Consider the following 70,418-nt stretch of genomic DNA (forward strand, 5'->3'; position numbering starts at 1 on the left):
TTAGCAGTAATCTTTTGATGTTCGACTACATGTTTTGTTGTTTGTTTTTCCAGCAAAAAGACCTCTATATCCTGGCTCCTCCCTTACCTCTTTGAACAATGTTACTGCGAACATTTCTGTATAAGATTTTGTGTGGACATATGTTTTCATTTCTCCAACTGTTTTCCACAGAGGCTGCATCATTTTACATTTCCACCGGCAATGTATGAGGGTTCCGATTTCTCCACATCGTCACCTACACTTGTTACCTGTCTTTCAGATCACAGCCATCCTCTTGGGTGTGAAGTGGGATCACAGTGTGGCTTTGATTTGCAACTCCCTGTTGACAAAGGATGTTGAGCATCCATTCATGTGCTTATTGGCCATCTGCATGTTTTCCTTGGGGAAATGTTACTGTCTTTGCCCATTATTATTTTATTTATTTATGTAGCCACACTGTGTGGCTTGCAGAATCTTAGTTTCCCCACCAGCGATGGAACCTGGGCCCCCAGCAGTCCTAACCACCGGCCCACCAGGGAATTCCCTGCCCATTTTTAAATTGGGTTATTTAGGGGCTTTGTTGTTGGGTTATTTGAGTTGTAAGAGTTCTTTATATATCCCGGATGCAAGTTGTGTGTTTGTGTGTCTGTGTGTCTTTATGTGGGTCTGTATGTCTGTGTGAGCCTAAGTGTGTGGCTGTGTCTGAGCAGGTACAACTTTGCCTCCCCCCATGGACATGGAGAAGCAGAGGGCGTCATGATCATCTGGGAAGAGCAGAGGGTTTATTATCTCCGTGTTACAGAGAAGGAAGTAGAAGGCCAGATAAATGAAGTCATTTGCCCATAAATGAGTTAAGAGGCAGAACTGGGAATTGAAATCAGCTGGGTCCCTCTCCATAGCCTTTGCTTCCTACTGCACTATGCTGTTTCTTATCCAGTGGCTCTCAGCCTTGTCTGCACATTAGAATCATCTGGAAACTTTTAAAAGTCTGGATGGGGACTTCCCTGGCAGTCCAGTGGTTAAGACTCCACGCTTCCACTGCAGGGGGCACGGGTTCGATCCCTGATCACGGAACTAAGATCCTGCACGCCGCATGGTGTGGCAAAAAAAAAAAAAAAAGAAAAGTCTGGATGCCAAGGCCAAACCCAGACCAATGAAATTAGAATCTGTAATAGGCAAAATAATGCCTCCCCTGCCCCCCCAAGTTGTCCAAATCCTAATCCTCAGAACCTGTGAGTATGTTACCTTACATGGCAAAAGGGAATTTGCAGATGGGGAAAGTATCCTGGATTACCAGGTGAGTCCAGCGTAATCACAAGGGTCCTCATAAGTGAAAAAGAGATGCAGGAGGGTCAGTCAGAGAAGGGGATGGAATGATGGCGAGGCAGGTGCACAGAACAAGGAACGAGGGCAGCCTCTAGAAGGTGGAAGAGGCAAGGAAATGGATTTCTCCCTTAGAGCCTCTAGAAGGAACACAAATGCCAACATGGTGACTTTAGCCCAGTGAGACCCATTTTAGGCTTCTGACCTCCAGAAACCTAAGATAAGAGATTTTTGTTGTTATGAGCCACTGCATTTGTGGTAATTTGTTATAGTAGTGATATGAAACTAATACAGCCTCTTTAGACACAAACCAGACCAGTTAGCAGAGCCAACTGCACCCGTGTGTATAATAGGGAGAAGGACATGATGGTTCATCGAAGTGATAAAATAGGAACCAGGAAAATCTGGGGTTCCCTTCACTGGGGGGAGGCAAGTTAGGCTTGGAGGCAGGGAGGTATCAAGGCAAGTGCTGCAAGACGTCGGTGACGTGAAGCTGGGCTTGGTGGAGAGGGCAGGGCTGGAGGGTGGGAAGCAAGAGCTGCCAGAGAGAAAGCCTTTGGTGGTGCAAAAAGGGAGAAGGTCATGGGCAGAGTTGACAATCTGGATGAACCGACTAGGCTCAGTAATTGCCTGGTGTGCAAACGGGGCTCAGTGCAGATGTGGTTTATTGTTATGATTATTGGGGGTGGGCAGCATGGGGCTGTGCTTTTGACAACAGAAGTGGGACAGCAGAAGGCAGAAGACCACAGAGAAGGCCAAGAAGACCCAAAGAAATGAAGGCCACCAGTGCCACCCGCAGGCCAGAGCCCAGCACTTGATGGGTGAGGTGGGTCTTTGTTGGGCAAAGTGAAGGATTCCTTGGATTAGGGTGCCCATGGTGTGCCTACCAGTGGTCAGGAACTGCAAAGGGACCATTTACATAAAATATCCGGAATAGACAAATCCCCAGAGGCAGGAGGCAGATCGGGGGGTGTCAGGAGGCAGATCGGTGGCTGGGGGCAGGCTGCTAATGGGCATGGGGTTTCTTTTGGGGGTGATAAAAGTGTTCTGGACATAGATAGTGATGGTTGCACAGCCTTGTAAAGATACTAAAAACCACTGAATTGTACACTTTAGGGGGGTGAACTGAAGGTATGTGAATTACAGCTCCAAAAAAATGGTAAAAATTTTTAAAGGGGAAAGAAAATGGAAAGAGGGCCAGATAAAGAGGCACTGTGACCACATGGTTGCAGTGGGCCACACACATGACATACATGATGCACACCTTCCCACAGCATCCACACCCCTCACCCCCCTCAACAACTCACCTCCTCACACCCGCCTCACCTCCTCACACCCCCCTCACCTCCTCACACACCTCTCACCTCCTCACACACCTCTCACACCTCTCACCTCCTCACACACCTCTCACACCTCTCACCCCCTCACACCTCTCACCTCCTCACCTCTCACCTCCTCACACACCTCTCACACCTCTCACCTCCTCACACACCTTCACACCTCTCACCTCCTCACACACCCCTCACACCTCTCACCTCCTCACACACCCTCACACCTCTCACCTCCTCACACACCTCTCACACCTCTCACCCCCTCACACCTCTCACCTCCTCACCTCTCACCTCCTCACACCCCCCTCACCTCCTCACACACCTCTCACACCTCTCATCTCCTCACACACCTTCACACCTCTCACCTCCTCACACACCCCTCACACCTCTCACCTCCTCACACACCCTCACACCTCTCACCTCCTCACACACCTCCTCACCTCTCACCTCCTCACACCCCCCCTCACCTCCTCACACACCTCTCACACCTCTCACCTCCTCACACACCTTCACACCTCTCACCTCCTCACACACCCCTCACACCTCTCACCTCCTCACACACCCCTCACACCTCTCACCCCCCCACGCACCATGCACGGTTCCGCCTCCCGCACACCCTCCGGCCGGATCATCCACACACCGCCACCACTGCCCCACAAAGTCACGGCCGCTGTCCCCACGGCCCACGCACCTGGCCGGACTACAACTCCCGGCGTGCCCCCCGACTGCTGGGTGTGGGCGACGCGGCGCATTCTGGGAATTGTAGTCCAGGTGGGCGGGCAGTCGCACGAGCCGGGGCGCCTGAGACGCGGCGCGTTCTGGGAGCTGTGGTCCCAGCTGGCGCACGGACTCCTCATTCCAGCGCCGCCGCGTCGCCTCCCGTAAGCGTCCGCCCGCGCACCAGCGGGTGAGGTGGGTCTGGGCGGGGGGTCCACGCGCGCATTGCCGGAGAGAAACTACGGGAAACCCTGAAGCGGCGAACGCCTGCGGTGGTCTAAGCGAGATGTGTGGGACCGACACGCGCAGATGGAGAGCGAGGGGCTGACCCCGAGCCGCGCGTGGACCGACAGACGGACAGACCGAGTGTGGAACTCTGTTCCAGCGCGGGACCGGCTGACTGACCAGTTGTGTGAGTGTCTGGTTGTGTTTCTGTGTCTGACTCGTTTTGCTGTGTTTCTGACTGACAAGCTGGGAGCGTGTGTTCGGCTGATAGGATGTCTGACTGACCTGATCAAGTGTGCGACTGACAAAGAAGTTGTGTGAGATTTTGTCGGAGGGTTGTGTGTTGTTGTGCGTGAGAGGGTGTGTCTGTGACTGACTGTGATTTCAGGCGTAACCGAGAGTCTGTGTATGTGACTGGCTGAGACAGTGACTGATGATTATGAATGACTGGCGATGCTGTGAGCTCCTGTGTTTATTGGACTGACTATGAGTGACACTGAGAAAGTTTGGGTGCAGGGGTATATTTTGGGATATGACTGACAGACTATGCCTGAGGTAGGGTGTATGCATGGAACTATGTGATTGACTGGGGTTTGTCAGGGGGACTATATTTGGATGATTTGCAGGGAGTTTACCAAGTATGTGACAGAGAATTTGTCTGCAGCTGAAATTATGTGACCTGCAGTCACCCAGCTGGGTTGATGTCCACTAGCACCTTCTGTGGCCTTAAGCCTGGCAGGGACTGTGGAGTCATCAGATTGGGCATCTACTGCATGTCTGCTGTGTGCCAGGCCTGTTGTCAGGTCGGGTACAGGAAGGAGCAAGAAATGAAAGAACTGCTCTCCTAAGTTGGTTGAGCAGCTGTGGACAGCGGACCTCGACCTGATGTGAGGTCAGCACGTTGGGGGTGAGCTGATCATGGTTCACGTCCCTGTGTCTCAGAGACTGTCCTCAGGGATTTTCCAAAACAGCAGTTTCAGGGGTACAAAAGGGAGCTTGGAAACTGTCGCTGTATTTATTGTCAATCCTGCCACCCCTGTACCCACTCCTCTGAACAATGATTTCCTGCCTCAAACTCCGCCTTTCCTGGTCCCTCCGTTTTCTCAGCACCTGTTCACTTGCTATAGGCACTGCGGCTCCAGCATGCCCAGTGTCTCTGGGGAAACAAGGTTAGAACACAGAGCTGGGGGAGAATGACCCGGGGCACTCAGAAGGATACTTAGCCTGCTTTCAGGTGCTGGGACGGCTCTTGGAGAAGATGACAGCTAAAGTGGGGCCTGGAGAACTAGGAGAAATTGCTCAGGTGCAGAGGGGGATTTTAGGACAAGAGAGTAACAGGGACAAAGGAATTCAGGAATTGGGATAATGGCAAAGGCAAGGTTGCAAGAGGCCCAAGTAAGCTTTACAGTGGAGTTAGGGGCTAGAGCACAGCTTTGCCAGAAATCACCAGCTGCCACGGAAAGGTTTCAGGATTGAGGTCTTGTTTTATTCGTGCTCACTTCTCCCTGTGCTCAAGGTCATGGCTTCAGTGCCAACAGTTGTTATCTGTTATTTTGCGTATTAGATCCTAGCAGGTGTAAAGTGATATCTCATTGTGCTTTTTTTTTTTGCGGTACGCGGGCCTCTCACTGCTGTGGCCTCTCCCGTTGCGGAGCACAGGCTCCGGACGCGCAGGCTTAGCGGCCATGGCTCACGGGCCCAGCCGCTCCGCGGATCTTCCCAGACCAGGGCACGAACCCGCGTCCCCTGCATCGGCAGGCGGACTCTCAACCACTGCGCCACCAGGGAAGCCCTCTCATTGTGCTTTTGATTTGTAATTCTCTGGTAGCTGATTATGTCGATCATCTTTTCATGTGCTTGTTGACCGTTTGTATATCTTCTTTGGAGAAATATCTAGTCAAATCCTTTGCCCATTCTTTAATTTGGGATTATTTGTCTTTTTATTATGGAGTTGTTCTAGATACAGGTCCCTTATCGGATATATGATTTGCAAATATTTTCTCCCATTCTGTGGGCTGCCTTTTCACTTTTTCTTTTTCTTTCTTTTTTTTTTTTTTTTTTTTTTTGCCTTGTCACACAGCTTGCACGATCTTAGTTCCAACTCCTAACCACTGGACTGACAGGGATTTCCTCTTTTCACCTTCTTGATGGTGTCCTGCAAATCACAAAGGTTTTTAATTTTGATGAAGTCTAGTTTATCTATTTCCTCTTTTGTCATTTACCTAAGATGGCTTTGCATTATTTTTGAGTGTGTGTGGAATACTGACTACAAAACCACACACTGGGTCACAAACCAAGTCTCAAACCAGCAAATATCAAAGGATTAAAATTGACCAAAGCACATTTTCTGAGCACAACAGGGTTAATCTGGAAATCAGTAATAAAAAGACTATCAGAGGGCTTCCCTGGTGGCGCAGTGGTTAAGAGTCTGCCTGCCGATGCAGGGGACACGGGTTCGTGCCCCGGTCCGGGAAGATCCCACATGCCGCGGAGCGGCTAGGCCCGCGAGCCATGGCCGCTGAGCCTGTGCGCCCGGAGCCTGTGCTCCGCAACGGGAGAGGCCACAACAGTGAGAGGCCCAGTTACCGCAAAAAAAAAAAAAAAAAAAAGACTATCAGAAAACTCTGAATTGTTTGGAAATGAAGCAGCAGAGTCTAAGTAACCCACGGTTCAGGAAGAAACCAAAAGAGAAATTAGAATATATTTTTAACTAAATGATAATGAAGATGCAAAATCAAACTTGTGAGTGTACAGCTAAAGCTATGTTTATAGGGAAATTTATAGCCTGAAATACATGTATTAGAAGAGAAGAAAGGCTGAATGTCAGTTGTCTAAATATTCACCTCAGAATCTACAAAATAATTAGCAAATAAAGTAAGGGAATGCCCCTGTGGCTCCCAGGGGAGTGGGGTGTGTGTGAGTTAGAAGACAGACCCACTCTGTGTGGGAGGAGCATAGGTCTGAAGCAGACTGGCCATGGGGTCAGGCTACTGGGGTTTGTAGCTCAGCAACCGCCCTTCCTTTCAGTATCTGGGAAACTTTGAGCAAATCTTTTTCTCCTGTCTGTCTGTCTTTATACCATATAATGAGAGAAAGCTCCCACCTGAGTTTGTTGTGAGTTTTAAACGAGTTACTATATGCAAGTATTTAGAAAGGTGCTCAGCACCAAATGGGCGCTGCCCTGATTATTTTGATCATCTGTGACTCTGTGAGAGTGAGTCACATCTCACAGGCCCCAAGCCCACATCTGCCCTACTCGGCAGCCACAAGGCAGGGCGCCAAGTTCACAGGATAACCAAGTTCTGATCTTCCTGCAGACCCATTTCCAAGGCTCCAGCCATCCCATATCTCACTGGAGGTCTGCTGCCCAATGGCCATCCCCAAGAGCCTTGTGAGCCCGGTGCCCTGGGAACAGGATGACTTTCTCCAAGTGAAGGTCGAGCATGAGGAGGCCAGCTTCTCTCAGGTCCAGGAGTCTAACTTTGGCCACACCTCCCACCCTGAGGCTGCCTGTCTGCGCTTCCGACACTTCTGCTATGAGAAGGCATCCCAACCCACGTGAGGCGCTGGCCCGGCTCTGTGAACTCTGCCGCCAGTGGCTGCGGCCCGAGGTGCGCTCCAAGGAGCAGATGCTGGAGCTGCTGGTGCTGGAGCAGTTCCTGGGCGCGCTGCCCCCCGAGATCCAGACTTGGTTGCGGGCTCAGTGCCCCGAGAGTGGCGAGGAGGCTGTGGTGCTCGTGGAAGACCTGACTCAGGCACTGGACAAGAGAGGTGAGGGGGTGACAGGCAGGTGCCCACGGCACACGGGGCAAAGCCTGGACTGGAATGTTGGGGGTGCAGGTTTGCACTTGGGGGCACTCACCCAAACCCTCACACACTGCGTTAAGCAGGTCTGTTTTGACTGCCAGTGACCAAAAGCCCAGCTCAAACTGACGGAAGCCAAGGAGGGAGGTTTCATGGCTGTGTATCAGGAGTTCAGGTGACGGCATCAGGATTCTCTCGTTCTCCTTTCTTTCTCAGTTGAGTTTTCCTACGTTAGGTTCATCTTTAAATAGCTTCTGTCCCCAAGGGAGACACAGTTGGCCCAGCAATCTCATGCTTGTGCCTTATCAATGTAGAAAGCTCATGGGGAGAACAGCGAAAGATCCCTGAGCTGAGCTTCACTGAGCTGAGCTTCACTGAGCTGGTCGGGGTCTTGTGCTTGTCTTTGACTGACCAAAGCCCCAGGGACTGATGTGAGCAAGGGAAGTTCCCCAAAGGAAAACCAGGATGCTGCTATCAGATAAGGGAGCTGGATGCTTGGGGCTGGGGAGGGGGCAGAAACGCCGTGTGTCCCGATGCACCCCCTTGGAGCCCTCCCTATGCTGACCTCCAGCATCTGGGTGAGACAGACCTGCCCCAGGCCAGAGTGGGCACCATTGCTTAGAGACCCACTCAGGTGTCGCAGCTCAGGGAGACCCGATGGGACACCAGGAGGACCCAGCCCCACCTGATGGGAGCGTTTGGTGGGGTGGGTGTACCAGCAACCAGGGCGGAGGTCGTGGGCGGGGAGACCATGGGGTTTGGGCTCAGAAGAATCATCGAGACTTGGTACATCCAACCACTGCTCTGCCGCCTCCTGGCCGTGTGTTTCTTTTGTGCCTCAGTTTCCCTGTCAGTAAAACGGGGATTGTAGTCCTAATACTTACCTCAGTGTCATCGAGAGGTGTGAACAAGGCAGTCTATGCGGCCTGTGAAACGGTGCCTGCACGAATCAGACACGTGGTAACTGGAGCTGTTAGGAAAATTTGTTCTGCTCCCTGAGAAACGAACCTTTCTGAAAGAGCTTGTCAGATGCGCTCCCTTGGCCCCATCAGCTATGCCGAGACACGGACTGGGTAGGAGGGAGGGCGCAGCCCCACCCTTCTGTAGGGTCAAGAGAGCCTTCAGGGAAAATGCAAAATGGCACTGAAACAGCAAGAAAGAACCACACTCCAGGCAGAGGGACTGGTGAGAGGCAGAGGCCCCTTGGGTATGGTATGCACTGGTGCATTCTGGGAAGAGCAGGTGGTGCAGTGTTTCTGGAATAGAGGAAAAAAGGGTGGTCGGGACCCAGCATGTGGCTAGGGAGGTGGAGGAACTTAGGGAACACCTGTGGGTCTAGAGGAGGAGGAGATTCTAGAGCTAAAATCCCGACTTGACCACTAGCTAACTGTGTGACCTTGTACAAGTTACTCAACCTCTCTGAATTAGTCATGTGGTCTTGTACCAATTACTTAAGACCTCCCCTCAGCTGGGCCTCAAGTTTCCTTGCCTGAAACCCAGTTGTCAAAGTGCCCCTTTCTTTTTTTTTTTAAAGCATGGATCATTCTTTTTTTTTTTAATTTAATTAATTAATTAATTTATGGCTGTGTTGGGTCTTCGTTTCTGTGTGAGGGCTTTCTCTAATTGCGGCAAGTGGGGGGCCACTCTTCATCGTGGTGCGCGAGCCTCTGACTATCGCGGCCTCTCTTGTTGCAGAGCACAGGCTCCAGACGCGCAGGCTCAGTAATTGTGGCTCACGGGCCTAGTTGCTCCGCGGCATGTGGGATCTTCTAAGACCAGGGCTCAAACCCGTGTCCCCTACATTGGCAGGTAGATTCTCAACCACTGCGCCACCAGGGAAGCCCAAAGTGCCCCTTTCTGAGAGCAGAATGAAGCTGAAACGAGGCAATGGGAGTTACCCATTGCACTTGGAGCCGAGCACAGAACAAGAGCCTAACAGTGGCCAGCAGCCCTGGGAGGCAAGCAGAATAGCATCCCCCTCTTGCAGATGAGAAAACTGCGGCCCAAACAAGGGCAAGACTACCCAACCCTTGGAGCTGGCGAGCGGCAGAGCTGGGGCCCCGTTGTGGACTTAACCAGCAGTTATTCCGGCCACCACCCCCCCACTTCCTGGAATCTGTCCAGTAAACGATGTCCAGTCAGGCGTCCTAAGGTGCACTGTGTACCCGTCAAGGGCAGGTCCGTTCAGGAATGCTTCTACCTCGTACACAAGCCAATCTCCAGCTGCCGCTCAGCCATGCTCTGCCTTCACAGCACATTATAAAGAGCAGGCCTCAGGCTTCCCGGGGGCTCAGGGAGGCCCGGTGGAGGCATCACCCACCCACCCACAGCAGCAGGTGTCTACTTGGGGTTCAAGGTAGAGTCTACTGCATCCTGGATTGATTCCCTCATTCAGCCGGTATTTACTGAGCATCTGCAGATGCATCCAGGTCCAGGTGGCAGGGACAGAGCTCAGGCCTGCCCAAGGGAGCAGGCACATAGGCGCCTGGCGTGCTCGCTCTCTCACTCTCTCCCTCACTCTCTTTCAGATCCATTCAACCTCAGGGTTTTCCTCCTGACACTTGTGACAAAATCAGGAGCCTTAAAGAATGGAGAGTTTGCAGTGGGTGGTTTGAGGAGTGGATGGAAACATGTGATGCAGGTTTTTGTTTTTTCTTAATTGAAGTATAGTTAATTTACAATGTTGTGTTAATTTCTGCTGTACAGCAAAGCGATTCAATTATACACGTGTATACATGCATTTTTATATATATAAATTTATTTATTTGTTTATTTATTTATTTTTGGCTGCATTGGGTCTTCATTGCTACGCGCAGGCTTTCTCTAGTTGTGGAGAGCAGGAGCTACTCTTCGTTGTGGTGCGTGGGCTTCCATTGCGGTGGCTTCTCTTGTTGCGGAGCACAGGCTCTAGGCGCACGGGCTTCAGTAGTTGTGGCACGTGGGCTCAGTAGTTGTGGCTCGCGGGCTCTAAAGCGCAGGCTCAGTAGTTGTGGCACACGGGCTTAGTTGCTCCTCAGTATGTGGGATCTTCCTGGACCAGGGAACAAACCCATGTCCCCTGCATTGGCAGGTGGATTCTTAACCACTGCGCCACCAGGGAAGTCACATACAATCTTTTTAAAATTCTTTTGCATTATGGTTTATCCCAGAATATTGAATATAGTTCCCTGTGTTATGCAGTAGGACCTTGTTGTTTATCCATTCTATATATAATAGTTTGCATCTGCTAATGCCAAACTCCCAGTGATATCATATGGTATTTGTCATTCTCTTTCTGACTTACTTCACTTAGTATGATAATCTCTAGGTGCATCCATGTTGCTGCAAATGACATTATTTCGTTCTTTTTTATGGCTGAGTAATATTCCATTATTATTGGTATGGAATACCAGTATATTCAGTATATATAATACCAGATGTGGTATATATGTACCACATCTTCTTTATCCATTCATCTGTTGATGGACATTTAGGTTGCTTCCATGTCTTGTCTGTTATGAATACAGCTGCTATGAACATAGGGGTATCTTTTTGAATTATAGTTTTGTCTGGATATATGCCCAGGAGTGGGATTACAGGATCATATGGCAACACTATTTTTAGTTTTTTGAAGAACCTCCACACTGTTTTCCATAGCGGCTGCACCAATTTACATTCCCACCAACAGTATAGGAGGGTTCCCTTTTCTCCACACCCTCTCCAGCATTTCTTATTTGTAGAGTTTTTGATGATGGCCATTCTGACTGGTGTGAGGTGATATCTCATTGTAATTTGGATTTACATTTCTCTAATAATTAGCAATGACAAGCATCTTTTCATGTGCCTATTGGCCGTCTGTGTGTGTGACGCCGGTTTTGATGGTGTGGGAGGACAGCACTGTGCCCTTTTGTCATCCAAGACACCAAATGAGAAACTCTCCTTTGGAAATGGGGCCAAATATCAGGAGTGGCCCACATCTCCCCTTTCAGAGTGAGGCCAGGGCCCAGCAGAGAGGGGAGGCCTGGTATGGAAAAAGTGGTGACACTGTGGTTCAGATTGTTGCAGGCTGGTGCTGGGATCTGAGCTCTCAGAGGCGAGCTGTAAGCAGAGCAATTCGGACGAGTCAGGGCCACTGAAACCCTGGTAGGAGAGCTTTCCCCAGGACCCACCTTTGGTGATGCCTGCGAACCTGAGGGCAGCTCAGAGAGGCAGGCCGGACTCTCAGCGAAGATGTGGACAAAGTCTGTCACCCAAGAGATGGATTTCAGGAAAACTTCAGGGCCTCACAAGGGCGCCCTCACAGACCAGCCCGGCTGTGAAGCTGGTGCTTTGGGAGACAGTCCCAACATGTGGCCAGACTTCACCTCCCAAGAGGAGACTCCTTCCAGAGAGAAAGTGGATCCACTGGATGGTTATGGCACAGAGCCTCCAGGCACGTACTTGGGGAGGAAGCCCTCCAAGGGTGGTGAGTATTGGAAGACGTTCCGGAGCCCCTTGGCCCTGGAGGCCCACCGGAAGAGCCATGCTCGGAAGATGCCCCACACCTGCAGTGAGTGTGGGAAAGCCTTCAGCAGGAGTGCACACCTGGCCCAGCACCAGGTGGTCCACACAGGGGCCAAGCCCCATGAATGCAAGGAGTGCGGGAAGGCCTTAAGCTGGCTCACCCACCTGACCCAGCACCAGAGGATCCACACCGGGGAGAAGCCCTGTGTGTGCGAGGAGTGCGGCAAGGCCTTCAGCCAGAGCACCCACCTGACCCAGCACCTGCACATCCGCACAGGATAGAAGCCCTACAGGTGCTACGCCTGTGGCCGAGCCTTCAGCGACTGCTTGGCTCTGATCCAGCACCTGAGAATCCACTCCGGAGAGAAGCCCTATCAGTGTCAGGTTTGTCCAAATGCCTTTGCACAGAGCTCGTCCCTCATCGAGCACCAGAGGGTCCCCACGGGGGAGGAGCCCTACAAGTGCAGCGACTGTGGGAAGGCCTTCAGCCGCACCTCAGCCCTCATGGTTCACTTGCGGATCCACATCACCGTCCTGCAGTGCCCGAGGAAGCCTCCCCACAGTGGCTCAGCATCGAAGAGAAACCTGAGTTCTGAAAGAGCTGGGAGGGACGGGGTGGGTGACTGCTGAATCCCCCCAAATGACCAGATGCTAAAGGGCAAACTCTGGGGCTGTCCGGGAACAGCTCTTCATTCTGGGACCCAGATGGAGGCCCCTGATGAACATAAAGCTATTCAGGTCATCTGGCGAAGCTTCTAGAAGGCTCCTGCTGCCCTCCATACCCCACTCAAGCCCATCTCAGAGAGAGGACAGCTGAGCTGAGGATGTGGATTGCTCCTCAGAGCCAAAGCAGTCAGGGTCAAGTTGCTCTCAGGACTCAGTGGTCCCTGGATGCTTGGGGCGGGGAGGCTCCAGCTTCACATTCCCACATGGCATCTCTTCTTGCCTGTTCCTCTCCCACGCAGCCCAGGAGGGACACCTGCCCGTGCCCACCTCTGTGCCTTCACACATGCTGTTTCCCTCCACCTGTTCACGTCTGACTCCAAGGCCAGCTTGTGAGGCTGCCTTTTCCAGACCCTCAGCCTCTATCGCATTTTCTGTGTCCTGAGCGTACGGCTGGCCACTTGCCCGGCATCCGTTTCTCCCTCCCTTCTCCTTCCACATCCCACCAGTCGTCAGCCCTGTTGGTTTTACTTACAACCACCTCTTCTCCATCTTCTCCACCTTTGTTACCTTATGCGAGCCCACATCACCTGTCACCTGGATTCCAGCAGGGGTCTCCTTCCTGACCCCTTCCTGCTTTCATTACACACACATACACACACCACACACATCCCAGACCACACATCTACACAGACCGCATACATACACACACCACACACATACACACACCACACACATACACACACCACACACATCCCACATACCACACACATCCCAGACCACACACATACACACACCACACACATCCCAGACCACACACATACACACACCACACACATCCCAGACCACACACATACACACACCACACACATCCCAGACCACACACATACACACACCACACACATCGAAGGCCACACATCTACACACACCACGTACATACACACACCACACACATCCCAGACCACACACATACACACACCACACACATCCCAGACCACACACATACACACCCCACACACATCCCAGACCACACACATACACACACCACACACATCCCAGACCACACACATACACACACCACACACATCCCAGACCACACACATACACACACCACACACATCCCAGACCACACATCTACACACACCACACACATACACCACACACATCCCAGACCACACACATACACACATCACGTACATACACACACCACACACATACACACACCACACACATAACACATACCACACACATCCAAGACCACACACATACACACACCACACACATCCCAGACCACACACATACACACACCACACACATCCCAGACCACACACATACACACACCACACACATCGAAGGCCACACATCTACACACACCACGTACATACACACACCACACACATCCCAGACCACACACATACACACACCACACACATCCCAGACCACACACATACACACCCCACACACATCCCAGACCACACACATACACACACCACACACATCCCAGACCACACATCTACACACACCACACACATACACCACACACATCCCAGACCACACACATACACACACCACACACATCCCAGACCACACATCTACACACACCACACACATACACCACACACATCCCAGACCACACACATACACACATCACGTACATACACACACCACACACATACACACACCACACACATAACACATACCACACACATCCAAGACCACACACATACACACACCACACACATCCAAGACCACACACATACACACACCACACACACACCACACACACACCTCACACACACCACACACACCACACACACACACACACACACACACACACACCATTGTTTTCTTTTCCACACCAGCTTCCAGCAGGCTCTTTCCACAGCCCGAATCTGATTGTATCTCTCCATGTGGGAAGCTCTCCACTGCATCACCTTCCACAGCAAAGCTTCCTGAATGGGTTACAAGTTTGCCAAGATATAAGCTGCTTTGGGTGCCAAGCCGTCTCTCCAGTTACCTTCCTATGTGTGTAGGAATACTGTCATTTTTCTGTGTGTGCAGTGAAGATGGTTTCAAAGTCCTGCCCTGTGGGATAAACCTCAGATCCGTCATCTGCTGTTCACGGTCATCCATGACTGGCCCCCAGCCTTTGTCTCCCGTGGCCACACCTCCCACACACCAGCCACACGGAACAACGTGCGGTTCCTGAAGAAGCCACCCTTTTTCCCGCGAACGTGCCTTTGTGCCTGTGCCTGGAACCCACCTCTCTTCTTCCCTCCAAGATGTTTCCAGTATCCCTCCCCAGCCACCTCAGACAGACTTCAGCTTGCCCCCTCTACTTCCAGAGTGCCTCCCCCTTACTCCTCTTAAGCCTCCTACCATATTATATGTACTCCTTACAGAGCTTGGAAACTGTGTTTCCCAAGGACACTGTGAGCTTCCAAGAGCAGGGGCCATGTCTTATTCTCAGTATCCACAGCACACAGGGCAATGGGCCCTGACCCATGGCTGCTGAATGCATGACTGACGCCTTCCCGGAGGCGGTCACCACGCTGCACCCTACGTCGTCCTTGTAGATGTTTACGTGGCTCTCTCCCCCGCGCCAGCTGTGGGCCCTACAGGGCAAAACAATCCAGTTTCTCCAGGGCCCCAGCACTCAGACCAGCCTGGCACGCAGCAGCCTCAATAAAATGTTCCTGTATTGAGTCCACCCTTTCCATGGCCCCAGAGCCCCCCTGGTGCCGTGGGCTCTGGCAGCCAGCATCCTGTCACTGCTCTCTGCCTTCTCTCACAATGCTGTATCCCTGTCCCTCTTGCAGGGTCCATGTCTGTAACTGGATATCGCAGCCTCTGTTCCTAACTGCCAGGGCGTCAGCCTTCTTTCCTTTGTTTCTCTGATGACCCCATCACGTGTGAACCATCTGACACACCCCATACTGTTGTGTACTGGTCATCGTCACCATCTCTCCCTGTGTTTCTCCCTCCGTATTGGATTCGTTCCTTCTGTGTCATGAGTAAACAAAGACCGACCGATGTGGGTGGTTCAGAACAGGAAGGCTGAGACCCAGGGAGACGGAGATCTTGTGTCAGCATCTCTGAGAGAGTCCCAGGTACACCTAGACACAGGTCGCCTTCCACACAGAGTGCGGCCAAGGCCGAGAGACTGAGAAAGTTGACAGATGTGGGGGGAAACTCAGAGGCAAGAGATGCATGTTCCCAGTGCCCCCAGGCCTCCAACAGGCTGCAGGGAGTGGCCCTGAAGTTAGGCTGCTTTGGGGGCGTCGGATAAGTGACCTCCCTGAACCTCAGTGACCTACTCAGCCTGGAAAGAGGGGATGATCAGATGTGCTTGGATCTTCCTGGATCTTCCATCCAGGAAGATCCCACATGCCACGGAGCGGCTAGGCCTGTGAGCCATGGCCACTGAGCCTGCGTGGCCGGAGCCTGTGCTCCACAACGGGAGAGGCCACAACAGTGAGAGGCCCGCGTACCGCAAAAAAAAATAAAAATAAAAAAAGATGACGTAATAGTTTGAAACCAGGCAGGTTTTAACAGCCTTGTTATAGGACAGAATCACAGTGAGAGACTCATGAAACCATAAGTATAGTTGGAAATGAAATCACATTCTTTGTGATGATGGTAGAAAGAATATTTGAAGAAATAATGGCTGGAAACTTTCCCAATTTGGCAAAAGGTATAAACTTACAGGTTCGGAAAGCTCAGTGAACCCAAAACAGCAGAATCTCAAAGAAATCCATGCCCAGACACATCCTAATCAAAGCTGAAAACTAAAAACATTTCAACTTTTTGAAAGCCGCCTGAGAAAAACTATGCCTCACATAAAGATTAATACAAAAGATCATAGATTTCTTTTTTATTTATTTAGCTGCGCAACGTCTTAGTTTCACAGGATCTTCGTTGCCTCGTGCGGGATCTTTAGTTGTAGCATGCTGGATCTAGTTCCCTGATCACAGATTGAACCCAGGTCCCCTGCATTGGGAGCGCAGAATCTTAACCGCTGGACCACCAGCGAAGTCCCGTAAGATCATAGACTTCTTATCAGAAATCATAAAGGCCAGAAGGCAGGGAAACAACATTTTTAAAGTGCTGAGAAAAAGAACTGTCAGTCCGAATTCTATATGCAGTGAAAATGCACTTCAAGAATGAAAGCAGGGGCTTCCCTGGTGGCGCAGTGGTTAAGACTCTGCCTGCCAATTCAGGGGACATGGGTTGCAGCCCTGGTCCGGGAAGATCCCACATGCCACAGAGCAACTAAGCCCGTGAGCCAGAACTACTAAGCCCACGTGCCACAACTACTGAAGCCTGCAGGCCTAGAGCCCGTTTTCCACAACAAGAGAAGCCACCACAAGGAGAAGCCCGCGCACCACAATGAAGAGTAGCCCCCACTCGCTGCACCTAGAAAAAGCCTGTGCGCAGCAACGAAGACCCAGTGCAGCCAAAAATAAATAAATAAAATGAATTAAAAAAAAAAAAGAAAGCAAAGTAAAGACATCCTCAAGTGAAGCAAAACTAAGACAATCTGTTACAAGCAGGCCTGTACTAAAAGAAATGCTACAGGGACTTTAGATTGCTTACATTAAGATATGTATGATGGTGGAAAGTAAAATTTATGACATTTTCTGGTAGGGTTTTCAGTGTATGTTAACGTGGTATATATGACAACTGCAGCATAAAGAGAGGGGGGTATCAAAATTCATTCAGTGACATATTTGAGATTTGTACATTTTACTGTATATAAATTATATCTCAAAGAAAACCATTAGTGTACAAGATTTTTTAAAAAATTTAAAGAGGAAAATAAAATAAAAATAAATAAATAAATAAAAATAAAAATTTAAAGAGGGGAGGATAAAGAGACCTATATAGTGATAAAGTTTCTAAATCCCACTTTAAGTGGTAAAATATTAATTCTAAGTTGACTGTGAAGAGTTAAGTATGCATACTGTAATCCTTAGAGAAATCCCTAAAAAAGACTATACAAAGAGATGATCAAAAACTCAGTAGATGAATTAAAATGGTACCAGAGAAAAAGTAACCCAAAAGAGGGCAGGAAAGGGGAAACAGACGGATAACAGAAGGAACAAACAGAAAAGAAAAAGGTGGACCAAAACCCAAGCATATCCATTGTTACATGTAAATAGTCTAAACATACCAATTAAAAGGAATTTTTCAAAAAATAAAATAAAAAACCTACTTTAAATATAATGATATAGGTAAGCTTAAGGTAAAAGAGTGGGGAAAGGTATATAATGTGAAAACTCCATCAAAGAATGCTGCAGTGACTATGTTAATATCAAACCAAGTAGACTTCAGAACAAGGAAAATTACCGGGAATAAAGAGAGAAATTACATAGTAATAAAGGGCCAATTCACCAAGAACACAAAACAATTCCAAATATGTATGCATCTAACAACAAAGCCTTAAAATACAGGAAACAAAAACTGGTAGAGCTGAAAGAAAATAACAGGCAAATTCACAATTATACTTGGAGACTTCAACACCCCTCTCTCTAGAATCAGCAGAACAAGAAGACAGAAAATCAATAAGGATACAAAAGAACTGAACAACATATCAACCAACTGGATGTAATGGATGAACTGCCAATAGTCGATCTTTTTTTTATCCACAAAGAAGTAATTTCCCATGATTTAAAGTAACACAAAACTATTTTTAAGCCTAACATTAGGCTGTTACTAATGTTTAACCCCAAAAGTCAATGACCTAAGTTTCCACCTGAAGAAAAGGAAAAAGAAGAAATTAATTCAGAAGTAAGTAGAAGGAAGGGACTAGTAATGATACAAGAAGAGATTCACAAAGTAGAAAAGAGACAATACAAAAATGAGCAAAGCCAAAATGTAGTAAGTTCTTTGAAAAGATTAATGCAGTTGATGAGCCCCTAGCTAAACTGACAGAGAGAGAGGGAGAAGGGACACCACATCAGTCATGAAAGAGGTGACATCACTACAGACCCTGCAGGCACTATAAGAATGCAGGAGTGTTACGAGCAACTCCATGCCAGTAAATCAGACCTCTCAGAAGAAATAGGCAAAAACCCAGTTTATCAAGTATTAGTTGATAATGCCAGCCTAATACACAACTGCTGTATGCCAGCATCTCGAGGGCCAAGCTCCAGGCAGGAGCTGGGCAATAGTCCAGGAGGGCGTCGGGTGGGGCAAAGGGGGCTCAGAATCGAGGGACAGTGGGGAAGGACAGGACTCCCACTCCTCCCACAGCTCCAAGTTCTGATGTGGGAGACCTGGCCTCTGGTTGGAGACACAGTCTGGCACCACCACATGGTGGCCACTCAGACTGGGAAGACAGAACTACACAATGCAGCCTCTGAACTGCCTCCCAGTTCAGTCAAGTTCTGTTTGGAGCCTCAAGCTGCCCACCTACACCTGCTGGCGACTGGGCAGAGGTGACTGGGGAGTAGCTTAACGGAAGAAGGCAGAAGAAGGCAGTCTTGAAAGTGGGGGCCCAGAAGCACCCCTACCCTCGGCACCCCTACCCTCAGGATCCAACGTGGAGCCCATCCACCTTCAAGACCCAGGATCCCAGCCCACTTCCCTCGGCTCTGGGACTCCAGCCCCCCTGCATCAGGGCTGCCATTGGCCAAAGACACATTTTTAAAGTCTGTCTTCACGTTTATTGTTTCCTGGCATGGTTGAGGAAGAGCCATCCCTGCCCTCTCCCCCCAGGGGAAGTCCAGCTTCCAGCTGCAGGAAGAGGGATCAGAGCCAGACTGGAGAAAGGACTTCCCAAGGATACCATCAGCAGCCTGGGTCTGCAGCCGAATCAGCTTCCTAGACAAATTTGACAGAAGAGAAATGCTAGGGAAAGGAGGCTCCCTGGTGAGTCAGAGCAGACCTCACTGAGACCCCCCAGGAAGGAAGTGGCTTGGTCAGCTGCCAGCTAAGACCCCCCCACCACACACACACACCTGGGCCTCCCTACAGGTGCTCCAGCTGGCCAGGCCACTCTCTGCTTTAGGGCCTTTGCCTATGTGGTTCCCTGCCTGCAATTCCCCGCCACGCACCCAGCAGACTAGGCCAGTGTTAGTGCTGGGAGGAGGTGCGGGAAAGGGCACCCCTGTAGGAGGGTAGAATCCGGGCAAAGGCCGGGAGCCTCGATGCGCCCACGGAACCGAGCTCCACCTGCCACCTGGAGCTCCACCGGGTCGCTGAGCTGGGACAGCAGGGAGTAGGCCCAGTTGGAGCGGTAGCCGCAGCTGTAGTTGCCGGCGTGTTGGGGCCCCACGTAGGTCAGCACGAGGTCCGCGGAGGGGTCGGTGGTCCAGGCCACCGCCGAGGGCTCCTGTTCGCCGGACCGTAGCAGCAGGAAGGAGACGTCGGGCACGTGGCCCTCGCAGCGTAGGACAGCATCGCGGCCCGGAGTCACGGCCCCCGTCCACAGGGCCCGGAGCCGCGGCTTGGGCAGGGGTCCTGGGAGAGCAGCGGGTCGGTCAAGTGAAGCCCCTTGCCCCAGGCAGCAGCGGCCCAGCCCCGCTCCGTTGCCAGCCCCCTTCTCCAGCCAAGGTTGCTGGCCTCACACCGTGGTCACTGCGCTGTAACCGTAGTGTCTCCCTGTACACGTCCCCGCACCCCCCAGGCCCGGGCCTTCTCTGAGACTCCCTGGGGTCCCCAGCGAACGGCACTCAGGGCTTCAAGACAGGTGAGGAGAAGGAAGACAGGAGCCAGGGGAACGGGTTCCCGCAGAGGGCACAGCGCAGTCAGTGGTCTGGTGGTGGACCCTGTGCGGGGGGCTCTGCCTGACCTCCGACCCCAGGAGATCCGGATGAGGAAATCAGAGGAACACACAGACCCCAGGGCCGGCGGGGGCTCGGGGAGAATTACAGCTCAGCCCTCCGCCGTGGGCGCCTGGGAGCAGGCAGAGGTGGGGTCATAATCTGACCACAGCCGACAGGCCTGTCGCACAGGAAACCTAAGGCGTGAGCCAGTGCAAAGCCGTTAGCACTCTGAACCCTAAGTTCCGGGTCCTCTCTCCACGACCTCCACCAAAGCGCTACACGTAGCCCCGGTTGGAAACAGGCCAAAAGGCTGGGCGTCCCAGGGCCCTGGCGGCCGACCTCGCGCTCCCCTAAGGAGCCGCCGACTCTGCGGGCAGGACCGAGGCCCAGAGCGCTTCCCTTCGGCGTCCTGGGACAGGCGGGCACCCTCGTTTTGCGCACGGGCAGAAGGAGGCTCCGGACCAATGTGCCCGCCGCTCACCGTCCACGCGCAGCTCCACGGGCGCGCTGGGCGCGGAGCCCGCGAAGGGCGGCGCCGTGTCTGTGTAGACGCAGCTGTAGTTGGCCGAGTCGACCGCCGAGACGTCGCGCAGCTCAAAGTGGGCCTCCGTCCCCGCGGGGCTCAAGAGACCGTGCACCCGGCGCTGGCCCGCGCCCTCGCGCACCAGGAAGAAGCGCACGCCGGCGCGGGGGGCCCGGCACCGCAGCTGCACCAGCGTCCCCGGCTCGGGACTCAGAGTCGCGGGCTCGGCCGACAGCTCCGGCGCCGGGAGCGTCCCTGCGGGGAGGACGCGGCAAGGCTGACGCCCAACGCCGCATCTTTCCGCCGGAAAGAGTGCGCCCCGCTCCCTCTGCTCCTTCCCGGGAGGCCCGCCTGCACCGCCCTGCGTAAAACCGCACCATCCGCCCGACGTCCCGGCCCTCGTCCTCCTTGGACGCTCACGCACGCTCCTACACTGTTCCTAACTAATTTGTGTGCCCACAAAAATAGACGGGTGTGGGGTCGTGTTTTGTTGGAGGAGCATCCGCGCCCGCCTCCCCCGCCGGCGTCCACTCCTGGGGTTTACGCCCCTGGTCCTTGGCGGGTCCTGCAGCCCCAAACTGGCCACCCTCAACAGAGAGGCCTCGGCGCCCACCCGGACCCCGGAGGCTGGGGGCCCCCGTGCATGTAGCGCCTGCATGGCCAGACTTGCGCGTGGACCCAATTATTCTTCGCGGGGCCACGAGGCTGGGCTCATTTTTCTGTCCTCAGCTGGGGAAACTGAGGCCGGGCAGATGAGTCGGGATTGAGCCCTGGCAGTTACCGGGACCCTTCCCTGGGTCTTTCCTCCCGCTGCCCCGAGGGCAGAGCGCCCCGTCCTCCCTCCCCGCTGCCACATCCCCCAGGCTCACCATCGCTCAGCACCAGCTCGGCGGGCGCGCTGTCCAAGGACCAGAGCGCTAGCTCCTCTGGCAGCCGGTAGCGGCACGTGTAGACACCGCCGTCTCCTGGGGCCAGCGTGTTCAGCTGGAAGAAGATGCGGTCTGGGCTGGTACTGCCCATGGGTACCTGCAGCACGTCCTCGCCCCGCCGCAGCTGGAAGTGCACCCCGCTCAGGGGCGCCACGCAGGTGAGAGTCGCGTTCGAGCCGGGGCCTAGGAGCCCGGCAAACCCGCCATTCAGAGTCAGCGTGGGTGGCGGCGGCGTGGCTGCAAGGCAGGGACAGTCACTGGGGCGGCCAGAGTCCCAACCATCCCCGCTGTGGGAGCGTTCCTTGGAGCCCAGTCTCCAGACCTCTTGCCCCGGGAACAGCCTTCCTTGTGGCAAATTCCCACGCCACTATCAAGGCGGGGCAACTGCGTGGCCACTGTTTCCCAGACCCAGTCCTGGACAGGGGTATTCAGGGCCGGGGGTCAGGGTAAAAGCTACTCTGTCTCCAGGAGCCTTCTCCCCCAGGAAGCCCTCTGGGATGGTCCACCCACTCACCCAGCTCCTCTATGGTCACAGTGGCACTGGGCTCCGAGGGGGCGCCTGATGCGTGGGTCCGGTAGCTGCAGCTGTAGATGCCAGCCCGGTGGACTGGGAAGGTGGCCTGCCTGTCCTTTGGGGCCTCAGCCACCTCCAGAAACTTGTCATCACCTTCCCGCCTCAGCAGGAAGGTCACACCGCGAAGTCCCCCGAGGCACAGCAGTCTCGTGTTCAGGCCCGGTGTGATCCAGGGCACGGGTTTGGTTGAGAGCAAGGGTGGGGGCAGGGGCTCTGCGGCGGGGGCGGGGGGTGGGGTGCAGGGGTCATGGGTGGTTCTGCCTGACATGGAAGATACGGGGCCCCAGCCGGACCTGGACCTCCACACTCATGGAAATGTGAGGGAGCCAGGAGATGGAAGGCATTGGTGGGGGTGGAGGGGTGGAGGGGTGGCGGGACAGGCCGAGACAGGGACAGGGGACTACAAGAGGAAGACGCGTTCAGGGCCCAACTGTGGCCAGGCCTGCCCTAACCGCTTCCTGAGGATTCAGTCATTTATTCCTCACAGCCTTCTAGGGTTGGTACAAACATCACCCTCATTTTACCAATGGGGAAACTGAGGCTCAGAGATGTTACCTGACTTACCCAAGGCCACCAGCCAGTCGGGGAGGGGGCCGGAAGAGAACAGGGAGAGTGAGGAGTGGAGGAAGGGAGGCCTCTCCAGCAGCCTCTCTTCCTGCCTCGAGGCCCGTGAGCCCTCCACTCACCTGCTCCAGTCACCTCCACGAGGTTGCTCAGGCTGCTCCTCCTACTGTCCATGCTGTAGTGGCAGCGGTAGAGGCCCCGGGTGTCACCGGTCACTGCTCCCAGCGGGAATCTGTACTCGGTGGCAGGTGAATCCAGGTGCACCAGTCCCTGGGCCACTCCATCCTTGAAGAGCTGGAACTCCAGGGTCGACGAGGGGCTCTGGCATGTCAGCGTCACGTTGGCCCAGGGTTCCAGCAGTGATTCGGCCTCTGCCCACAGGGTTGGCCTTGTGTCGATGTCTGTGTGGGGATGGGTGTCAGATCTGGGGGCCCAGGCAGGGGTTCACCCCACAGCGCCCACCATGCCCAGGCCCGGCCCACTCACATTGGACCTCCTCGGTCACTGGGTTCAGGGCGAGACCTGCGGAGACGCACCACCTGTGAGGCCCCATGGCTGTTCATTCCCGCCCCTTATCTGGCCCCGGGGACCCCAGGCAGGACGCCTCACCCCAGAGCAGCAGGAGGGCCACCCGTGCGGACATGGTCAGCCTCACTGCAGCCACAGGAGTGTCTGCCGGGTGATAAGGCCCAGCCAGGGCGGCCGGGAGGGTGGGGTGGGGGGGAGGGCGCGGGGCACTGACCTCGCAGCTCATTCGTATTTCCAGGAAAGCAGGGCTCCAGGGGGTCGGGACAAAGGGCAGATGTGGCCTCAGGAGTCTCAGCTATAGCAACAATCAATAACTGCAGAATGAATAAACTAAATTAATAATAAAGAGTAAAGATAACAAAATAAATGATATAATAGCAGCAAAGAATAACAAATGAAGAAAATTAATAATAAATAGTAAATGGAAAAATAATAAGAACATTTTTTAAATAAAAATAAAATTGTGAATTTCCTGCTGGTCCAGTGGTTAGGACTCCACTGCGGGGGGCAAGGGTTCGATCCCTGGTCAGGGAACTAAGACCCTACATGCCAGGCAGTGTGGCAAAAGAAAAAAAAAAGAGAGAGAGAGAAAAGAAATACATTAAAATAAAATAAATACTAAACCAAGTAATGTAATAAATAATAACAAATACATCTAAATAATAGTATGGAATCACAGTTAGCAAACAAAATTACCAATAAGTAATAAAATGATTAAAGTGAAAATAATTAATTAATGATGAGAGAAAGGATAAAACACTAAGTATTAAAAACAGATAATGCAATAAATGACAACGAATTAATAAAAGTAATAAAATAATGTTAGAAATAGATAGTATAATAAGAAATACATTAAAGTAATAAACGAATATTTAAATTGATGGTTTGTTTATAAGTAAAATAATTGATAATAAAATAAAAATAAGTAATAAAATTATGAGGCACCTACTGTTGTGGTTCACAGCATTCTGCGCATGGACTTGGGCAGTAGGTGGTGTTACTATCAGTTCCATGTTAGGCGTGAAGGAAATGAGGCAGGTGGGGGCCTGTCCTTCTGGCACATTCCCCTCTGCAAGGCCTCTCATCTCCTCCCCCCAACAGCTGAGCAGTACTGGGATCCCCACTCACCCTGGGGCAGGTGAAGGCAGTGGGCAGGGCCCCGGGCAACCCCAAGCCCCACGTGGGCCCACCCGACATGCAGTATTGGAGGTGTGCCGGCCAAGGTGGGATTCGCCTGTGTCTGGATTTTCTACACTTTGCATCATGCAGGCCTCCTGCAGGCGCATCCTGGCTCTTGCCTGGAGCTGTGGTTCCTTCTCCCTCGCTGGTTAATTCCGCAATGTGTGACCCACCATGGATTTGGAGACACATTTGCACCCAGGCCATTCAGTTCAGACCTGTGCTTCCACCCTGGTCCTGTCCCTGTGCGCAGGTTGTGGACAGTTTTCTGAGCTGCCTTTGTCATTTATTGCATTATCCATTTTTAATCGGCAGGCGGACTCCCAACCACTGCGCCACCAGGGAAGCCCTTTACTTATTTTTTAATTTTTGGCTGTGTTGGGTCTTCATTGCTACGTGTGGGCCCTCTCTAGTTGCGGTGAGTGGGAGCTACTCTCTGTTGCAGTTCACGGGCTTCTCATTGCAGTGGCTTCGCTTGTTGCAGAGCACAGGCTCTTAAGTGCGTGGGCTTCAGTATTTGTGGCACCTGGGCTCAGTAGTTGTGGCTCACGGGCTTTAGAGCGCAGACTCAGTAGTTGTGGCTCAAGGGCTTCGTTGCTCCACGGCATGTGGGATCCTCTCAGACCAGGGCTCAAACCTGTGTCACCTGCATTGGCAGGCGGATTCCTAACCACTGCGCCACCAGGGAAGCCCTGTGTTACTTTAAATCATGGGAAATTACTTCTTTGTGGATAAAAAAATCAACTATTGGCAAGTTCATCCATTACATCCAGTTGGTTGATGATGCTGTTCAGTTCTTTTGTAACCTTACTGATTTTCTGTCTTCTTGTCTTGTTGGTTCTAGAGAGAGGGGTGTTGAAGTCTCCAAGTATTATTGTGAATTTGTCTATTGTTTTCTTTCAGCTCTATCAGTTTTTGTTTCCTGTATTTTAAGCCTTTGTTGTTAGATGCATACATATTTGGAATTATGTCTTCTTGGTGAATTGGCCCTCTATCACTGTGTAATTTCTCTCTTTATTCACGATAATTTTCCTTGTTCTCAAGTCTACTTGGTTCGATATTAATATAGTCACTTCAGCATTCTTTGACGGAGTTTTCATATTATATACCTTTTCCCACTCTTTTATTTAAGCTTACCTATATTATATTTAAGGGCGGTTTCTTATTTTCTTTTTAAAATATTCATTCTGGCGAATTCTTTTAATTGGTATATTTAGACCATTTACATGTAACAATGGATATGCTTGGGTTTTGGTCCACCTTTTTCTTTTCTGTTTGTTCTTTCTGTTGTCCGTCTGTTTCCCCTTTCCTACCTTCTTTGGGGTTATTTCTTTCTCGGGTTCCATTTCAGTTCATCTACTGAGCTTCTGATCATCTCTTTTTATGGTCTTTTTTTAGGGGTTTATCCAGGGATTACAGTATTCATAACTCTTCACAGTGTACTTAAGAGTTAATATTTTACCACTTAAAGTGGATGTAGAAACTTTAGCACTATATAAGCCTCTTTACCCTCTGCTCTTCAAATTTTTTTTTAATTTGGTACTCTAATGGTTTTCTTTGAGATATTTATATACCGTAAAATGTTCAAATGTCAAATACATCACTGAATGAATTTTGACACCCTCCTCTCTTTATGCTGCAGTTGTCATTTATACCACATTAAAACCCTGTGGTATAAATGACATTTCCTTGTCAAGGAAACTCTGCCAGACAATGTTATAAATTTTTCTTTCAACAATCATACATATATTAAAGATCGAACATACGCAATCTGTTACTCTTCCTTCATTCCCAAGGTTCAGATTTTCCTTCTGCTATCATTTCCCTTCTGACAAATGCTAAACTCCCTATTTAGCGTTGCTTTTAGAACAGGTGTGCTTGCAACAAATTGTCTTAGTTTTGCTTCATTTGAGGATGTCTTTATTTTGTTTTCATTCTTTTTTTTGAAATATATTTTTTATTTACTTATTTGGTTGCAGCCTTAGTTGCAACACGTGGGCTCCTTAGTGGTGGCATGCCAACTCTTAGTTGCAGCATGCATGTGGGATCTAGTTCCCTGACCAGGGATCTAAACCGGTGCCCTGCATTGGGAGCGCAGAGTCTTAACCACTGCGCCACCAGGGTAGTCCCTATTTTGCTTTCTTTCTTGAAGTGTATTTTCATTGTATATTGAATTTGGACTGACAGTTCTTTTCTTCAGCACTTTTTTCCCCCCCTTCGGTACGCGGACCTCTCACTGTTGTGGCCTCTCCCGTCGCGGAGCGACAGGCTCCGGACGCGCAGGCCCAGCGGCCATGGCTCACGGGCCCAGCCGCTCCGCGGCACGTGGGATCTTCCCGGACCGGGGCACGAACCCATGTCCCCTGCATCGGCAGGCGGACTCTCAACCACTGCGCCACCAGGGGAGCCCTCTTCAACACTTTAAAAATGTTGTTTCCCTGCCTTCTGGCCTTCATGATATCTGATAAGAAATCTGTGATCTTTTGTATCAATCTTTATGTGAGGCATAGTTTTTCTCAAGCTGCTTTCAAAAAATTTAAATTTTAGTTTTCAGCTTTGCTTATGATGTGTCTGGGCATGGACTTCTTTATGATTATGCTGTTTTGGCTTCACTGAGCCTCCTCATGCCCCCTACATCCACAAGGGTTCTCCCCAGCAGGAAGCTAGAGAGAGAGGGGTTTTGACTGGGCTCACAGCCCTCCTTGCCCATATGGACTGTCTGGTGCTTGATGAAGTTGGACCACCAGCAGAAGCTTTTCCACATGCTTCTCACTCAGACAGTGTCGTAACCAGCCTTCAAGACAGCTGCTAATGACCCTCATCTCCTAGCTTCCACACCCTTGCTTGCATATTCTTCTCTGCATTGAATCAGGGATGGTCTGTGGCACGAATATTATATGGCAGGAGTGACAGTGAGCGACCTGGACTCAACTCACTCTCTCTGGGGAAAGTCAACTGCTGTGTCATTGGGACACTCAAGCAGACTTGCACAGCGGTCCGCATAGAGAGGGACCACCTGCCAACCACACTAGCAGCCAGCCATGTTTGACATAGTGACTGCTCTGTTGTCAGGGGCCCTGGTGAGTGAGTGGGGGTGAGTGTTGCCCTTGCCAACCCACAATGTATGGTGGAAGTGGGGGGGTTAGTTTTAGTGTTTTCAGTCGGTAGGGCATTAGCGTTGTCACTGCAGTGGAGCTGAGCCCACCTGGTCACATTCCTAGGCTCTCTCCAGAAAGACTCCCCTTGTGTTCAGGCTTGATGGAAACTGTTATTACACTTGCATATCAACCGGGTTTCTCTTTGGTTTGAATGTTTTTAGGTCTATCAAGACGACTGACGGGTGTGCATCATCCATGACACACTGACCACACTGGGAGTTTGCCTCCCTCATCAGCCCCCTCGTGTCCACCAAGGATTGAGTTCTCAACAACAGAACTCTTCAGAATAAATGTCCTGGTTGTCTGTAAAAGGTTGAGCTGTCCTTGGCGATACCACTTTAGCTGGGTTTCTCCTCAGGATGAATTGTGTGGATGGTAAAAAGAAAAAACCCAAGTTCCACTTTTGCCTGAGGTGCTCCACTAGCCGCAGGGGTGGGGAGACTTCCAGGTCTCCTGAATGGCCTCTTCCGCTTGCCCCACCGCACTGCTCTCTGGAATGAGCTCTCAGGTGTGCCATGTGGGTGGCAACTGCAGCCTTCCTCACATTCTTGCACTACTCAGGGTATCTGTCCAGCACGACTTTGCTGGTGTTTAGTAAGTATACAAGGAAGTGTAAACGTGCCCCTAAAATGCTGAGAATAGAACGGCAGGGGCATGTGTTTTCATTTCTGCTGGACTTGCAAAGAGACCAGCTTTGCGAATTTTAGCCTCTACTCCAGGGTGGAATGTGATGTGGCCAGGATAGCTGCAACTTGGGAGAAACCTCTGGAAAGAGTACTGGGTGACTGGCTTGCCGCAGAGCAGGGGAACTCAAGCCCTCGGGAGGTGAGTCCTGAATTAAGCAAGACACAATAAAGGGCTGGATGGTGTCCTGCAAGCCAGGCCTGGGAATGGAGAGCCAACAGCTTCCTTACCCCGGGGGACCCACACATCCTCCTCTTCCCAGGCGACAGGATTTCGGGACAGGAGACAGAAAGTGAAGGGTGATTCACCAGGGCTTTGCTGCAGGGGTCACGCCACATTCAGGGACCCCCTTTGGAAGCATGGAGGCCCAGACGGTGAGGGACGTGGTGCTGAGCCCACCTCTGCCCTCCCTCCAGGAGGCTCTGGCTGGGCCCCCCGCCCGTGGCCTCTCTGGGCACCCTGATGTGGTTGAGAGTCTTCCCTGCCCCCACCCTCAGTTAAGGTGAGGATCAAAAGGGGTGATTAAGGGCAGAGTGCCCAGCACGGTGCCCGGCCTGTAATGAGTGTGTGCAAATGTTGGCTTCTGGAGTGGAGAGTCCTTGGAGTTTCACTTTGGAAAGAGTGTGGAGGATGGGGTGGGGAATAAATTAGAATCATATACAAACATAACCATACATACAGCTAGGAAAGAAACATGCTGCTCCAGGTCTCGGCTGGACTCCACCTAAGTGGTGGCCTCGGGCAGGTGTAGCCACACCTTCAAGTCTCCCTCCTTGATTGCGCCCACGCCGCAGGGGCTTCTGGGAGACGTAGTCCATCCTGGCGTCCGGACAGGAGGGGACGAGCGCTCGGGGTGGGAAGGACCACCTGGCTTTGATGTAAGGTGACATCCCCACCTGCCAATCACAGACCAGCCCAAAGTTGCCAGGGAATCCCGCCCCTCCCCCAACAGAGCCCTCTCCACAGCGACCACTGAACCGCCGGGCGGTGGGCAGGCAGAGTCCCAGCCCCAGAAGCCCCCGGCCAGCGGCCTCGGGTAGGTGCACGAGATGCGCAGGGGCCCACTCCCGAGGCCAGGGAGGTCAGAGGCGGAGGCCTCGCCAGATCTAAGAGAGGAGGGGGGGCCCAGCTACGCCAGAGGGTGTGCAGACACCCCCAAGGCGACCGAGGGCTACTGAAGCCCCCTAGGAAGCTTCAGGTGGGGGACGCCTGTGGACGCCGTGTGCGCGAGGCGAGGTTTAAGGCGCCGCCCGCGGGCCGCTGCTGGTGCTCGTGGAGGTTGGATCGCTGGCTGAAGGCGCGGCCGCAGCGGCCGCACGCGTAGGGCTGCTCGCCGGTGTGTGCGCGCGCTGGGCGCGGGAGGCTGCAGTTGCGCACGAAGGCCTGGCCGCAGTCCGCGCAGATGCAGGGCTTCTCCCCCGAGTGCAGGCGCTCGTGCTGGTGCAGCTCGGAGCAGCCCCGGAAGGTCTTCCCGCACTTGGGACAGCCGTAGGTCTGCTCACCGGTGTGTGCAAGCCGGTGCTGCACCAGGCCGGAGCGGCCCTTGAAGGCCTTGTCGCACAGCCGGCACGCGTAGGGCCTGGCGCTGCTGTGCGTGCGCCAGTGCCGGCTCAGGTTCGAGCGCTGGTTGAAAGCTTTGCTGCACTCTGAGCAGGCGTAGGGCTTCTCGCCGGTGCTCCGCCAGGTGCGAGAGCAGGCCGAATGCCTTGGTACGCTCAGCGCACTCATGGGCCTTCTCCCCGCGCGGCGAGCACCTCGGCCGGAAGGCCCGCGGAGCCAGGGCCGTTGCGCAGTTGCGGTGCTCGGCCGAGTGCGTCTTCTGGTGGCCCCTGGAGGCCGGAGCAGCGCCCGAAGGCCTGGCCGCAGTCGGTTCACATAGGGCCGCTCACCCGTGTGGATGCCCTCGGGTTGCAGCAGTCTTGAGGTGCACGTGAAGGCCTTGCCGCACTCGACGCTGGCGTACAGCTGCTGAACCGGGCGGCCGGGCTCACGGGGAGAGGACCCAAGGCCTGGTCGCACCTAGGACACATCCGGGGGCCCTCGTCCATCCGCTGCTGCTCGTTGGGGCTCAAGCGCTTTCCGCACCGGGCGCACGGAAGGGGCTCCTCTGCCGCCTGCATCAGCTCCTGCAGGGCCAGCGGGGACATCCGGGTACAGGCTTCGCTGTGCCGGCCCGCGGCAGGAAGCTCCACGAAGGGACTCTGCTGGAGAGAGGCCGGCGGCAGGGTCCTGGGACAGGGATGTGCGCGCAGGCGGCAGTCCGAGTGGACCTTGCACAGCGCAGCGCGGGGGCAGCTCCAGTGCAGCACCTGGACCCCACGGTGGTCACACGCAGGGGTCTTCTTCCCAGGGGGTGTCCTGGGATGCTGCACCAGGAAGGAGTTCTGGCTGGAGGCCCTGGCACCCGCTGGGCACGGACAGAGGCCCTGCCCGGCATGCGGCCCCTGGGGATGACCAGGTCAGGGTCTGGAGAGGAGGTGGAGCCACGTGACTCTTGCACCAGGCGTCCAGCTCCTGCACTCTGACAGTCCCTGCAGTGGGGCTCACACCCAGGGGAGTTGTCCTGCTGACCACGTTCCCTCCACGCAGGTCTACCCCGAGAGGGGTGTCCTTCGGCTGGGTCCTCCTCCAGGGGCCTCAGCTCTGTCTTGTGCCTCTCTGCCTGGCCCCTGTGGGCTCCCTGGGGATCTACCTTGGGGCTGCCTTCCTGCCGAGAGCTCTGGGCCCAAGGCTGCATCCCAAGGCCAGCCCACAACACGGTGTCCAGGCTGTGGGATCTGGAAGAGCAGAAGAGAATGAAGGTTTGCAGGTCCCTAAGAATGCTGACCCCAGGATGGATGCCTACTGAGTGGCCCCCACTCGGCAATCCAGGGAAAGGGGCAGGAGGAATGACACCCGGCCATGAGAACACTGGAGCTTCCTGTCCCTACTCTCAGGACCCATGACACTCCAGAGACCTGCTTCCCTGCCTCTCTCTGCTCCCCGGCACCCTCCCTCCTCCTTGCCACTGCTGGAGTACCTTCACCCCTGGCTTGGGACCTCAGTGGCCCCTCCCTCAAGCAACAGGGACACCCCAGTTTCTCAGCTGCCCACTCCCCAGTTTCCCTCCTCCACTCTGACTACCAGGCCCCCGGAGCCATGCCCTGATGGCTCCCTGCCTCGGCCTGGCCCAGCTCTGTCCACCTGCCATTAGCCAGCTCTTCTGTAAGGTGTGAGATGCGACTCACCTGGCAGCAGGGCTGGAGGCCCAGTGTGCCCCTCCCCACTTCTACCAGGCAAGCTTGGTTCTCAGGACTGCCAGCCTCATCTACAAAATGGGTATGATAACTGTAAATATAAACAGCTGAGCAGGGGGCCCTGCTCATTCCAGTGACAGCCAACACCAGAAAGGGGCTGATGTCTGCAATTACTATTTCCAAATTCATCTGTGGCCATTGTTGGTTTCCTACTGCTGCTGCTGCTGTAACAAATGACCACAAGTTTAGTGGCTTAAAGCCATGCAAATTTATTATCTCAGTTCTGGAGGTCAGAACTCCTCAATCAAGGTTTCGGCAGCATTGCTTCCTTCTGGAGGCTCTAAGGCTCGGTTTGCTTGCCTTATCCAGCTTCTAGACACCACCTCCTTCCCTGTCTTGTGACCCTGTCTTCCATCTTCAAAGCCAGCAGTGAAACATCACTTTCTGTGTATGTCATCATATATCCTGCATATACACTCTGACCCTCCTGCCTTTTCTTGTACAAAGACACCTTGGGCCCACCACGAATCTCACATATCAAGATCCTTAATCACACTTCATAGTCCTTTTTGCCACGTGAAGTAAATTCCCAGGTTCTGGGTACTAGGACGTGCATATCTTTTGGAGAAGCGGGGAGCATTATTCTGCCTACCACAGTGGCCTTTTCTGAGCTTTTTATATGATTTACTGGGGAAAAACAGTAAATGCATCAAGATGCCATTTCGGTGAAACAAAACTATAAATACTTATCCTGGAATCTTGACAGATACTCAGAACCATCCCATCTGCGGAGGGGCTTGCTAGGTGGGGCGTGGCTGCAACATGCAGCTGCACTCCGCGAGGAGGGGCAGGACGGAGGAAAAGGCTCACCCGGTGGGGAGGAAGATGGAAAGAAGGGGAAGAAGAGGACATGCATGTCAATCAGGTTCCTGGCCAGTGACAGTCACTGATGACCAGAAAACTGACCTATTAAAGAGCCCATGGGTAAGGATGAGAATTTTCTCTAGGTTCTTGTTCCTTCCAGAACAAAGACAGATCTGTCCAGTGCAGCCTCTGCATTATGAATGTGTGACCACAGTAAATCACCATCTCACTGAGCACCAGGGCTCAGGCTCGCCTCCTTTTGCTGTGTGGAAGGCAGATATTCCTCTATCAAACATTCCAGAACTCCCAGTTTATTTAGGGAAATTGCTTGTTCCAACCTTCTCCTTCAACCCACTGTTGCTTTCCCATCAGTTTTGCAAATTTATAACAAGCAGTTGCCCAGGAACAGAAAGCAATCAGGACGCATTTAAACAGGACGCTACACATTTTCAGCCAAGGACACATCAGAATGGCTGGATGTGGGTTCCTTTCAGGATTCTGCTGCCAGCCATCACTGGTGGGTTGTTTTGCCTTGGATATCTCAACCACAACAGCAGAGATGCATCAATGGTCTGCGCTCTGGGGGGAAATGTTTTGAGTGGAAATTGGACACACTGAATTGGTTAAAGGTGAAAATGCAGAGGAAGGCACGTCCCGCAGATGGCGAGGGGCCATCTCACTGGCCGGTGCCACTGCTCTGCTCGTCAGGGGGCCGCTTGCTGGAGCCCGGGAAGCTGAAGGCCCAAGGTAGGGGTGTCTTGTCTGGTCCTGTGTTCAGCAAGTAACTGCTCTGGGGCATTCTCCAAAGAAACAAGGATGGACTTCCCTGGTGGCACAGTGGTTAAGAATCTGCCTGCCAATGCAGGGGACACGGGTTCGATCCCTGGTCCAGGAAGATCCCACATGCCGTGGAGCAACAAAGCCTGTGTGCCACAACTACAGAGCCTGCACTCTAGGGCCCGTGCACCACAACTACTGAGCCTGCACTGTAGGGCCCGTGCACTACAACTACTGAGCCTGTGCTCTAGAGCCCGCGAGCCACAACTACTGAAGCCTGCGTGCTTGGAGCCCGCATTCCACAAGAAAGAGAAGCCACCACAATGAGAAGCCCACACACCGCAATGAAGACTAGCCCCCACTAGCTGCAACTAGAGAAAGCCCATACACAGCAACAAAGACCCAAGGCAGCCAAAAAAATAAAAAGTAAATTAAAAAAGAGGGCTTCCCTGGTGGTGCAGTGGTTGAGAGTCCACCTGCCAATGCAGGGGACATGGGTTCGTGCCCTGGTCCGGGAAGATCCCACATGCCACGGAGCGGCTAGGCCCGTGAGCCATGGCCACTGAGCCTGTGCGTCTGGAGCCTGTGCTCCGCAACGGGAGAGGCCACAACAGTGAGAGGCCCGTGTACCGCAAAAAAAAAAGAAAAAAGAAAAAAAGAAACAAGGATGACAGGAAGGACATTCACAGAAAGATAGACAAAATGAAAAGGCAGAGGATTTTGTACCAGATGAAGGAACAAGATAAAACCCCAGAAAAACAAGTAAATGAAGTGGAGATAGGCAACCTTCCAGAAAAAGAATTCAGAATAATGATAGTGAAGATGATCCAGAACCTCGGAAAAAGAATGGAGGCAAAGATCAAGAAGATGCAAGAAATGTTTAACAAAGACCTAGAAGAATTAAAGAACAAACACCTAGAAGAATTAAAGAACAAACAAACAGAGATGAACAATACAATAACTGAAATGAAAAATACACTAGAAGGAATCAATAGCAGAATAACTGAGGCAGAAGAACAGATAAGTGATCTGGAAGACAGAATGGTGGAATTCACTGTCATGGAACAGAATAAAGAAAAAGGAATGAAAAGAAATGAAGACAGCCTAAAAGACCTCTGGGACAACATTAAACACAACAACATTCACATTATAGGGGTCCCAGAAAGAGAAGAGAGAGAGAAAGGACCCAAGAAAATATTTGAAGAGATTATAGTCGAAAAATTCCCTAACATGGGAAAGGAAATAGCCACCCAAGTCCAGGAAGCGCAGAGAGTCCCAGGCAGGATAAACCCAAGGAGAAACACACCGAGACACATAGTAATCAAACTGACAAAAATTAAAGACAAAAAAATTATTGATAGCAACAAGGGAAAAACGACAAATAACATACAAGGGAACTCCCATAAGGTTAACAGCTGATTTCTCAGCAGAAACTCTACAAGTCAGAAGGGAGCTGCATGATATATTTAAAGTGATGAAAGGGAGGAAATTACAACCAAGATTACTCTACCAGGCAAGGATCTCATTCAGATTCGACAGAGAAATCAAAAGCTTTACAGACAAGCAAAAGCTAAGTGAATTCAGCACCACCAAACCAGCTCTACAAAAAATGCTAAAGGAACTTCTCTAAGTGGGAAACACATGAGAAGAAAAGGACCTACAAAAACAAACCCATAACAATTAAGAAAATGGTAATAGGAACATACATATCGATAATTACCTTAAACATGAATGGATTAAATGCTCCAACCAAAAGACACAGGATCGTTGAATGGATACAAAAACAAGACCCATATATATGCTGTCTATAAGAGACCCACTTCAGACCTAGGGATACATACAGAATGAAAGTGAGGGGATGGAAAAAGATATTCCATGCAAATGGAAATCAAAAGAAAGCTGGAGTAGCAATACTCATATCAGATAAAATAGACTTTAAAATAAAGACTGTTACAAGAGACAAGGAAGGACACTACATAATGATCAAGGGATCAATCCAAGAAGAAGATATAACAATTATAAATATATATGCACCCAACATAGGAGCACCTCAATACATAAGGCAACTGCTAACAGCTATAAAAGAGGAAATCGACAGTAACACAATAATAGTGGGGGATTTTAACACCCCACTTACACCAATGGACAGATCATCCAGACAGAAAATTAAAAAGGAAACACAAGCTTTAAATGACACAAGACCAGATAGATTTAATTTATATTTATAGAACACTCCATCCAAAAACATCAGATTACACTTTCTTCTCAAGTGCACACGGAACGTTCTCCAGGATAGATCACATCTTGGGTCACAAATCAAGCCTCGTTAAATTTAAGAGAACTGAAATCATATCAAGCATCTTTTCCAACCACAGCACTATGAGATTAGAAATCAATTACAGGGAAGAAAACGTAAAAAACACAAACACATGGAGGCTAAACTACGTTACTAAAAAACCAAGAGATCACTGAAGAAATCAAAGAGGAAATCAAAGAATACCTAGAGACAAATTACAATGAAAACACAACGATCCAAAACCTATGGGATGCAGCAAAAGCATTTCTAAGAGGGAAGTTTATAGCAGCCTACCTCAAGAAACAAGAAAAATCTCAAATAAACAATCTAACCTTACACCTAAAGGAACTAGAGGAAGAAGAACAAGCAAAACCCAGAGTTAGTAGAAGGAAAGAAATCATAAAGATCAGAGCAGAAATAAATAGAAACAAAGAAAACAATAGCAAAGATCAATAAAACTAAAAGCTGGTACTTTGAGAAGATAAACAAAATTGATAAACCTTTTGCCAGACTCATCAAGAAAAAGAGGGAGAGCACTCAAATCAATAAAATTAGAAATGAAAACAGAGAACTTAGAACGGACACCACAGAAATACAAAGCATCATAAGAGCTACTACAAGCAACTCTATGCCAGTAAAATGGACAACCTGGAAGAAGTGGACAAATTCTTTGACAGGTATAACCTTCCAAGACTGAACCAGAAAGAAATAGAAAATATGAACAGACCAATCACAAGTAATGAAATTGAAACTGTGATTAAAAATCTTCCAACAAACCAAAGTCCAGGACCAGATGACTTCACAGGTGAATTCTATCAAACATTTAGAGAATAACTAACACCCATCCTTCTCAAACTCTCCCAAAAAGTTGCAGGGGAAGGAACACTCCCAAACTCGTTCTATGAGGCCACGATCACCCTGATACCAAAACCAGACAAAGATACTGCAAAGAAAGAAAGTTACAGACCAATATCACTGATGAATATAGATGCAAAAATCCTCAACAAAATACTAGCAAACAGAATCCAACAACACATTAAAAGGGTCATACACCATGATCAAATGGGATTTATCCCAGGGATGCAAGGATTCTTCAATATACACAAATCAATCAATGTGATACACCATATTAACAAACTAAGGAATAAAAACCATATGGTCATCTCAATAGATGCAGAAAAAGCTTTTGACAAAATTCAACACCCATTTATGATATAAAAAAAAAAGCTCTCCAGAAAGTGGGCATAGAGGGGACCTACCTCAACATAATAAAGGCCATATATGACAAACCCACAGCAAACATCATTCTCAATGGTGAAAAACTGAAAGCATTTCCTCTAAGACCAGGAACGAGATAAGGATGTCCACTCTCACCACTATTACTCAACATAGTTTTGGAAGTCCTAGCCGTGGCAATCAGAAAAGAAAAAGAAATAAAAGGAATACAAATTGGAAAAGAAGTAAAACTGTCACTGTTTGCAGATGACATGATACTGTACATAGAGAATCCTAAAGATGCCACCAGAAAACTACTAGAGCTAATCAATGAATTTGGTAAAGCTGCAGCATACAAAATTAATGCACAGAAATCTCTTGCATTCCTATACACTAACAATGAAAGATCAGAAAGAGAAATTAAGGAAACAATCCCATTCACCATTTCAACAAAAAGAATAAAATACCTAGGAATAAACCTACCTAAGGAGGTAAAAGACCTGTACTCAGAAAACTATGAAAGAAATCAAAGATGACACTAACAGATGGAGAGATATACCATGTTCTTGGATTGGAAGAATCAATGTTGTGAAGATGACTATACCGTCCAAAGCAATCTACAGATTTAATGCAATCCCTATCAAATTACCAGTGGCATTTTTTTTTTTTACAGAACTAGAACAAAAAAATCTTAAAATTTGTATGGAGACACACAAAAGACCCCGAATAGCCAAAGCAGTCTTGAGGGAAAAAAATGGAGCTGGAGGAATCAGACTCCCTGACTTCAGACTATACTACAAAGCTATAGTAATCAAGACAATATGCTACTGGCACAAAAACAGAAATATAGATCAATGGAACAGGATAGAAAGCCCAGAGATAAACCCACGCACTAATGATCAACTAATCTATGACAAAGGAGCCAAGGATATACAATGGAGAAAAGATAGTCTCTTCAATAAGTGGTGCTGGGAAAACTGGATAGGTACATGTAAAAGAATGAAATTAGAACACTCCCTAACACCATACACAAAAATAAACTCAAAATGGATTAGAGACCTAAATGTAAGACCGGACACTATAAAACTCTTAGACGAAAACATAGGAAGAACACTCTTTGACATAAATCACAGCAAGATCTTTTTTGATCCACCTCCTAGAGTAATGGAAATAAAAACAAAAATAAACAAATGGGACCTAATGAAACTTAAAAGCTTTTGCAGACCAAAGGAAACTACACACAAGACAAAAAGACAACCCTCACAATGGGAGAAAATATTTGCAAACGAATCAATGGACAAAGGATTAATCTCCAAAATATATAAACAGCTCATGCAGCTCAATATTAAAACAACAAACAACCCAATCAAAAAAGTGGGCAGAAGACTTAAATAGACATTTCTCCAAGGAAGACCTAACAGATGGCCAAGAAGCACATGAAAAGCTGCTCAACATCACTAATTATTAGAGAAATGAAAATCAAAACTACAATGAGGTATCACCTCACACCAGTTAGAATGGGCATCATCAGAAAATCTACAAACAACAAATGCTGGAGAGGGTATGGAGAAAAGGGAACCCTCTTGCACTGTTGGTGGGAATGTAAATTGATACAGCCACTATGGAGAATAGTATGGAGGTTCCTTAAAAAACTAAAAATAGAATTACCATATGATCCAGCAATCCCACTACTAGACATATACCCAGAGAAAACCATAATTCAAAAAGACACATGCACCCCAATGTTCATTGCAGCACTATTTACAATAGCCAGGTCATGGAAGGAACCTAAGTGTCCATCAACAGACGAATGGATAAAGAAGATGTGGTATATATATACAATGGAATATTACTCAGCCATAAAAGGGAACAAAATTGGGTCATTTGTAGAGACGTGGGTGGATCTAGAGACTGTCATACAGAGAGAAGTAAGTCAGAAAGAGAAAAACAAATATCGTATATTAACGCATATATGTGGAACCTAGAAAAATGGTACAGATGAACTGGTTTGCAGGGCAGAAACAGAGACACGGATGTAGAAAGCAAACGTATGGACACCAAGGGGGGAAAGTGGCAGGGGGGGTGGGGGGGATGAATTGGGAGATTGGGATTGACATACATACACTAATATGTATAAAATAGATAACTAATTACTTAGTTATCTATATAACTAAGTTATAAAAAATAAATAAAAGAGGGCTTCCCTGGTGGCGCAGTGGTTGAGAGTCCGCCTGACGATGCAGGGGACATGGGTTTGTGCCCCGGTCTGGGAAGTTCCCACATGCCGTGGAGTGGCTGGGCCCGTGAGCCATGGCCGCTGAGCCTGAGCGTCCGGAGCCTGTGCTCCGCAATGGGAGAGGCCACAACAGTGAGAGGCCCGCGTACCGCAAAAAAATAAAATAAATAAATAAATAAAATTCAATTTAAAAAAAAAAAAGGATGACAAGAAGGACAGGACCCTGCAGGACCCATCACACATGTGATAATTGCACAACGCTTCCATCCCCTCTGGCCCTGTGCAGGACTGGCCTTTGACCCAGGGCAGGTGAAGCCGACACCACCCCTCCCCTTGCTGGTTCTCCTTCCCCCACCGGTGGCATTGATCAGGGCTAATTCCTTGGAAATCCAACACTTCCCCCATACTGTGGCCACTGCCACTTTGTACCTTGGTTTCACCACCTGACAAGTTAGCCAGCTGGATCTCGAGACCAAAGGGTGGGTACTCGGAGCCCCTTCTCCAAGCAAGTGTGAGGACACCTGGGTGACAACGAACACTGGCACATCTCACCCCCTGCCAAACTGTCCATGCGACCCTGACAGACTCACCACCCATCACCACGTGAAAAAATGGGAGGATGTGAAAGAGAAACATCTCTTTCCCAAACACTTGTGGGTTTGAGTCCAAGGATATTCTTCCCAGGTGGGAAGTGAACTGGATGCAATCCTGCCTGTCCACCTGAGGTACTGACTGTGCAGCTTCCTGAGAACATGGGTGGGGGTGACATGGGCACACTGGGGAACAGGCAGCTGTGGGCCCCACCTGCCCACCAGCGTGATAATCAGCAGGTGGGGACAAATCTAACCTACAGCGGACACCAGCTCAGGGATGATGGAGCTGGGCTCAGTAGCCATGGCTCCTGAGGGGCCCTTCCTGGGGGAGGTCAAGGGAGGTGCTTTCTCTAGAATGTGGAGCCTGCTGTGCAAATAGACAAGTTGAAAGGTCCAGGTTCCAAAAAGCGTCCTTGTACACCAGGACTGGCAGAGCTGCTGGCAGCAAGCCCTGTTGTGCGTCACCCACTGCAGATAAACTGCTCAGACTCATCCAGCACTCTCCACAGGCAGAGTCTGCCCTGACAAGGACAGATGCACAGGAAGAGCCGGCAGAAAAAGGCAAGTGCAGAACGCACTCCCACACGGCTGGTGGGAACGGAAAAGGACGCGGCCAGCCACTGTGGACAACAGCCTGGAAGTTGCCCCAAATGGTTAAACATGACACCGCAACTCCACTGCTATGTATCTACCCAAGAGAAATGAAGACAGGTGTTCAAGCAAAAACTTGTATGCTAATGTTCACTGCAGCATTCTTCATAACAGCCGCAACAGCTGTAACATGCTTCATAACAGCTTCATAACAGCTTCATAACCCAAATGTCCATCAACTGATGAGTGGCTAAACAAATTGTTGTCTATCCATACAATGGAATATTACTCAGCAATAAAAAGGGATGAAGTACTGATACTCGGTTGGACCTCGGAAAATATCATGGTCAGTGAAAGAAGCCAGACACCAAAAGACCACATAGTGTATAATTCCATTTATATGAAAAATCCAGAAAAAGCAAATCCAGAGACAAAGGGTAGATTCGTGGTTGCCAGGGGCTGAGGGGAGGAAGAATGGGGAGTAATTGCTTAATGAATATGGAGTTTCATTTTGGGGTGCTGGAATTAGTGATGATGACTGCACAACACAGAAAATACATAAACTAAAAAATATACCAAAAACCAACCTGAATTGTACACTTTAAAATGGTTCATTTATGTCATGTGAATTGTATCCCCCCCCCCAAAAAAATGGAATGTACTCATGCCGCAAGGTGTTCCTGCCTTTGGCGTGCCAGTGTGTCTGCCCAAGGCCGCCTGGGCCAGACCACCCTGCCACATCCAGGATGTCATCTGAGCCCCGGCCACAGGGACAATACTGCATGGAAAGGAAGTGTGTGTGTGTGTGTGTGTGTGTGTGTGTGTGTAAACAATACTCTTGTAGCAAGAAAAACAAGGTCTTCAAAATTGTTAGGTAAAAATAAAACATCAACTTCTTGCCCATGGCCAAGCTAACTGCACACCAAGCAGTTTTCACATCAGAAGCTTAATGCCAGGTTGACAGCATTCTCCCACAGGGCACAGACTTTTCTTCAATTGGGTGTCTCTTAATCCACTCGTTTCGAGAAGAAAACACTTTGTGGGAAGCTGGACATACCTGCTGGGAATAAATGGGTAGCATGCCGGGCACAGGGCGATGCCTTATGGTGTCCCCAGCCCCAGGGCACTGCTGTCACCAATTCACAGATGGCAAGCTGTGATTCAGTGAGAGCGAGACTTGGGCAGGACGTGGAGCACGTGTGCTCATGCCGAGCCTGTCTGACCCTGGAGCCCTGTCTCCGCACCCAGGGGGCCCACTGGCTCCTACCACCACCCACGGCTTTCAGCATCTGCTTCTCACAGGTGTGGGCTTCACCCCCTGGCAGGTGTCTGCCAGTCAGAGAGCTGTGCAGGGCAGGCCCATGCCGCCGTCACCCCAGCTTTCCCTGTACCCCTGAGTCTCTGCCTCTGGGCGCTGCAGGTTTTGCGGATTTCCTTGGTCTGCCTCCGAGAAGCCAGGCTGACCCTGCAGGAGGACCAACTGCAGAGCTGCTGGCGCTGCCACCAGGACCCTCTACTAATGGGGATCAGTCCAGGGACACCACCAGGCTAGGATCTGAGGTCCCCACACACAAGGGAGGGGGGCTTCCCAGCCACGAGTGCTTATGTGGGGACCCTGCCACCCCTTCTCCTTGTACAACTATAACCCCAGGGTGAACTCCAGCCCCTCACACAGAGGAGGGGACGCCACATGAGTGCGGAGCAGCAGGGGGGCAGGCGCCCAGGTTTCTGTGCATAAGCTCAGGAGAGGGACCAGACTTCTACAATGTGTATCCTGGAAGCCCCAGAGCCGGGTTCCAGGTCCCTCTGACACAGCACCAGGTCACCTGTGTGAAGGACACTGGGACCTGCCCCAAGGCTTCCAGTGAATGCTGCCCCCGTGGGGTCATGACTGCTGGCCTCACATCCCGTTTTGCACAACAGCTGGCAGCCAGAGCAGGGCCTCAGGCCACCCCGAGTATGACTTCCTGGACCCCCAGGGACCCAGAGGCCAAGGACCCACAGGATGAGAGAAGACGCCAGGGCAGCCTGGCCAACCCAGGACAACCAATCACCGTGGAATCAGTGGGCATGAGGTCACCTAGGACTGAGCAGGTTCCACTGAAGGAGGCTGTAGTGGATCGAATGGCACCGCCACCCCCAAAAGATATGTCCACACCCTAATCCCTGGAACCTGTGAATGTGACCTTATTTGGGGAAAGGGTATTTGCAGGTGTACTTAAGAATCTTGAGGACTTCCCTGGTGGTCCAGTGGTTAAGGCTCTGTGCTTCCCTATTTACAATAGCCAGGTCATGGAAGCAACCTAAATGCCCATCAACAGACGAATGGATAAAGAAGATGTGGTACATATATACAATGGAATATTACTCAGCCATAAAAAGGAACAAAATTGGGTCATTTGTAGAGACGTGGATGGATCCAGAAACTGTCATACAGAGTGAAGTAAGTCAGAAAGAGAAAAACAAATATCGTATATTAACGCATATATGTGGTACCTAGAAAAATGGTACAGATGAACCAGTTTGCAGGGCAGAAATAGAGACACAGATGTAGAGAACAAACGTATGGACACCAAGGGGGGAAAGTGGCAGGGTGGGGTGGTGGTGGTGACGGGATTAATTGGGAGATTGGGATTGACATATATACACTAATATGTATAAAATAGATAACTAATAAGAACCTGCTGTATAAAAAATAAATAAAGTTAAATTTTAAAATTAAATAAATAAAAATTTTAAAAAAGACTCTGTGCTTCCACTGCAGGGCGTGCAGGTTTGATCCTTAGTTGGGCAAGTTCCACATGCCGCTGGGTGCGGCCAGGAAAAAAAAAAAGGATCTTGAGATGAGATCATCTTGAATTCCTGGGGTGGTCCCTAAATCCAATGACAGAATCTTTATAAGAGGGAGGCAGACAGAGAAGACCAAGATTGGAGTGAGGCAGCCACAAGCCAAGGAACACATGGAACCACCAGAAGCCACGACAGATGTACAGGATGATTTCTGCCTCAGAGCCTCCGAGGGTATGGCCCTGCCAACACCTTGATTTCAGACTTCTGGCCTACAGAACTGAGAGAATAAAGTTCTGTTGTTTTAAGATGCCCAGTAGGTTGTAACTTGTAGTAGCTACAGGAAACCAATTCAGAGACCGGCCCAGCACCCTGTACAGGATGGGTGGGTTGCACAGCGGGCTCTCCTGATCCCTGGTGATGCAGAGTCAGATGACTGCTCAGTGCCTAGACAGACGGTCAGGAAGACTGGGTGGTCCCAGGAAGCAGCAGCCCCCGTCTTACAGGAAGGGACCCTGAACTCACAGGAGGCAGGGGCTGAGGGCACCCATTAGCCATGTGCACAGGGCACCTCCAGAACTGTCCCCAGACACCCTGCTCCCACCGTGGCCCCTCTGCCCAACTGCTTCCCAGCACTGGACTCAGCAGAGGGAAGCTGCAGACCATGGCTGCGTCTCTCTGCCTCTCCTGCCCTGCTCCTAGCCTGCACCATCGAACTCCCTTACCTGTAGCTGGATGACTTTCCAGCCATGGACCCAGGATCTGTGACTGAGCTCGGCAAGGGCTGCCAGGAGCCTGTCCCTGGCCCTGAACTGCAGCTGCTTCAGGTGTTCTACCAGTAACCTCCCGTCTGCCCTGGGTAACCATGACCTCCACTCTGAGTGCTCGCCCAGCTTTTCTAACTGTCCCCGGGGCTGCTGGTGTATGGGAATAGGACACGAGGCAGCCACCTTTGGGCAGGGAGGTGGGGTGCTGAGAGGTTAATATGACCCAGGCTGAGTCCGGCAGAACCGCATGGCAACAGCCCATGGAAAGGAGGTTAGTGAGGTTGAACGTTCTCAGAACCTGGACATGGCCCACTGAGGCTAATAAGAGGGTTTTCAGGGAAATCAAGAGAGGCAGCTTTGAGGTGAGGAGGGCACAGATTCCGTGCTGAGGCCGGGTCGGCTCCACCACCCTGAATCACAAGCCAAGCTCACCCCCACTGACAGCCCCAGAGGACGCAAATCCTAGCGCGCCTGTCCTATTCTACACCGTACACCCAATGGGAAGGCAGAGCGTGACACACAGTAGGGCGAAAGGAGTAACCCTCTGAGTGCGGGCTAAACTCCCTTCTATGCCTGTCCTCCCGGTGGTGCCTCCCCTCGTGGGCCTCAGCCTCCACGATCGGGATGCGGCACGCGGGAGCCACATCTACAGAAGACAGACCCGCCCGGACCTGAAGGACGGACTTGCGGCGGCCAGCCAGGGCCCGGAGCATGCGGACCGGAAGTGCTCATGTCAGGCCTCCGCCGGGGACCGCGCGTGCGGGGGTGGCGGCCGCGCCGAGCGCCCCGAGGCCCCGCCTTGCTGGCTGGGGTCGTGGGTACGCGCAGGATGCCACTTACTCGCTGAGGGCTGCCGGCACGGGTCCCCTGCTCTCCGTCCGCCCCAGGACTCCGGTTGTCGTGGTAACCGAGGCCAGGGAAGCGTGTGCCTGCGTCGTCGCCAAGGAGATGGCGTCCCGGACGGGGCAGTCCAGCCCACCCGGCCGGGGAAAAGCGGGTGAGTGACCAGGACGGTGGTTGATAGCCCTTGCCCCAAGTCAGACTTCTGGGAGATCTGGACAGGGAAAGGCGTGGAAGGGTCGCGGGTGGGAAACACCTGGGCGGCTCTGAAACGTCCCGGTGAGCGGGTCGCTCGCCAGAGCTGAAATCAGAATCTCTGCGAGTGGGGCTCGAGCATCTGGGTTTGAAAGCTTCAGGGCAGATTCCGAGGCCCCCGGGGCCCCAAAGGTGACGCTGAGCCTGCTTGCTCTCCTGGGAGGGAAGCGCTGGTCAGGCCCCGCCCCCCCCGCCCCCTATGTCAATCCGCATCTTTTGCCCACCTATCCCGTGGCCCCGGCACCACAACCATACAGACACATCTGATGTTAGCCGATGCGGCCCCCTTACGGCACTCAGCAGCCGGCTGTGACGGCCCCAGCGGTCTGCTCCCACTGTGTGTCCCTTTCTCCATCCTATGGGTGTTTGCACATCAAACGCCCTGGCTCGGTGAGGTCTGTCTTCCTGCCCAGGGGCAGTGTTAGGGCTTGGTTGAAGCTGTTGGTGGGGCTTACCACGCTCAATGAGGTTGGAGCGGTGGCTGAAGGGCACTCGGAGGGCCGCTCGCCTGCATGCCTACCCTGATGGAACACGGAGGCTTGGCCAGGTTGCTGCAGAGGAAAAAGTGTGGGTGCGCGGGTGTGCCGGCGTGTGGGCAGCTTCCACCTCTGGCAGAAGGCCCTTGTGCACTCCCTGGGGCTTCTCACTGCTGGCTCTCCCAGGGCTCAAGGGGCTTACAAAATTGGGACCTCTCATGTCTGTGGGTGCACTGCTGGGAGAGCGTGGAGCTCTTGTGAAAGGACCTCGCACTCTGGGTGCACAGAAAGGGCCACTCCCTCTCGAGTGAATTATCTGGCGCTGCCACAGGCCCGCCTACCAAAGGCCTTATTGCTGTCAGGCAGGCCTGGAGGTTGGAACTCCGACTGAAGGCGGGCGCCAGTGAGCGGGGCTTGTCTGGACGGGGGCTGCCTGCAGCGTCTGCTCTTACAGAAGCTTGTTGCCTAAGATGTTCTCCCCCTCCCCCAGCCCCCTGCCCCCTAGCGCTTATGCTGGGAGCAGCACGAGAAAAGCACCTCAGTACACTCACGGGGTGCGGGGGGGTTAGGAGCAAGACCCCTGGTCACACAGGACGCTGGAGAGGAAGTGGGGTTCCCACACGAGGCTCCTTGAAATGTCAGGTCCTGGACTGGGGCTCATAGCAAGGCCACAGCCCTGCGAGCCTGCGCCCTGGGGTAGCTGTCCTGCTGCCCACCACCCCTCCATGCAGGCTCCCCTCCTGAGAGGGGGGCCTCTCTGCACTGTCCTCTGCCAGGGTCCTAGGCTCCACCTCAGCCGCTCCTGACATCCCAGGGCAGCTCACTGGGAATCAGCCTGCTCAGTGTACTGGCCCGAAGAGCCGAGAAATGGAGAGGCTGGAAGTTTCCAAGAGGGGAAAAGGTGCCAGGAGCCATGAAAGTAAACCCCCATGGCTGAGGCATCCTGGATGGCTTGGCCAAATTTCCTCAAGAGTTTTGAAAGCTGTAAAAAGGGGAGAACATAAAGAAAGGCGTTTCAGCAGCAGCTTCAGCAGCCAGCTCAGTGGCTGAGGTGGGCAGGGGTAACGCTGTGCGTCTCCAGGCTTGCTTCTGCCCCGCCCCTCCACTGTCCTCTCTCACCTGTCTGACCACTGGCCCCCGGCTGACCTCTGCTTCCCTCCGACCCATCCCCTTCACCAGCTGCCCTGCACGTACTTCCGGACTCACCCAGTGCTGGCCATCTGGTGGCTGCGGCAGCCCCACGATGGAAAGTGCTGCCGACCAGGGATTAGAGTGCAATGTATATGTGTGCTCGATGGAATAACAGACTCCGAAGAGGTCCACATCCCAATCCCCAGAGCCTGCGGACGTGCCACCTCGTATGGCAAAAGGGACTTTGTGGATGTGATGAGAGCCCAGGAGATAGGGAGAGTGTCCTGGATCATCCAGGTGGGCCCTAAATGTGGTCACGATGCTCCTTATAAGAGGGAGAGCCAGAGTCAGGGGAGGAGGAGGTGTGATGACAGAAACAGAGGTGAGAGTGGTGCAGCCACAGAAATGAGGAATTTGAGCCGCCTCTGGAAGCTGGAAAAGGCAAGGAGCCTTCAGGAGGAACGCGGCCCTGCCCACACCTTGATTTTAGCCCCTACGACTCACTTTGGACTTCTGACCTCCAGAACTTTAAGATAATAAACATGTGTTAAGTTTGTAGTAACTTGCTGCTGCAGCAGCAAGCAGGAAACCTGCATGAGGCACTGGGAGGCACTGGGAGGCACTGGGAGGTCTCTGACATTTCCACTCTGGCCCCTCTCTCTCTCGTCAGAGCAAAGGCAGGCCTCAAGCCCGGGGCCTCTGCTTTCAGCATTATCAAGCACAGTTTAACCGAAGGAGTCTGTCCAGGAATTTACACTTCGAGTTCCCTTCTTTTTCTGGCTGTTTCTATGTTTTGGTGGATGCCGTCAGGTTTCCTTCTAAGCAAAAACAAGCGAGTTGATGTAAGTCAGCAGTTCTCCACCAGGGAGAGTTTTGCCCCCCAGGAGGACCCTTGGCAATGTCTGAAGACAATTTTGGTTGTCACAACTGGGGTTGAGGGTACTGTGACATCCACTGGGCGGAGGCCAGAGACTCTGTAACGCTCAGCACAGCCCACCCCCAACCCCAGGACAACATGTCAGTAGTGCTGAGGTGAAGAAACCCTGGTGTAAAGAAAACCGTGAAGCACAAGAGGCACGTGCAGGAGGAAAGGGTCGCTTGGACAAAGTGGAACTGGGCTTGGAGCTAAGTGAAAAAAGCCACACATGAAAGGGCATGTATTCCATGATTCCACTTTTATACGATGTCTAGAATAGGAAGATCCATACGGAAAGTAAGCTAGTGGCTGCCAGGGGCTGGAGGGTGGGGGGAATGGGAGTGACTGCTAATGGATATGGGGTTTCTTTTTGGGGTCATGAAAATGTTCTGGAATTACAAAAGTGATGATGGTTGCATGACTTTGTGAAGATACTAAAAACACTCAATTGTACACTTTGAAATAGTTTTATGGTACATGACTAATATCTCAAAAAAAATTACAGTAAGTAGAGTAGTCAGTGAAGGCCTCATGGAGAAGGTGGGATTCAAAACAATACCTGGGGGGACTTCCCTAGCGATCCAGCGGTTAAGACTCCGTGCTTCCACTGCAGGGGGCATGGGTTCAATCCCTGGCCGGGGAACTAAGATCCCACATGCCATGTGGTGTGGCCAAAATATAAAAATAAATAAGTAAAAGACGTGAAAGTCATTAAAAAAATTTTTTTTTAAAAAAAGAAAAAAAAAGCAAGACCTGGGGGCAGGGGCAGAGTGAGCCATGAGGCTCCCTGGGGAAGAGCATGTTCAGTGAGGGAACAGCAAGTGCAAAGGCCCTGAGGAGGCCCGTGTGGCTGGAACAGAGCTGAGAGGGAGAAGAGAGTGGAGGGTGACAGGGGCCATATCCCCTGGGCCTAGCAGGCCACTGTGCGGATTGTTTTTTCCCGTGAGTGACACAGGGAGGATTTCGAGCAGGGGAGGGATGAAATCTGACTTGGGTTTTCAGAGGCTCCCTCTGGTTGCCATGTGAGAATGGATGTTTTCCTCTTTGGGGCCTAGCCCAAACCTCTAACTTTCTGCAGGGTTGAGGAGTGTCTGAGGCCCCATGGCTACGCCTGACTCCCAGACACAAGGAGCCTCACATGTCCCAACCCATGTCAGAGCCCCATTCCCCCGCTTCCCTGGAAACCCAGGAGATGGCCTTGCCCCTGGCGCCACCCAACCTGAATCAGGGGGCCACTCACTTGGCAGGGTCTGCTATCTGTCTGCCCCATGTCTTCATACTAATAACCTGGTGGTGGAGCCTCTGGTCTTTCCCTCACCATTCAGCCTCCTTGCAGACACCTGAGGGACCTAAGACTCCACACTGAAGTTGCTAAGTGGAAACAAAGGATGCAAAAGCGACCTCACAGGGAAAGTATTTCTGGCATTCAACTCACGGTGGCTGCCTCTGGGTGGATCTGGGACTGTGAGCCATCTCTTTATACCTCTGTGATCATACCTTTCCTGTATTTTGTCCAGTAAGTAGGTATTATGTAATCGGAAGGCATCACGTTTTTGCTGTTACAACATTTCAGCGGCCCACTTGTCCTGACACCTGGGCTGAGTTATCTACTGTTGAGTAACAAACCATCCCAATATATGCATCCCCCACTTTTCAAAAGTTTGCTTTATGCCCCTTTGCTGTTATGAAAGACCTACATTAGTACCTATTTTATCTAAGTGAAAGAAATTTTCACTTTTAAGAAAAAAGTTAAAAAGCGAAAACAGCGTTCAGCATTTGTTTTGCAGTGAGCTGAGTGATAGAGGAAGCACACACCCCAATCGGGGCGAGGCATCGCCGAAGGAGCTCCTTCCCCAGAACTACTCTCACCACCTCAGCATCAAGCTGCCATAGTTTCGAACTGTGTCTGTGAGCATCTGTGCTTTATTTCTATTTATTTTGCACATCTATTAGCAAGATGTGTCCTAAGGTAATTGACTCTTCGCTGTACACAATTTTGACTCAGGAAAGGTTTCATAGAAACGCTCCACTTTCGGCCAGCAGGGAAAACCTGTGCTTTATTAGGCTGTGTGTGGAGATGGAGATTCCGGCAAAACTCCATTCTAACCAGATCCTCAGGGGATGTAGCTCCAAAAGCTGGAGCATCAGGAGCCTGTAGCACAGCAGAGTTTCATAAATGTCTGCTGAATGGATAACCCATTTCTATTTACTTTTTGGCCGTGCAGCGAGGCTTGCAGGATCTTAGTTCCCTGGCCAGGGATCGAACCCAGGCCCTCAGCAGTGAACGCACGCAGTCCTAACCACTAGACCGCCAGAGAAGTCCCTGGATCATCCATTTTATTACTAAGCTAAAAGCGGCCACAATTCTGAGTGCCCGCTAGGCACCACCTGGCCCTGTGCTAAGAGTGTTATACACACTGATTCTTTAGTCCTCATGTCAAGTCTAGAAAGGCGGTGGCAGTACCCCACCCATTTTACAGATGGGGAAATAGGGGCTCAGACAGAGGAAGCCAGGCCTGGGCCAAATTCTTAGCCTTCAGATTTCCAGGAATCTCCAAACTTTAGCGCCCAGTGCAGGGCGTTAAATGCAGCTCTGGGGCCACCTGGAAAGACTGGCGCTCACACACCTCTCCATGAGATGGTTGCATGTGTCATCCCCACTTTACAGATGGGGAAACTGAGGCCCAGATAGGCAAGCCGCGCATCCCGGGCAGAACCCATGCAGCCGGACTCGCAGCCACCGTCCACGATACAGTCCAGTGCTCGACCTGCACCAACGCTTCACCTCAGCCCCGCGAGCCGCGGGAGCATCGTGCCCGCCTCCACTCTCGAAGGGCGGAAGGGAGGGCCCCGGGAGCGGTATCCAGGCGCTCCCACCCTCACGGAAAATGGGTGGCTCCTCGGGAGCCCTAGCCGGCCCTCTACTCGGACCTGAGGCTCCGACAGAGCAGGAGGCTCGGGCCGGTCGCCCCTCTAGGCCGCGGACTCCCGCACAAACCCGAGTTAGACCCCGAACCGCCTCAGCTCCGGAACCAACTAGCCGACCCCGCCGGGGCCCCGCCCGGACCGGAAGTGCAGGAGTCCTGGCGTTCGTCCTTCGGGGTGCCCTGAGCTGTCGGCTCTTGGCGCCCGGAAGACTGCCATCTCCGTGGTTCTCCGGACCGGCGCGGCGTCAGGAGTGACCAGAGGAGGCCGGGACGGAGAGGCTTGAGAAAATGAGGTTCTGCCCGGGGTCCGCCCCAGGCTCTGCCGGGTAGTTCAGCGGCGGAGAACCTGGCGGGAGGGGAACCGGCGATCTTGTCCAGGCTTGACTGGGCCTTGGGGTTACCATGGCGACCCCCCATTTCCCCCGCCTCCGCAGGGGGCGGTGGGAACTCCAGCTTCCGGGTGAAGCTGGAGCCTTCCTGCGATTCGCCATCGCCTTGGAGACGCATTACGTCATCCAGCAGGCAATCACTTGGATTCTGGTGATTGGTCGTTCCCAGGGAAGGGCGGGGCTTCCGGTCTAGGTCCAAGCTGTCAGTCGGTTCCAAGTGCAGGACTGAGGTAGGCCGGAGCGTCCCCCCAAAGGTTTAGGCCGTGTCCTTAGACCCCCGCAAGATCCCCATGGCCGGGTCCTCCCGCTCCGTGACCAGTAACTTCTTAAGTTCCCGCCTCTACTTCCGCCCAATCCGGATGCCTGGTTCTCCCCCCAATTCCTGCCTCTGAGTCCCCCCCAAATCCAGGTCTCTGTTTCTCCTCCAGGTAAGGCCTTGGATTCCCCTTCAAGTCCAGGTCCCCGTTTCTCTCCCAGTTTGTGCCTCGCACCTCCAAATCGCAGCCACCATAATCTGTATCTGTGAGACATCTGAATTCATATATCTGGTCTCCAAGATTTGAGATCCTGTACCCACTAATTCTGGATATTTGGATGTTCAAAATGTGTTTCTGGATTTATCCTTAACCCAAGCCTCTGAGACCCCTATTAATACCCTGTCCTAAGGTTTCCAAATCCAGCCCAGTTCCTCCTCCCCACTATTCTTTACCCCAAGTGCTGCAAGTGAGAAGACAGGTCCGGATTTGATCCAGCGTTGGCACCCCCGTCCTGCACATTCTGCCCTGTTGCCTCACTCCTGACCCCAATTCCAAAGAGCCACCGTGAACACGTGGTCCTAATTTACAGCTAAGCAAATTGAGAATGGGGAAGGGGCTTAGGCTGGCCCACCTAGCAGGTGAACTGGCCCAGGCACCTCCCTTGCTTTGAGGTCTAGACCTTCCGCTCCTGTAGCACGCACTCAGACCAAGCCAACCACCCCTGTGAGCCCAGGTTTAGACTCATGGTCAGTGGCCAAGGCAGTGAGAGGCCCAGGATAGTGGGAAAGATCAACTTGTTCTCTTCCAAGCAGCTGTGGGGGTGGGGGGGGGGGGGGAGACACAGTCCTGCAGGAGTTAGAGGAACAATAAATATGCTTGCTTGTTCACGTTCACTTGTTACTTTGTTTGAGCAGGTTTGGAACCAAAGAGACCATCTTTCCTCAGTAATTACATGGTTACTGGCTCAGCAGTCTTTTCTTTAAAAAGGGAGAAGCCGGGCTTCCCTGGTGGTGCAGTGGTTGAGAGTCCGCCTGCCGATGCAGGGGACACGGGTTCGTGCCCCGGTCCGGAAAGATACCACATGCCGCGGAGCGGCTGGGCGCGTGAGCCATGGCCGCTGAGCCTGCGCGTCCAGAGCCTGTGCTCCGCAACGGGAGAGGCCACAACAGTGAGAGGCCCACGTACCGCAAATAAATTAATTAATTAATTAAATTAAATAAAAAGGGAGAAGCCTAAGGCGCAGGGAGAGCCCCTCTCTGGATCATGCTAGATCCAGTGGAAAGGCCCAGAGTTGACTGAACTCATTTGTTTACTGGGCACTTTGTATGTTCAGAGATCGGCGGCACTGGGGGAGACATGATGCAGAGATGGTGGAGAGGCCAGCGGAGGAGGGAGAGGTCAGGCCCCGGGGCCAACCACCTTACAATCCCAGCTCTGCCCCATTTTGCTATGTGACCCTGGGCAAGTTACTGCACCTCTCTGGGCCTCCCTGACTGCCTAATCAAGTTGTTCTGAAGATTAGGTCTGAAATGGTCTGATTCCCAGACTCCTAATGCCTACGTGGCATTAGGAAGGGGTTTCCCCAGACTGTGGCCAGGAAGAGGGGCAGACTCAGGTAAGGAGGTGTTCTGAACAGGAGACAGCAGGACTCTGGGTCTGGAATTGGTGTCTGGTGGAGAAGCGAGGCCTAGCCGCTTGGTGTCTGCCTGAAGCCCAGAGAGGGAGCAGCAAGACTAGGGAGAACTGCCCCATCCATCCTTCCATCCATCGTTTTTTCAGCAGTTACTTGTGAGCAGATACTGTGTGCCAGACTCAGTACTTCCAGCTGGGGACACAGTGGAGAAGAAACCAAACAGCCTCTACCCTCATGGAGCAGTTAGAAAATCAGGGCAGAGGAGATGGCCAGAGCTGGTCAGCCCAGAGTGAACATGATGCACCAGGAATGCAAAGGGGCTTCTGCAGAGACTTTCCCCCTCCAGCCTGAAGAACACAGCACCAACATCCCTAGACTTATGGGATCAGACTCCAGATTTTGTGCCTGTGTCCTGGGGACCTGAGGAGGCTGGACTGTCTTAGGCCTGGCAAGTAGTGTGTGATCATCAGCTATGCAAGGTGACCCCCTACCCCGCACCACATAGGGCTTTACTGCAGGACCTCTCTCCTGCCCTCCCATGCATGGTGGGTCATTCCTGTCAGGTCTATAAAGATGCCCATTATCGAGTGACCACTGACAGTCAGGCCACAGGCTCCAAACTCACCTTGTCTGATTTAGTTCTCACTTCCACACTGACAGGGGAAACTGAGGTTCAGAGGGGGTGGGCCCCTGTCCACTTTGGAGGAGAAAGAGGCAGGGTTGGGGGGCCCCCTGGATCCTGCTGAGTGTGAGGGTGCCTGGTGCCTACTCCCAGCCTCCCTGTTTTCCCCCAGTCAGCACCTCCCCAGCTGTTTCCCCCAGGACCGGGGAGGGCCCCCCAATGATCAGAGAGGGTCTCTCCAGGACCAGGAAGGAACCTACTTAGCTCCTCCCCAACCCCAGTAAAAGGTCCGAGGCTGCTGCTCTGTACATACCAAGGCAGAGGCCAGGGATAAGGCCACAGGCTGCAGTGGCTGGGGGCCTTGGCCTCTCTGGGTGCGGCTCCCAGACTTCAATCCACCCGAGCCTGAGGTCTAACCCGCTGCCCAGACCAGCTTCAAGGCTTGTGTCCCCCTGAGCAGTGGCATGAGCTGTGACTGACGACGACAGTCCAAGGGGGCCCAGAGTTTCTGGTCTGAAACGCTCCTGGAATTGGGATAGGGATAGGGGCGAGCCTTTATAGTTAGTCAGTATCCTTTACAATCAGTCAGCAAACGTCGCGGCTGCTGAGCACCTGTAATGCGCATGCCCCGAAGGTGGGCAATTGGGGTTGGTGCGGACAAATGAAGGACCGCCTGGGTCACGTGGCTGGGGCCCTTCGGGTCTGAGAAGGGCAACTCCCACCCTTAGACGATGAGGTGGGCACCTGGAGGTGAGGAGCCTCAGGCGCCTTGGAGACCAAGCTCTGCCAGATGCCGCTCCCTGCCATCTGCAGCCAGCATGGGTGTGCAGCTACAGTGGTCGCTGCCTCTGCGAAGCCCGCCGAGGAGGCGTCCACAACCCAGTTCGGCTCCAGAGTCTAGGCGGGGGATGTGAAGTCTTGGCACGTGCTCTCCACGCAGACCGCCGGTGTCACTGGGTGCGGCTGCAGAGTGCGCAGGGCACGCACCACCGTGCCTGCCCTGCACTCGATCAGTGACCTCGGCAGCACAGGCCCCAGCTGGATCAAAAAGGGCGGGGGCTGTCCCTCAGGCTCCTCCTCCAGGGCACCTCCCCGACCACCTCCCGCACGCGGTAACGGGGCAGGAGAGGCGGGGGCCAAAGAGAGACAATGGTCGGTCGCGGGGGGACCCCGGCATGGGGTGAAGGGAAGGGTCCCCTTTCGGAGGCTCAGGCCCCAAGCAGCCCAGAGCGCGCGAGTGTGGGGGAGGGGGGCCCGCGAGTGGTGCCCGCCCACGCGCGCGGGGCCCGGACCACAGCGGACAGCAGTCGCGACGCTCTGGGCTCACTGAGTCGCCGGGTCCTGTATGGGCAGCGACGAGCGCGGGCCAGACTTCTGCCCTCATCAAACATGGCGGCGTTGACCTCATACAGACCTCTGCGCCTGTGCAGGGGACCCCTACGAACTGGCAAGTGCTGGAAGTTGGACATCCGCCAGGCACAACCTTTGGGCCCGCTTCTGCAAGTACGCATGCGCCGGGGGTTTACGGTTTCCGTTTGGCCCAGAGGGCGCCTTTACATGCTCGCTCCGAATTGGTCCATAAATACGCCTTGTTCTTCTGCGCACGCGCGGCATTCGGTGACCCGGAAGTTCTCGCCTCCCTTAAAAGCGTCCGCCCGCGGCGTGCGGCCTTTTCTCGTCTGTGCCAGGGCGGCGCGTGGTCTATGCTAAGCGACCGAGACGCCTCAGGTGCTGCTTAAGGTGAGGCTGCCGCGGAGTCGGAGGTCTGAAGGCCGATTCAGGGTCTTCCGGGAGCCGTGGGTTGGACCCGAGACTGGGGGCTTCCCTCGAGCAGGGGACAAGGATGGAGGCGGGGGGAAGGTTACTCTCGCCCCTTTGCTGATGCCCCGCCGCCGCCGTAGCCTTACCCCCTGCGGACGGTGGAATGTTGGCCTGGTCTCTGCAGTTGTACTTTATTTATTATAAGAAGTTCCCGTTATCTTTACATGCACGATGCACAGTTTGGTCTGGGCACGCTTTCTCCTAAGTAGCAGCCCCTAATCCCCCCGTCGGGGTCGGACACCAAACTCGACCTTTGCACTGGTAAAGCGCAGAATTCATACCATTGCTCCTTCTGTTTTACTGATGAGGAAGCTGAGTCCACAGCGGCTTGTAGACTCTCCTAGGGTCGCAGAGCTCTTGAAGAACAAGGTTGGGGTTTGACTTCGAGCGGATGCAGCATCAGGGCATTTGGCATCCCCTGCCCGTGTCTGGGCCGCCTTGCAACCGTTGACGGGGTGCCTGCCAGCTGTTAGCCTCAGGGTTCCTGGGTGAGAGACAGGTGTTTCTTGCTGACAGATGAGTGGATTTTTTAAGGTTCCACAAGGTGGGCTCAGATGTTCACAGCCTTTCTCAGTTCCTGCTAACTTCCCAGTTCTCAGGTTGTGCGCTAACCTCAGAGTCTGTGGTGAGTGTGCCTGGGCTTTGACAGTTTCTGTCCCTAGGATGACGGAGTGGGAGACAGCTGCACCTGCAGTAGCAGAGACCCCCGACATCAAGCTCTTTGGAAAGTGGAGCACCGATGATGTGCAGATCAATGACATTTCCCTGCAGGTGAGGAGGGTGTAATGATTGTGCTTCCCAGCTGGGGGTGGGGTCGCTTGAAACTTGTAGCTGTCCCACTAAGTAGAGTTGAAGATGGGACAGGTAAAGAAGGGATCCCTGGATCACCACACCCATCGTGTCTGTTTTTCCTTGTATCCTGTTAGAGGTTGCTACAGTTTTTGTCAGGAGATGGTTCCTTCCTCAGAGGGAGTATCACATCCCACAAGTTGTTTAGTTAATTGTTTTGTAGTGAAATACACAATTTATTTATCTTTTTAGTTTCATGTATTTTATTTTTTAAAGGTCATCTATAAGTTTTGAGTGTTCTTATTTTCCTCAAGTATTGAAGATGACAAGGACAATACTTCATTCAGGCTATAAAATTTTATTTAAATTATATGTTTTAGAATTAAATAAAAATGGACAATATTTTTCAAGTTCAGAAGTTGTGCCTTGGAGGGAAGAGTCAAATTATAAAGATTCAAATGCCTAAAAATCTAAATGCCTTACCGTCATCCCTCAGTATCTGAGGAGTGTTCTTTCCAAGAGCCCCCAAGTTTACCAAAATCTGCAGATGCTCAAGTCCCATAAAGTGTAAGGGCCCAACGTTATCATTTTGTGTGGGGAAATCCAGTTGTCCCAGCAGCTTTTGTTTTTGTCTCTTGGAGTTTTCTGTATCGTACTTAAATTTAGGCAATAAAATGTAACTTCAATCTCATTTATACATTATATGTATATGTCCTAGCACCATTTTTTGTTTGTTTGTTTTTGCAAGAAAATGAACCCTTTTATTATGATTAAAGGGTCAGTACACCAAGATGACATAGCAATCCTATATGTGTGTGCACCAAACAACAGAACTTTGAAATACATGAAGCAGAAACTTACAGAACTTGTAAGAGGAATAGACAGTTTCTCAATTATACTTCAGGACTTCATCATCCCTCTCCCTGCAACTGACAGAAATACTAGACAGAAAGTCAGCAAGGATGTAAAAAGTCTGAGTAATAACCCCAACCAAGAGGATTGTGAAGACATTTATAGAAACTTCACCCAGTGACAGCAAAATACACATTCATTTCAAGAAGCCTTACAGAACATTCAGCAAGATCTACCACACCGTGGGTCATAAAACAAACTTGAACAAATCTAAACAATCAAACCAAACACGAAACAAATAAGAAATCAGTAACAAAAAGATACCAGAAAATGCTCCAAACAGTAGGAAATGAAACAATATACTTCTAAATAATACAGGGGTGATAGAGGAAGTCTCTAAGGGAATCAAGGGGTATTTAGAACTGAATAAATTGTAATGAAAACTTGTGGGATAAAGCTGGAACAGTACTGAAGGAACTTTCTATAATAATGATTTGTTAGAAAAGAAAAAAAAGTTTCAAATCAATAATCTCAGCACCCCTCAAAAAATAAAAAGAGCAAAATACAACTAAAGCAAAGTAGAAGATAGGATATCATAAAGATCAGAACAGAAATCAGTGAAATTAAGAACAGAAAGGTAAAGGGACTTCCCTGGCGGTACAGTGGTTAAGACTTTGTGTTCTCAATGCAGGGGGCATAGGTTCGATCCCTGGTTGGGGAACTAAGATCCCCCATGCGCAGCACCATTTGTTGAAGAGAGTACTTATCCCATTGAATGGTCTTGGCACCCTTGTTGAAAATCAGTTGAGCAAGGATGTAAGGGTTTGTTTCTGAACTCTGAACTCTATTTCATTGGTCTCTATGCCTATCCTTTTGCCAGTACCACACTGTCTTGTAATAGGGGTTTTTTTTTGTTTTTCTTGGCGGTACGCGGGCCTCTCACTGTTGTGGCCTCTCCCATTGCAGAGCACAGGGTCCGGACGCGCAGGCCCAGTGGCCACGGCTCACGGGCCCAGCCACTCCGCGGCACGCGGGATCCTCCCGGACCAGGGCACGAACCCGCGTCCCCTGCATCGGCAGGCGGACTCTCAACCACTGCGCCACCAGGGAAGCCCTGTAATAGGTTTTGAAATTGGGAAATGGGAGTTCTCCCACTGTATGTTGCCCCCATACTGTTTTACACTTGGCCTCATTAGGACTTTTGTGGGGCCTTCATAAAAAGAAATTTGTTTTGTGACTGCATTGGTATAATGACGAATAAAATTCAGGTTTGATCATATTTTTCCCTTTCTTCTTTTAAAAGAAATTAAAACTTTTTGTTGCCTCTAAATATATCATGGTACCTAGGTACTGAGCCTAACAGAATTCAAACCTGTTTTTCACTCAATGTCTTGTAGAACTGTTTTCCTTCATGGGTTTGTTGGGGGAGAGGTCTGCAAACTTAAAAGGGCCAGTTAGTAAATGTTTTATAAAGTCTTTGTAGGTCACATGTGGTCTGTCACATGCGTGTTTGCTTCTTTGTTTTCTTTTTCTTGCTTTTTTTTGTACAACCCTTTAATAATGTAGAAACGATTTTTCACTTTCCCCTGGTCCTCTCCTAGGGGCTGGGAAAGCAGAAGTCAGCTGGTATCAGAGTTCTCACTCTCTTGAAAGCTGTGCTGGGCTCTACCATGGGGCCCAGCAGCTTGACCAAACACTTGCTGGGGCATTTGGTATTCGCGGTTTTTTTTTTTGGCACAGTGTGAGTCCCTGCATGGACACCTGTCTGTCTACTTGCCTGTTTGTGCAAGTGGTCCTCTCCCGGCTAGACACCAGACTGTTGTGCCTACATCAGAATCCTCTGTGTTCTTTTCCTGTTAATCCTTGTATTTGTAGAAACTCATTGTTTGTACATGTTCTCATGTGTGTGTGGTAGAATGACTTTGTGTAGGTTTCGTACTGGAAATAGCAAAAGTAGTCCTCACATAGACCGTTCTCTGACTCAACCCTCTCGAATGGTTTAGTGTTTCTAGACACTATCTTGGAATATGTATGTATATATAGGCAAGATTGTTGAATGATTGTTTTGAAACACTGGTTCTCTGGGTTAGTTCCCCCCGCCCCTACCCCTTTAGGGGTACATTTTTGGGGGTCAGTAATGAGGAGTGCTACTGGCATACTGCAGTGCACGGGACAGCCCCTCCAGAACAAAGAGTTATTTGACATAAAACGTCAGTGCAGAGTGAAGAACACTTTTAAAACAAGACTGGTATCGTGGGTGGTTGTCTACTTAGTTTTCCATATCCTTCCTCCCATTAGAAAGGAAGTACTCTTTTTAGTGTCCTGGTAAAGTCACTTGCTTCGGTTTTACTTTTCTGTGGCAGGCAGGTGGGTGGGAGCTACCCTGAGTGGGTGTTCAGTCTCTCTGGTCCCCTGCCAAGATCCGTCCTGCTCCTGACCGTGGTCCCTTCACCCCCTCTTCCTGCTGCCCCAGGATTACATCGCAGTGAAGGAGAAGTATGCCAAATACCTGCCCCACAGTGCAGGGCGCTACGCGGCCAAGCGCTTCCGCAAGGCGCAGTGCCCCATCGTGGAGCGCCTCACCAACTCCATGATGATGCATGGCCGCAACAATGGCAAGAAGCTCATGACTGTGCGCATCGTCAAGCATGCCTTTGAGATCATCCATCTGCTCACAGGCGAGGTAGGGCCCTGAGGCCAGGTGGGGCAGAGTGCCCTTAGTACACCCTAAAGCCAGTGGCCGCCCCACGATATGCATGCCAGGGTGCTCCAGGTTTTAGGGGTGAAGGGTCGGGGAGGGATGCTTGCCCGGTATCTGGCTCATGGCCCCCTTCTTTTAGAACCCCCTGCAGGTCCTGGTGAATGCCATCATCAACAGCGGCCCCCGGGAGGACTCGACCCGCATTGGGCGTGCTGGAACAGTGAGGCGGCAGGCCGTGGACGTGTCCCCGCTGCGCCGTGTGAATCAGGTGGGCTTGGGGCTTTGGGGCACACGTGGGTGGCCAGGAACAGCCACCAGGCTCTGGCAGAATCCTGCCTGGGGCAGCAGAGGCTGGCAAGTGGGAATGTTCATCTCTGTCTGCATGTTTACCTGAGTGTCAGGTAATGAAGGCTTCCTGGATTCCCACCCCACGCAGAGCACGTCCTAGCTCTGGGCCCTCTCCTGGGCAGCATTAGATTGAAGGGCCCGTTTCATTTGGGTATATGTTTTTACACTGTTTTTTTTTATTTTCTTGGACCATTTGAGAATCAGTTGCAGGTGTTTTGACCATTTCCCTGTTAACATTTCAGTGGGTGTCCCCCTAGAATAAAGATGTTCTGTCCCCACCATCACCCCCAAGAAATGTAACAGCAATCTAACATTTGACATTACATCACTGTTCCAGTTTATGGAGCTGTCCCCAAGCATACCCTTTCTAGCTGTTCGTTTTCAGTCAAGGGTTCCAGGCCAGGAACACATTGCATTTCCCTGTCGTGGCTAGTTTTAAGTCACCTGTCATCAGGGACCCAGCTTCAGCCTTTGTGTCCGCACACTTTTTTGTGCCCCTCAGTCTGATCCCAGATCTAGCAGCATGGCACCTGGGCAGCGCTGTGGGCTCCCACTGTGTCTTGCCTCAGTTGGCCTGCGGATGGCAACGTGGTAGGCAGCATTTGTTGGGTCCCAGGGTACTGGAGAGCCGTGTCCCTGCGTGGTGTAGGAGCAACCCCTACTTAGCACAGGAACCCCTGTGCTCCCTAGGCCATCTGGCTGCTGTGCACAGGTGCTCGTGAGGCCGCCTTCCGGAACATCAAGACCATTGCCGAGTGCCTGGCAGACGAGCTCATCAACGCTGCCAAGGTGGGTGAGGACACCGGGGGGGGGGGGGGCGCGAGTCTCAAGGGGAGGGTCCTCCGACATTGGAACTAACCATCCCTTCTTGCAGGGCTCCTCCAACTCCTACGCTATCAAGAAGAAGGATGAGCTGGAACGTGTGGCCAAGTCCAACCGCTGATTGCCTGGCCACAGCTGCAATAAACCTGTTTGCCCTTTGGGGTGGCCCCACCCACCTGTGCCACTGTCTGTGCTCAATGGGGAAGGGTATCTGGGAGCAGGGGGTGAGGGGCAGGATGACTGGTGTTTCTGAGGAGCTGCCCATGTTCCTGGCATGTCTTCTGGTCTGTTGGGACCTGGACCCACCAGGGAAGTGCTCGGCTCAGGAAGCACCACTGACTCAGAACCATGGCACCCTGGGCTGCAGGCCTGGCTGCCTGGACTGTTCCAGCAGGTGTTGGAAGATGAGGGGTGGGGTTGTCCTGGCAGAGATGTCACTGGTCTGGGGAGGGGCTTGGTGGCTGCAGCCCACTGCCCTGAGAGGTGTGTTGCCAGGAAGCAGCCCCAGGGTGAGGAAGCCAAGGCCTGGGCTCTGGACCAAGACAGTTTCTAGCCCCTTGTCATTGGCTGGAGAGGGCTGGTCCGGTCCAGTCTACTGTGGGGTCAGCCTGCCCGGGACTCTAGAAGTCCCACTCTTCCTGGACACGCTGCCCCTGCCCAGAGCCACTGATACCCCAGGTTGCACTCACCCCACCAGTGGCTCTAGGTGGAGGATTCGTGAGGTGTTGAAGACTGGGAGTGGTGGTGGGGACCCCCCCTCCTGATGAGCCTGGACTGTCAACGTCCTGTCAGCCTGTGCCTCCTTCCTTGCACCCCCGACATCTGGCGGATGTCGGGCTTGGTGTTCCCTGTCCCGGTGGCCACCTCCCTAGGGGCGGGGAGGGCAGTGTGACAGGTGTGGTGGGAACCTGGCATCTGGAGGGAGTGGCCCCACCACAGGCACCCGCCCATGGGGAGGGGCATTAGTATCCAGCGGCAGGTAGGCCGAGGGTTGCGGGCAGAACAGGCAAGGAGGCGCCAGCCAGAGGGAAGAGGCACCAGCAGGTGGGAAGAGCCTGCTGGCCCGCTGGGGTCTGTCACTGGGGAGTCTGACTCCTGGGCTGCTGGCCACCTATCCTGAAGCTTCCATCCGCCTTCATCTGCTTTTCCCGTTTGTCTTCTGTGGTCTCCCAGGGTCTGTCTCTGCCCAGCTTTCCTGGGAGTCCCTGTCTCCTCTCCACGCCTGTCTGGGATCCTTCCTGGAGTCACCCAGGTCCACCTGGCTCTTGGCTGGGGCATCCCCCAAGTGTAGCTCAGAATCTGCGGTGCTCCGTTTGTCTGTCCCTGTCCCTAATCCTCTTCGGAACCCCTCTGGGTCTCACCTGCCTGTGTGCCTCCAGTCCAGATCTCTACCTGCACGCTCCTCTGTCCCAACTCCCAGTCTCCTTGCCTACTGGGCTCTGCTTCCCCTTCTCTGGACGCCCCTGCCCTGTGTGGGGTGATCCTTCCAGAGCCCAGCCCCTGACCCTCCCCAGATCCCCTCTGCCGTCTCCCCCCGGCCCCTTCGCTGCCTGACCGCCTGTCCCCGCAGGCCGGGTCCAGATGCCCTGCCCTCGGCCGCCCTGGATCCGCCGCCCCCGGGTCCCCCTGGGCTCGGAGCCTAGCATCCCGGGCTCGCCGTCCACACTCCGGCCCCCCAGCAGGGGAGAGGACGAAGACGAGGGTGATGAGGAGGAAGGGGACGGCAGCCAGGGACCCATCCTGCCGCCCGCGTCCCCCGTGGAATGCCTCATCTGCGTGTCGCCCTTCGACAGCGTATTCAAGCTGCCCAAGTGCCTGGACTGCAGCCATGTCTTCTGCCTCGAGTGCCTGGCTCGTCTGTCTCTGGCCACGGCGGGCGGCGGCGACGCGGTGGCCTGTCCCGTGTGCCGCGCGCCCACGCGCCTGGCCCCACGCCGCGGGCTCCCCGCGCTGCCCACGCAGCTCGGCCTGCTGCCCGGCTCCGCACGCGCCCCGCCGCCGCTCCAGGGCTCCGTGCGCTTCGACCGCCGGCGCGGCCTGCTCTACGTGCGGCAGCCGCCGCCCGCGCCCGGACCGCGCAAGGCCCGCCCCCCGCCGCCGCCGCCGCCGCTGCGCCTCGGCCGCCCGCTGTCGCGCCGCCTGACGCTGGCCAGCTCGGCCCGGGTCTTCCACGCGGCCGTCGCCCTGGCAGTGCTTGTGGCCGCGGGCCTCGTGGTCACGGGCCTCTATATCTTCTTCCTCATCCCGCGCGCCACCACCTCCAGCCCCGCTCGGCCCCAGCTCGTGGCGCTCGCCCCGGCGCCCGGCTTCTCCTGGTTCCTGCCTCGGCCCACGCCGGCGGCGCCCTGGATCCCCGGCTGGATGCCGCGCCCCGTGGGCCATGACCTGAACGCCGCCCCACCGGGGGCTGCAGAGGACGCGCTGGAGCCCGAGGGGGTTCCCGAAGAGACAGAGACGCCGGACGGGTCCTTGGACCGCAGGTGGGGGGCGGAGGCTTGGCCTGACTGGGCCCCGCGGGCACGCGGCGGGTGGAGGCGGTGGGGGGCGCAGTAAAAGCATCCGCGCCGCAGGCCCTGCCTCAGGCCTGGGGACCCCAGTGTCATCCTGATGTTCGCCATGATCCCCGTGGAGGCCTTAGAGGGCGTATGGCAAGCACCCATTTCTCTAGAGAGGCCTGGCGTCATTAGCACGGAGCCGGGACCCTCTCAAGGAGCACCCCTGACACCAATCTCTGTGGGCATCCAGCTGTGGGACCCCCATGTCTGTAAAGGTCCTGCTGGGAGGCACTCATAAACCAGCTGGGGGTACACTCGATCCTCAGCTCTTGTGGGAGTCCAGCTGCAGGGTCCCTCTGACCAACATCGTGCAGTGGCCCTGCTAGGGGTACCCCATCCCTGATCCTCGTGAGTGTCCTACTGAATACACCCCAATCATCAGAACTCCAGGAGAACGCTCATCCTTGGCTGGCACCAGAGCTTAAGTCTCTGATTTACTCATCCTTTGGGCTTTCTGCAGGTGCTGGGGGCCCCCATCTTTGGATGGCACACTATTCCCTGGCCACACCTGTGAGTGGCCCACTGCAGGACCAACCACCCCACTCCTCCCCAGGCTGTGGAGTTGCTGCCTGCAGGCTGAGCCTGGGTGGGATCCAGCCATCTCCATGTTGGTCCTGCATTTGCTGCCTTACAGATCTGGCTGGGGCTTGGGCTTGAAGGGGGAGGTGTGGCCTGGCCAGGACTGGGGAGAGACAGACAGGGCCTGAGCCTCAAAAACTGGCTTCCACTTGGGTCCTGAATATCAACTTGCAATGGGACCTCGACTTCCCCTATGGCTAGTGGCTTCTGAGATTCTCCTAATATGCTGAGGGGCAGCTGCGGTCACTGAGCCTCAAAGAGGCCAAGGCTGCCATCTGGGTCAGACAGTGTCATGTGATTTGGGGTGAGGGATCGCTCCTGGACATCCCTGGCCCCTCTCCTTAGCCACTAGAGCCCTCATCACCCCCATCTCCACTCATTAAATACTCAGTGTCGGTTACTTCACCTCCTCCAGGGCTCCATCAGCATTTTGTGGCAAGCCTGCTGTACACCAGGGTGAATGAAGCCTCAGCCCTCCTTCAGCAGGGAGAGTGGTCCTCCTCTCAGAAGCCTTCCTGGGTTAGTCACAGTGGTGTAGATAGCAGCCACCTTCTGCACAAACTAAACATGGACTTTCTGTCTCCCCCCCAGGCCCTGGAGCCCCGAGTCTGCCTCACTTCACCCCAGGTTGGGATCCAATATGCCCCTCCTCATGCCTTCCCTCCTAACTCCCGGCTGGGAGAGTTACGGTGAGGGAGTAGAACTGGCAGGGATGGGCCCAGCCAGGGGGGTCAGAAGGGGCCCTTGGCTGGTGGTGCACGGAAGAGAAAGATGATGCTTTCTGCCTGAGGGTGTTCAAGGAAGGCTGCCTGGAGGAAGAGGCCTCGGGGCTGTATCTTTTTTTTTTTTTTTTTTTGCGGTACGCGGGCCTCTCTCACTGTTGTGGCCTCTCCCATTGCGGAGCACAGGCTCTGGACGCGCAGGCTCAGCGGCCATGGCTGATGGGCCCAGCCGCTCCGCGGCGCGTGATATCTTCCCGGACCGGTGCAAGAACCCGTGTCCCCCGCATCGGCAGGCGGACTCTCAACCACTGCGCCACCAGGGAAGCCCGGGGCTGTATCTTTAAGGATGCTAAGGGGTAACGCCAGCTGGCATTGAGGCCGGGGGGGGGGGGGGGCCTAAGCGGGGAGCTGGTGGCTGAGGGCAGTGGGCAGAGCTGGCTCCTCCCTGTCCTAACGTGCTTCCTCCTCGGGACTGTGGGGAAGGGTTGCTTCTCCACCCTCCCAGCTGGGAGCCTGAGACCTCAGTCTCTCTTCCCGTAAAATGAAGCTGACTTCGATGTCTGCCCGCCCACTGCCCACGAACAAAGGGGCTGCCTGAAACCACCCCGGGGCTAGGATCAGAGGGGACTCCTCCCGACACTTGCCTGCCAGCCACTGTGGCCACCCCCCCAACGTATCTGCCCCAGGCTTGCTCCTCCTTCCACTGGTCCCAATGCCTGTGAACACACAGAGAGTGGGGATTAGCCTCAGTGCCTAGCACTGGGACGCCTTTACCGGCCAGACTTTGGTTCTCGCTTCTGTAAAACGGGAGACAATAAACTACTTGCAGGAAGAATTCGTTCATCCACAAGTATTTATTGAGCGCCTGCTGTGTACCAAGGGGGGACTCGGGGCACCTTGTGAACGAGGGACTTTGCATGGCAGATGGTGTCCAGAGGGCTGAGGAGAGGAGCCATCATCTTGGCGACACTGCCTCCCCCTCCACGCTCGTGGGGCCCTCAACTCCCCAAACCTTTTCCAGGCCCTCCGCCAGGTCTCCTGCGTTTGCCCCCGAGGGGCGCCGAGTGCTCCACTCTACCGGGATCCAGCCAGCCTTTCTCCTCACGAGGGTCGGGGAGGCCTCTGCCCACACCACACTCGTCTCCTGTCATTGGGGCCTCTTCTGTTCAGGCCGAGGGAATAAGGCCCACGGGGGGCCCTCGCTGGACCCTGAGAGCGGAAGTGTCCAGCTTACAGATGGGGAAACTGAGGCTGGGGGCGGGGCAGGGCGTGGATTCGAACAGGGACCAGAGAGCTTTCTGCAAAACACCTCCCCTCAACTCCACACCCTGACAGGGCAGCCTCGCTTTTCCTTCCTCCCCGGGCCCCGAAACCGCAGCTCTCCTACGTCCTCCGAGTTTGCCATCCTCTGAGTCTTTCCCGCTCACAAACCTAAGCGGTGTTCGAGGCGGGGAAAGCTAGGAGGTTGTCAGCAACGCGGACCAATCGGAGGCCGCATTCTGGGATGGGGGCGTGACGTTAATTGCCATAGCAACCTGGCCCGCCTTCGCCCCACCACTCTGTTGGGCTGCGCGCGCATCTTGCCCCTCCCGGAGCCTGGTGGGAGGAGCAGAGAAGGCGCGCCAGTGCTGATAGCCAATCGAAAGCTTGAGACTGTCGTTGCTATGGCGATTTTGCCCGCCTTCGGCCTGTCGAGCGCATCCTCTGTGTGTGTGTGTGTGTGTGTGTGTGTGTGTGCGTGTGCGTGTGCGTGTGCGTGTGCGTGTGCGTGTGCGTGTGTGTGTGGAATTGGGGGAGGCGTGTGTGTGTGTGGCATTGGGGGAGGCGTGTGTGTGTAATTGGGGAGGCGTGTGTGTGTGTGTGGAACTGGGGGAGGCGTGTGTGTGGAACTGGGGGAGGCGTGTGTGTGTGTGTGTGTGTGTGTGTGTGTGTGTGTGTGTGTGTGTCCGACCAAACAGGAGCCCGAAGCTGAAGCGAAGGCCGACCTGGGAAGTGCTGGGATCCTCCGTCTCAAGGGGGAAACAGGCTGGAATGGGGAGCGTCTCCCCTAGGGGCACACACCTTGGCGGGGCAGAGCTGGGCCTGTCCTCCTGAGCTGCGACTTCCTCTGCCCTGTCAGTCTCTGCAGAGGCTTGGGCCAGAGGGGCCAAGAGAGACCTATGACCTGCGTCCCTCCTTCTGGGGCATGTATGTTTCCACTCTAATGGCCGTGGAAAACTCCACATTGGGTATGGGACTTCTCCCAGGAATCTTCCAGAAATCTACTCGTTTTTATTTTTAATAATAGCTTTCTTGAAATGTAATTCACACACCATACAATTTGCCCATTTAGAGTGTACAATTCATCGGGTTGTTAGTATGATCACACAGTTTATGCAGCCATCACCACTATCGAATTCCAGAACATTTACAAAACAAGCCCCATACCCTTTCGAGTCATGTCCCATTTCTCCTTTTCCTCAACCCCTGGCAACCGTTAGTCTACTTTTTGTCTCTATGGATTTGCCTATTCAGGACATTTCGTACCAATAGAATCATACAGTTTGTAGAAATCCACTCTTAAAAACAGCAGTGTGTAGATGTTCTTCCCAACTGGTGGGGCCAGCTCAGCCATGGGTGTGGACTCTGGAGCCAGAGAGATGTGGGTGTGAGTCCTACTCCTATTATGGCCTTGTTCTTAGCCCTTCTGAAACTCTCTCTCCACTTGGGGAGTGGTGGGGTGTACACTTGGCCTTGGGCTCTCCTGGCTTCACTCAGGCCGTGCTCCCTGCTCTCAGGTACTGGTGGACTGTGACAGGGCTGAGGCTCTCTGCTGGATTTTGAGGAGTCACAAGAGGCCAGACACAACAGGAGCAGATGGGCCCTGGGGGCTTGTCCTCTGGCCAGCGTTGTTTCAGGCCAAGCATTTGTCCCAGTGAGCCATGGACCTACTCAATATCTGTCGCATGCTGAAATTTCATCTCATAGTTCTTTCCTTATCTCAAGGGGCCCCTGTGATATTTGCCAGAGTCTGGGCTGGCTGCTGAGGTTGTAGCAGTGAACAAGAAGGTCACAGATGTTCTTATTTCTCTCTTCCTTAGAAGTCACGTTCCAGGGCAGAGCTGGACAGTCCACAGCCAGACAAACCATTCATAGTATTCTTTAGGTCAAAGCTAAGTGTTCTGTAGAAGACAAAGCAAAATGATGTCACAGAGACTGGCGGGGGCCCAACTTCGATGGGGGGCTCAGAGAGTAGGAGCACAGATGCCCAAACAAGGCAAGCAGAGGCCAGGGAACAGCCTGCAAGGCTGAGAAAATGGCAAGAGCAAAGGCCCTGATGCAGTGACAGGCTTACTGGCACTGTGAGAAGCAGAGGGCCATTGGAGGAGGGGTGGCCAAGACGGACAGGAGTGTGGGAGGGTTGATGTTGGTAAAGAGCACTTAGTGATACGTGGGTTCTTTTGTTTCTCTTTCTTTCTTAAGGTATTAATTTAGGAAGCCGGTCTGGGTACTTTATGAGCTTCATGTTCTCATACTTGAGGTATCCCCAAGATAAGGAGGCAGCTTATTCTTGAGAGATGCTGCCTGTTTTTCAGGGGGTTTAAAGCCTCATCGTGTTTTGTGCTAAGAAGTAGGCTACAGTTGGGACTTCCCAGGTGATCCAGTGGGTAAGACTCCGCGCTCCCAATGCAGGGGGCCCTGGTTCAATCCCTGGTCAGGGAACTAGATCCCACATACATGCCGCAACTAAGACCTGGAGCAGCCAAAAAAAATATTTTTTTTTTAAAAAAGGGGGGGCAGGAATAGAGACACAGATGTAGAGGACATGGTTGGTGGGGGAAGGGAACCTGGAACAAAGTGAGAGAGTGGCATGGACATATATACACTACCAAATGTAAAATGGAGAGCTAGTGGGAAGCGGCCATGTAGCACAGGGAGATCAGCTCGGTGCTTTGTGACCACCTAGAGGGGTGGGATAAGGAGGATGGGAGGGAGATGCAAGAGGAAGGCACTACGGGGATATATGTATAGCTGATTCACTTTGTTATAAAGCAAAAACTAACACCATTGTAAAGCAATTATACTCCAATAAAGATATTTAAAAAAATAGAATTAGGCTACAGTCTTGAAGAAGACATTGATCTTTCTGCCTGTATTAGTTTCTGTCTCAGCCTTTTCTATTGTCATATATCGTTGCTGGGAGAATCCGGCACTGCACTGGGAGGGGACACCTGGAAGCTTGTGCCTGGTCTCTCCTAGAACCTGCCCTGTATGCCTCTTTCCTTTGCCAATTTTAATTTGTACCTTTTCATTGTAATAAACTGTAACTAAGAGTTTGACAGATTTTCTGAGTTCAATGCGTCCTTTTAGTCAGTCTTCAGAACCGACGGCTCTGAGGTAGCTCCTAGCTGTCTGGCAGGGCTTGGCATGGCCGCCTCCTGCCAGCTGCTGACTTGTGATGGGAGGGCGCCCTCGCGATCTTCGATCTTCACCTGCAGGCAGCGCTGGAGTCAGTCGCACTGCAACTGCTGAGTGTGGCCATCCCCATCCTCTCCTCCTCCAGCAAATTCCTTCCAGCCACCTTTGTTTTACACGCCGCTCCTCTGGTTAAATTCTTCAGCTCTCTGACTTCTTAATCAGGGGTCAGCAAACTTTTTCTGTAAAGAGCCAGATAGTAAATATTTTCTCCTTTGCAGGATGTGAAGTTTCTGGTCACTGCTCAACTCTGCCACCATAGAGTCAAAGTACCATAAACAATATGTAAATGCATGGCATGGCTGTGTTCCAATAAACCTCTATTTATGGACGTGGAAATCTGAATTTCATGTAATTTTCATGTCATGAAATAGTATTCTTTTGATTTTTTTTTCAATCACTAAAAAAATGTAAGAACTGTTCTCACTTTGGGGACGAGACAAAAATAGAAAATGGCCTGTATTTGGCCCACAGGCTGTAGTCTGCTGAGCCCTGGCTTAAATTACTCACGACTCTCGACTTTGATTTCCAGGGATCCCTAGAAGCGAGTGTCCTTTCCTGACTGGTTGTGTGCATGTGGTCTGAGAAGCATCATTCACGTCTGCACCAGGCTGGAGTATGGCTCTTCTGATCCAGCCCACTCTGGGTGGTCCCCCCAACCCCCCATGGGATACAGACTTGGCTCATCAACACAGGTGGCCCCTCCCTTGCCAAGAGGCCAGTCCAGAGCTTGATGCGCCCAGCAGTTCTGGACTTCTCCCTTAAGCAGAGTGAAGGGCTCTGTAGTGGGAAGAATAATGGCCCCCAAAGATATCTATGTCCTTATCCCTAGAATGCGTGAATGTTAGTTACCTTATATGGCTGAAGAAACTGCAGATGTGATAGAGGATCTTAAAATGGGGAGATTATCCTGGATTCTTTGGGTAGGCCCTCAGTGTAATCACAGGTACCCTTCAAGAGGGAGACAGAGGAGACAGAGAAAGAGATGTGATGACGGAGGCAGAGATTGGAGTAATGTGGCCACAAGCCAAGGAAGGCTGGCAGCCACCAGGAGATGGAAGGGGCAAGGAACAGATTCTCCTCTGGACACTATGGAAGGCACGTGATCCTGCTGACACCTTGATTCTGGACTTCTAGCCCCCACAACTGTCAGACAATAAACGTCTGGATTTTTTGGTTTTGTTTGTTTATTTATTTATTTATTGGCTGCGTTGGGTCTTCGTGGCTGCACACGGGCTTTCTGTAGTTGCGGCGAGCGGGGGCTAATCTTCATTGCAGTGTGCAGGTGGCCTTCAGTAGTTGTGGCACGCAGGCTCAGTAGTTGTGGCTCTCGGGCTCTAGAGCACAGGCTCAGTAGTTGTGGCACACGGGCTTAGCTGCTCCGTGGCATGTGAGATCTTCCCGGACCAGGGCTCGAACCTGTGTCCCCTGCATTGGCAGGCGGATTCTTAACAACTGAGCCACCAGGGAAGACCTGTCTGTTGTTTTAACTCACCCAGTTCCTGGTCCTTTGTTATGGCAGCCTAAGAAATGA

At 52.5% G+C, this 70,418-nt stretch overlaps 4 protein-coding genes across 4 annotated transcripts; 3 read left to right on the top strand and 1 right to left on the bottom strand.

Annotated features, from left to right (window-relative positions):
* The first annotated feature begins 3,530 nt into the window (after nucleotides 1–3,530).
* ZSCAN22 (zinc finger and SCAN domain containing 22) lies at nucleotides 3,531–40,456 on the top strand. Its single transcript, XM_079908875.1, is given in 4 exon segments — nucleotides 3,531–3,762; nucleotides 6,893–7,125; nucleotides 7,127–7,346; nucleotides 40,159–40,456. Coding segments are annotated over 4 exon segments (705 nt in total). The 5' UTR covers nucleotides 3,531–3,659; the 3' UTR covers nucleotides 40,308–40,456.
* Nucleotides 19,229–29,250, bottom strand: A1BG (alpha-1-B glycoprotein; the record flags this gene model as incomplete). The annotated part of the gene is made up of 9 exons (XM_079907872.1): nucleotides 19,229–19,349; nucleotides 19,701–19,988; nucleotides 20,775–21,071; nucleotides 21,686–21,982; nucleotides 22,260–22,532; nucleotides 23,006–23,284; nucleotides 23,370–23,405; nucleotides 23,626–23,706; nucleotides 29,190–29,250. 9 exons carry the CDS (start codon nucleotides 29,248–29,250, stop codon nucleotides 19,342–19,344), a joined length of 1,620 nt encoding a protein of 539 aa, XP_079763998.1. The 3' UTR covers nucleotides 19,229–19,341.
* Nucleotides 40,457–54,863: 14,407 nt separating the features above from the next.
* On the top strand, nucleotides 54,864–60,746 carry RPS5 (ribosomal protein S5). Its single transcript, XM_079907648.1, has 6 exons — nucleotides 54,864–54,980; nucleotides 55,724–55,832; nucleotides 59,176–59,385; nucleotides 59,543–59,671; nucleotides 60,442–60,540; nucleotides 60,626–60,746. The coding sequence occupies exons 2-6, from the start codon at nucleotides 55,725–55,727 to the stop codon at nucleotides 60,692–60,694; spliced, it is 615 nt and encodes a 204-aa protein (XP_079763774.1). The 5' UTR covers nucleotides 54,864–54,980; nucleotide 55,724; the 3' UTR covers nucleotides 60,695–60,746.
* Nucleotides 60,747–62,106: 1,360 nt separating this feature from the next.
* On the top strand, nucleotides 62,107–64,761 carry RNF225 (ring finger protein 225). The gene is made up of 2 exons (XM_079908452.1): nucleotides 62,107–63,053; nucleotides 64,123–64,761. Exons 1-2 carry the CDS (start codon nucleotides 62,155–62,157, stop codon nucleotides 64,169–64,171), a joined length of 948 nt encoding a protein of 315 aa, XP_079764578.1. The 5' UTR covers nucleotides 62,107–62,154; the 3' UTR covers nucleotides 64,172–64,761.
* The last annotated feature ends 5,657 nt before the right edge of the window (nucleotides 64,762–70,418 follow it).

Source organism: Stenella coeruleoalba (genome assembly GCF_951394435.1).
Source record: "Stenella coeruleoalba genome assembly, chromosome: 20".
Taxonomy (NCBI): Eukaryota; Metazoa; Chordata; class Mammalia; order Artiodactyla; family Delphinidae; genus Stenella; species Stenella coeruleoalba.

Bases quoted from the DNA above. Each gene is read 5' to 3' on its own strand.
- RPS5 (XM_079907648.1), top strand. From the start codon at position 55,725: ATGACGGAGTGGGAGACAGCTGCACCTGCAGTAGCAGAGACCCCCGAC. The intron at 55,833-59,175 runs GTGAGGAGGGTG...CTGCTGCCCCAG, and splicing joins TCAATGACATTTCCCTGCAG to GATTACATCGCAGTGAAGGA. The intron at 59,386-59,542 runs GTAGGGCCCTGA...CCCTTCTTTTAG, and splicing joins TCCATCTGCTCACAGGCGAG to AACCCCCTGCAGGTCCTGGT.
- RNF225 (XM_079908452.1), top strand. From the start codon at position 62,155: ATGCCCTGCCCTCGGCCGCCCTGGATCCGCCGCCCCCGGGTCCCCCTG. The intron at 63,054-64,122 runs GTGGGGGGCGGA...CACCTCCTCCAG, and splicing joins GACGGGTCCTTGGACCGCAG to GGCTCCATCAGCATTTTGTG.